We start from the raw sequence: 72,089 nt of genomic DNA on the forward strand, positions 1-72,089 counted from the left end.
TAAAATATGTGATGATTTGCTGCTGTATGTTCAGGGCTAGATTATGACTTTAAACACAGCCCAGAGGAAGGGGTGTGCATAAGCTCCACCAATGCCGGCGAGGTCCAGGAGGTGTTATGACTCCGAGACACCCCTCTGAGACACAATACACCACCTGCTACCCCTTGATCCTGGGAGCTAGTGATTTACTGCTGACCCAGACCAGCAGTAAATCATCACCCACCCTGTACTGGCTCAGTCAATCTACACTGTGAGTAGGGGAGGAAGCTGAGGCCAGGGCTTTGCCCATTTCCTAACTTTCCCTGCCAACCTACTCCAAGGGGAGTAGCCCCACTTACACTGATATGTCTGGACCCAAGATGTAGGTAGCTCACACTTGGGAAGGGGAATTCTTATTCTTACTACTTTCTTCAGGCACATAGTCTGAGTCACAGCCATTCCCTCAATAATTAGTTGCACTGACATCTTCAAGCTTCTCTTGAATACGGTTCTCTGACACTGCTACAAAAAAACAGGATCAGAGAATTATATTCAAGAGAATCTAACTGAAACTCTGGAGATTCCCCAGACCCACTGATGGCAGGGTTCTGCCTGGTCCTATCACACGTGCACAAAGGGAGAGCGGAGGGAAATCAGAAGGAACAAGCAGCTTCCCCAGCCACTTGCATGGCCTGCATAAGGACCAGGCAGAATTTCAGTCAAGATACAACTTCTGCTGTCGTCCATATTCATCCAGGAGTAGCGCCTCCAAAAGGAGCAGGAAGAGAAAGGGAGGTAAGAAACCCTGGATGGTTTCCCCCTGCTCCTGGTGGGAAATGGAAGGGGGGAAGAAGCCCCAGGCGGCTTCCCCTGCTCCCACAGGAAATGGGGAGTAAAGGGAGGGCAGCCTGCCAGGAACCTGGGAGCCTGTGGGGTGGAGCTGCCAGCAGAGCTGAGAGACCAGGCTCTCTGCTCCCCACACTGCCCCTCTTAGGTCAGTGCAAGTGTTCTTGGTGAGGTTGCTCACCACCAACCCAAAGAGGGTAATATGGACATGCACCACCACAGTAATTACTGTATTGGTTGTAAATCAACCTAATATAGGTCTAATTAAGTTTGTAGTGTAGACATACCCATAGTTTGTAATTCCAGATGGTGGCAGTGATGTCTCTAAACTGACAGTTTCACAAAAGTCTCTTCAGGGTTCCCAGATTGTCTCTGGGGATCTGCGCTTTGCATCTAGTACACTTCCTTGTAAGAGTTCAAACAGTCCAGAGATGCAGGATCTTCCCTTGAATCCATACTTATAGCTTCTGCTCACAGAAAACAAGCTGACAGTGTCACTGCCCACGTGGGCTTTTCCTTTGATCATGGAGAGTGAGGAATGCATTTTGAGTCTTTGACCTCCAAACATCACACACAATGAGCACTTGCTTTGAAATTAGCACTTTTCTGCTAAAGTTCTTCATTTGCATTCCACAAGACTCCTTTCTTGTTTGATGGGTTATTTCATTACAGGAGTACACACAATGTAAATGTTTGCTACTACATTATAATGGGATACAGATAAGTGAAAACAATGCAAGTAACATCCCAGTAGTTTTCATGAAGTTTAAACACTAAATACAATCTCATACTTTTAACAATCACTTTGATCTATACTAATACACAAATGAATTGGCCTGGGGCTCTGGCATTAGTTGGCACCTGGTCTGCCAGGGTCACACACCCCATCTAGTATTCACTAGATGTGTTAACTTCCTACAGCTTTCTACAACATGAAGGTTAACACTTCTTCACACTGTAGCATTTCCACATAATATATTTAGTTTGCTGTACTTAGGGACAGATCATCAATAGTTCATAAAAATAACCAGAGTACAGGACAGAAATCTCAACCAATTCTCATTTGCTGTGTTTCATCCACATTTTTCCAATCAAGAGAGTATAGAGCACCCAAATCTGTGGTTCCTGCCAGATTTGCACAGATCTTGGGAGATCTGTGATGGTCAGGGCCATGGAGATCACTTTTCTTCCACCAGATCTATTCCCTTGGTCTCCTTAGCAGCATGTCTCATGAAGGAACAGGGCTCCCTTGGGTGGGACACCAGCAGGTAAATGCAAAAAAGAAAAGGAGTACTTGTGGCACCTTAGAGACTAACAAATTTATTTGAGTGTAAGCTTTCGTGAGCTACAGCTCACTTCATCGGATGTATCGGAGCCACAAGTACTCCTTTTCTTTTTTGCGAATACAGACTAACACGGCTGCTACTCTGAAACCAGCAGGTAAATCAGATCATTACAGTACTTGTCTGTATCTTGTAACCATTCTGAAGGTAAAGAGTGTAGAGACAGTTTTAAATAAAGTAGCTCACAAATTTCTTGCACTGGCAAATATTATCTTCCCCAGTTAGACAGTTTTTGATGTCAAGTGGCTATCCTGTAAGCCTCCTCAGTCACTGCACTACAGACATTTAACTCATAACTATGCTCTGTAAAAGCACTCTTGTATTCCAAGAGCATGAAAAGCCCTCTGCAAATGCTATTCCATCCGTTGTGTGACTGTCACTCAGAGATTACAGGTTTCAGAGTAGCAGCCGTGTTAGTCTGTATTCGCAAAAAGAAAAGCAGTACTTGTGGCACCTTAGAGACTAATAAATTTGTTAGTCTCTAAGGTGCCACAAGTACTGCTTTTCTTTCAGAGATTACAGATCATCTTATTTGTGACAGTATCTATTGCTTTTTTTCTTTGATTTTTCTTTGGATTTCCTAATCAAACCTATTAAGTAAAAAAATAAATAAACACACCAGATAGAGACACACCAGGAGGAGAAAAAAACAAGACAGTAGCTACAGTAGATGGCTAAAGAAGGACAGGGGGAAGGACTGAAAGCATTCAAAAAAGAGAAACATTAAAGACACTTAAAGATGTGTGTACAAATACTAAATTAAACCTGACAGCACCCAGCAAATGTGAAATGGAGAAATACTAAAACCGATATCAGGTTGGCAACTTCAAAAAGCAGAGAAAGGGAGAGGGCAAAAGCAATCACCTTTTAAATAAGAGATGTCTAGGAGGAAGCAATAAGCAATCAAATTTCAAATAGAGGCCTAGGAAGAAGACAGTACAGAGCATTAAGAGTGTATAATGGAAAGTGAAGGGTGAGGGAGGGAAGTTGAAGAAATAACATACCATTCTGAAGCATATGTGGAAGCCCAGACACAAAGATGTATATTATTGGTGTTTATAGGCATTTCTGCAGTGTTGCAGAAAGTAACTGAATTTGGGTGTTTTATGGGTTTTATGGTGAAGAGCCATATTGTTATAAATACAGTGTATTTGTGTTGGATTGTTGATATCTGAGGGCTTTTGAAATTACATTGCTATCACCTAGATAGCTCAGTGGAAGGTCTATTGTGGATTACTGTGCCCCAGTATGCTCAAACTTGAGCCATGCACACAAAATTGGTATTGAACTAAATCAGTCCAGGAGGACCATCACAGAGACTTTGAAACTGACTCCCACACTGTCACTATACTGCCTCGAAGGGATTGCACAACCATTAGTAAGGTAGGATGCCTTCAGTAAAAAAGGAGAAACAAAAACAGGGGCATGATCCAAGATATCCACTGCATGGACACATTCTACCATCTAAGAGACTGGAATCCAGAAAGAGAGCAGCCTCTGAAAATCCCTTCCCTCAAAATACCACTGTGGAAGGTTACAGAGAAAAAAAAATGGCAGGAAATTCTGAAGATCTTGGAGAACCTGGGTCCTTCAGAACTACTCCATCCAGGCACTGTTCTTGAATGAAAACACTGATGTACTCTAAATTGAGCAAAAACAGGGATTGCAAAGTCTGGTGACAATATGACCAAGTGGAAGCTGAGGAACAACCTCAAATGTGAATGTGGAGAGCCTCGGCAAACACTTGAATATTGCCTGATACAAAGCATGCTGTCAACATCTGGTACTCCCAAGGAACTATTCAAGATAAATGATAACACCAGGTCTTGGCTGCCATTTTGGAATGACAAGCTGTGGTGGTGATGATGATGATGATGATGTTGATCAATGATGCAAGGTCCCAAGACAGCAAAGTTCTTCACAAATGCTTAATTTTAAGCATGTGAATAATGTCACTGAAGTCAGAGAACTGCCACTCTAAGGGCACTCCAAAGCCCACTGACTTACAGTGATGTAAATCAACAATAACTCTACTGAAGCCAATGGAATTGCTTAGGTGCTTAATTCAGTAGAGTTGCTCTGGATCTACACCACTGTTAGTCATTGGGAGGCTTTCCACTGATTCCAATGGGCTTTGGATCACGTTCTGAGGACACAAAACTGGGATTTTCAAAGTTGCCTAAAGCATTTGTTTATCCAGTTCCTATTAAATTTACTTGAAACTGGGCACCCAAACTCCCCTAGGTGTTTTTCCAAGACTCAGCCTATGGCTGTTTCATTTCTTACTCCTATTGGGATTTTCAACACAAAACATGAAAGCTGAAGAGAAAGGAATTTGATTTGTGGACACCTAATCTGGCACAATGGTCACACCAGTGTAACACTGGTGTAAGCAAGATGAGAATTGGTCCTATCACTTTCCAAGTCACTGTAGCACTATATTAAATAACAAAGGTCCCAAACACCACTAACTCATGAAACCTTATAATCCTTCAGAGGAATAAATTCATGGCTTTGGTATATTCAGTGCAGCATCCAGATGACACTGTAAAATAGAAGGGGCTTGATTCTCTCACAGCATTTTTCCATAACTTCACTGGTGCAACAGTGGAATTACTTCTGATTTACTGCAGTGCAGAAAGAGATTCAGGCATATGATGTCAAAAATGCATGTTTCTCCCAATAAAGTATGGAAATAAACTTCTGCTCATTTGGGATAGAAGCTCTGATTTTAAAGAATTTTAGCATTAAAAAAGAGAGTTGCCAATTTCAAGAGGATATATGATCTCAAAAAGAGGCTATTATGGAGCATTCTCACAACACTGCTGCTTCCTGACACTGTTATAAAGAATTTGCAGAAACAGTGCTGCATTTCTTACACTGCTGTAAAGCTACCATGGGCTCCAAATTCATACTCCGGTAACCTGAGACCATGCAAAAAAAATGCTTTTAGCCACATGATGTCCGTGAAACTTCCAGCAATGTGTGATTAAGTGTTCACTAATGAAAACTGAATTTGACATACAAATGCCATGTATTCAAGATTATTTACCTTAATTAGTGAGTCTATTTACTAATTAGCAATTAACTACTAACAAATGATAATTAGTAGTAAATTAGTGATTGATAATACCTTCACTATTAAATTAATATGATTGTGTTAAAATTATAGTTTCAAATAACATTTTAGATGTTTCAAGGTCAAGAATTTTAATAAGGAATTTAAGCACCCACTTAATGTAAAGCGTGTGTTTATGTGCTTTTCTGTATCAGGGCCCAGCACATTGCAGGACTAAACTCTAATTGCACAAATTATCTGCTGGGTTTGTTTTGTGGACAAATACTCCCTACAGGCCAGGTTAAGACCACAAAAATGACCTGCAAACCTAGATCTCCAGAGGTGAAAGACTATTTCATTACTATACCTACTATTGCTGTGTTGTTTCTGTCTGGCTATTTGAAGGAGCCTGGATAAATACATCTTTTTAGGGGACTTTCTGAGCCGCATACGTAGACGATAACTATTTGCTTGGTGCATTGCACCCTACAAATCAGGCTCAGCGCAAGGTCTTCTTAGGCTCTATCAAGTGTTGTATTGATCCCACTCACAGAGCAGTGACATTTATTCTGTTACGCAAAGCACATTACAGAGATTTTAGTTTCCTTCTAATTACTTAACTGTCAAGTCTGAGCAGGTTTGGGAAACAGAGCCTGTCATAATTTTCTGAATAGTAACAGATAGGAGTCTTAAAGTGTCTTTAGACTGTAGAGGAAGTGAAGCTACTACAGCCAAAGAGAATTTATTCTTGTATCAGGCACTGAAACCAGCCTGTATTTTTGATGACAGGAATTAAGATAATCACAAACTAAACTGTATATTCTTATTAGGCCATTGGCATTAAGAGTAGGGATTTCATAATGCTAACCTCTGGGGTAATAACACTGGGTAGTCGGCATTATTGGGTAACTCAAGGGCTAACTTTCTAGTTAATTATTTCATGTGAAACATCTTTTACTTCTCCCCATGCTTGCACAGCATGTGTCTTGGCCAAGTAAGTATCAGCCAGGCAAAATAACTACTGATATCCTACAATACGGAATCAAATGAAGAGAACCTTCCACAGCAGCACATCTTTTCTGAAAGAGAATCATACACAGCAGCAAATAACAGAATCCACATCATTGAGTTCTTGTCCATAAAGCCTGCTGTCTTGTTGGAAAAATATTGAGTCAACACAGAAATAAAATAAATTAAATAATGGTAAAAAAATCTCCACTTCTGTGTCATAAACCCTGTGTTCAGATATTGACTGCTTAGATTATTAATTCTTAGTCAGTAAACTCTCTAAGTCCCTGATCCTGCAAACTTATACATGTACTTAACTTTATACTGGTGAGTCATCCCATGGAATTCAATGGGCCTGCACATGGCAGTAAATTAATCATGAGCATATTTCCAGGATCAGGGCCTTAGAATGTAAACAGTTTAGGGCAGGAACCATCATTTCTTTATATGTGTTTACACCACTTGGCACAACAGAACACCAGTCCCTCACCAGGACCTCTAGGTGCTCTACATAAAATACTAATACTCAGAAAATTCAATCAGTACTCAAACAGTAAATGCTGTAATTTTACGAAGGATACATACTATTCTCAAGTACCAAACTCAGCTTTAATATGGAGCTACTACCAGTACTTCCATAATACTTATACTAATACTAACTCTCGTAGTAATGACTTTCGGAATGAAATCTTACTTATTCCAAAGCACTATGAAATTCCCAGTATATGTTTTTATTTAGTTTGGTCACATTATCCAAAAATCAAATCATTCCAATTCCAGAACATAGCTCTCCTATATCTTATGTGACAGACAGTATTAAGTGTGCTTGTTTTTAAAGTCTGCAAAGTCAAGTCTTTGTGGTTTCTTAGATTTATTTTTTTTAAGCTATGGCTTTATGATTTTGTCATAAGCTAATTTAGGTTCATAACCTGTTTCTAGAAATGAATGTGTAATTTGTTTAGATTCTGATAAATACCAGCTTTCTGCTTTCAATCCTTGTGAATCCTTATCCATTCAGACCGTAGCAGCTAGTGAATATTATTTAGTAACTTAATTGATTTACCCATAAGATTCCTATTAGTTATGCTGAGCAGTAGAAATGAATGATGTTCAAATACTAATGGAATTGGCCAGTGTGATTATAGCAGCATTTTTAATAATAAAACACATCTGTCGATATTATGTATTCCTAGGGATAGCATCACCATAATATCGGAACACCAAATATAGTCATTAAGATTAGAATGCAGTAGTGCAATGGGGGAATAAGTGGTTGTTATTTTCATCCTAAATATGCAGTGATCACTGCTTCTTTTCTTTTCCTATGTCTATCATAAATATTTACCAACATAACTTGATTCTGTCTTCTTTTTTTCAGTGGTTCTGCATATTGGAATTTATAATTGAGTGAGTACTCTCTCTCTCTCAGTGAAGCATGATAGAAATCCTGCCAGGTGTATAAGACCAATCTTCCAAGAATTAGCTCAGTCTGATGGAGGAAGAGCCTGGAAGAATTGTAGGAACCTAGAACTTAACTCAGGAACACGTTTTTCCATTTATAGCTTTTGCCTGAGTTCTGTCCGTTTTCTTTTATTTGCAAATTGCTTTGAAAATAAACTGGTATTGGTGGTAATAACCAGGTATTGTTTTTAAAATATCGCATTTTGTGCCAGGAGCTCAGGGACTCCTGCTGGCCTCATATGACATAGATCTCGCTCAAGTATTCTTACATCTTTGTAATAGCACAGCTGAGTATCACTGGCTAATGTTTGGCAGTGGAGCCTAGAACTTCTCACAACTTCTCCAAGAATTCATATACAGATAAAAAGGAGATGGGGTGGGGAAAAGGGGAAGTATTGGACCCTGCAGGACTCCATAGGTGAGAGTTCTTGGGAATAAGGAGTAACAGCCCACCAAAACTTTCAGGGTCACGTCTGAGAAGAATGATTGACACCATCACAGCATTGCACCACTCACTCAAGCTAGGTCTTTTAAGTGGGTCAGTAGTACTTTGCAGACAGCTGCATCAAGTTATACACATTGTCCCAGATCCTCAGCTACTGTAAGTCAGCCACTGAAGTCCTTGGAGCTACATCGATTGACTCCAACTGTGGATCTAGTTCATTAAGTAGATATAGATATACATATGCTATATATAATATTGCAAACTTCTTATCTCATAACCCATCTTACTCCTGTATATAACCAACTCACTTACAGATGGATACTTGTACTTTACTTAGCACCATCATACCTACAGCATATGTACATAACTTTCTTCCTGGACACAATTTATATTCTGATTTCTATTTCAATATCAATAGTAATGCATTTAAAAGTTAAAAAAAATACTTAAAACTTACCATGTGAACCTTCAAAGAAAAAAGTTTGCTGCTTAAATTAGAGAACAAATTGGGGGCAAATTGGGTACTCCTTGCCCTGGTTTTTAACAGAAGAATGATGACTTTGTATTAGCAAAAGCCACTGAGCATATCCCAGTTTAATTGGCTCCATCAAGTGAAGTTTTACTTCATTAAACTTCTAGCTTAGAGATGGTAATATTCCATTCACATCCTGCCATGATCCTTTCCCTCTCCACCATGCACACTAGCCATGCAAATTTGTAAGCCTTAGGTTTCTTAAACTCATAATCTTTAACAAATATTTTTTCATGCAGCTGAAGAAGGTGAAGTCAAGTCCTGCTCATGTTAAACATAGGAAATAACTTCAGTGGGACTAATCAAGGCAAGATAGATTTGGCCACTGTTCTGCTTCAGCTTTGCATCCAAGTTCATAAACAAGATTAAATTTCCATATTACATCTGTTGCATCAAATAAAAGCAACTACTGGGGACTACGTATGTGCTCAAGTTACTAGGATTACTTGCATGATCAACCTTTTCTTTTTAGTTCAACTCTTTAGCAAGCTACCAGTCTGACTAGGGCATTTAGACTAATGTTAGCCGTGTCTCATGTTCCAAGCTTTAGAGAGTACAAATGTTTGATTTAAATATGTTGAGGCCTTGTATCTGTCTTTATAACAGTCAATTCCTGATCTCACTGAAGTCACTGAAAGATTTGCTGTTATTTTCAATAGGATCAGCATTTGATATACATATATAAGCATTGCTTGGTAATACAAGTATGGCTAATCTGCTGTACTATCATGCCTATCTACCTGTAATATTCTTATTTAAAAGTTACCTTTTCTTGGAAGTGCATTCTATAGTTTGGGCACAAATTAACTTTTTTGAATCTAAATGGACCAAATTCTAAGTAAAGTTACTCCAGTTTAACCCAACTGAAGTCAATGAGGTTGTACTGATATCACTAGGAGAAGAAATTGGCCCACTGGGACTTAAATAAGTTTTAAATAACCACCTTGTAAATAATCACATTGTAAATAACTTGTATTTTTAAAATTATTCACATTGTAACAATCAGAAAAGTTAAACACATGATCCTGGTCCTCAGGCCCATATGACATGCACGCAGGATTGGATGTCTTTCTGAAAGACACACTCTAGTTCAACTACACATATTTGAGCTTGAAAGACTATAAAACTGGACAGAATCCAAGGTCAGCTTACCAACTAAGGGTATGTCTATACTACGAAATTAGGTCGAATTTATAGAAGTCAGTTTTGTAGAAAGCATTTTTATACAGTCAAGTGTGTGTGTCCCCACACAAATGCTCTAAGTGCATGTAGTCGGCGGAGTGTGTCCACAGTACCGAGGCAACCGTCGACTTCCGGAGCTTTGCACTGTAGGTAACTACCCCACAGTTCCTGCAGTCTCCACCACCCATTTGAATTCTGGGTAGAAATCCCAGTGCCTGATGGGGCTAAAACATTGTCACGGTGGTTCTGGGTACATATCGTCAGGCCGCCGTTCCCTCCCTCCCTCCGTAAAAGCAAGGGCAGACAATCGTTTTAAGCCTTTATTCGTGAGTTACCTGTGCAGACGCCATACCACGACAAGCATGGAGCCCACTCAGCTAACCATCACCGTATGTCTCCTGGGTGCTGGCGGACGTGGTACTGCATTGCTACACAGCAGCAGTTTATTGCCTTTTGGCAGCAGACAGTGCAGTATGACTGGTAGCCGTTGTCGATGTAGTATTGGGTGCTCTTTTAAACGGGCGCCTGGGTAAACATGGGAGTGACTCAGCCAGGTCATTTCCCTTGTTTCGTCTCATGGCGATTGAGTCCCACCGGCAGTGCACTCTCTTTTAATCTGCAGCCAGCAGAAGACGATGGCCAAGAGTCATACTGCACCATCTTCTGCCAAGCACCCAGAAGGTGACAATGGCTAGCGGTCATACTGCACAGTCTGCTGCCAGCAAGATGTATAAAGATAGATGAAGTGGCTCAAAACAAGAAATAAACCAGATTTGTTTTGTATTCATTTTCTCCTCCCCCCCTCTGTGAAATCAACGGCCTGCTAAACCCAGTTTTGAGTTCTATCCTTGGGGTTTTGAGTTCTATCCTTGAGGCGGCCATTCAATTTCTCGCAAAGCCACCCCCTTTGTTGATTTTAATTCCCTGTAAGCCAACCCTGTAAGCCATGTCGTCAGTCTCCCCTCCCTCCATCAGGGCAACCAAAAACAATCATTTCGCGCCTTTTTTCTGTGCAGACGTCATACCACAGCAAGCATGGAGCCTGCTCAGATCACTTTTGCAATTAGGAGTATATTAAACACCACACGCATTATCCAGCAGTATATGCAGCACCAGAACCTGGCAAAGGAAACCGGGTGAGTAGGCGAAAGTGATAAGGACATGGACACAGACTTCTCTCAAAGCACATGCCCTGGCAATGTGGGCATCATGGTGCTAATGGGGCAGGCTCATGTGGTGGAACGCCGATTCTGGGCCCAGGAAACAAGCACGGACTGGTGGGACCGCACAGTGTTGCAGGTCTGGGACGATTCCCAGTGGCTGCAAAACTTTCGCATGCATAAGGGCACTTTCATGGAACTTTGTGACTTGCTTTCCCCTGCCCTGAGGTGCAAGAATACCAAGATGAGAGCAGCCCTCACAGTTGAGAAGCTAGTGGCAATAGCCCTGTGGAAGCTTGCAACGCCAGACAGCTACTGGTCAGTCGGGAATCAATTTGGAGTAGGCAAATCTACTGTGGGGACTGCTGTGATGCAAGTAGCCAATGCAATCAAAGATCTGCTGATATCAAGGGTAGTGACCCTGGGAAATGTGCAGGTCATAGTGGATGGCTTTGCTGCAATGGGATTCCCTAACTGTGGTGGGGCCATAGATGGAACCCATATCCCTATCTTGGCACCGGAGCACCAAGCCAGCGAGTACATAAACCTCAAGGGGTACTTTTCAATAGTGCTGCAAGCACTGGTGGATCACAAGGGACGTTTCACCAACATCAGCGTGGGATGGCCGGGAAAGATACATGACACTCACATCTTCAGGAACTCTGGTCTGTTTCAAAAGCTGCAGGAAGGGACTTTCTTCCCAGACCAGAAAATAACCGTTGGGGATGTTGAAATGCCTATAGTTATCCTTGGGGACCCAGCCTACCCCTTAATGCCATGGCTCATGAAGCCGTACATAGGCAACCTGGAGAGTAGCCAGGAGCTGTTCAACTACAGGCTGAGCAAGTGCAGAATGGTGGTAGAATGTGCATTTGGACGTTTAAAAATGCACTGGTGCAGTTTACTGACTCGGTTAGACCTCATCGAAACCAATATTCCCACTGTTATTTCTGCTTGCTGTGTGCTCCACAATATCTGTGAGAGTAAGGGGGAGACATTTATGGCGGGGTGGGAGGTTGAGGCAAATCCGCCTGGCTACTGGTCACACACAGCCAGACACCAGGATGGTTAGAAGAGCACAGGAGGGTGCGATGTGCATCAGAGAAGCTTTGAAAACCAGTTTCATGACTGGCCAGGCTACGGTGTGAAAGTTCTGTTTGTTTCTCCTTGATGAAACCCTCCGTCCCTTGGTTCACTCTACTTTCCTGTAAGCTAATCACCCTCCCCACCTCCCTTCGATCACCACTTGCAGAGGCAATAAAGTCATTATTGCTTCACATTCATGCATTTTTTATTAATTCATCACACAAATAGGGGGATAATTACCAGGGTAGCCCAGGAGGGGTGATGGAGGAGGGAAGGACAAGGCCACACAGCACTTTAAAAGTTTAAAACTTTAAAACTTATTGAATGCCAGCCTTCTGTTACTTGGCCAATCCTCTGAGGTAGAGTGGCTGGGTGGCCGGAGGCCCCCGCACCGCGTTCTTGGGCGTCTGGGTGAGGAGGCTACCGAACTTGGGGAGGAGGGCGGTTGGTTACACAGGGGCTGTAGCAGTCTGTGCTCCTGATGCCTTTCCTGCAGCTCAACCATATGCTGGAGCATATTAGTTTGATCCTCCAGCAGCCTCAGCATTGAATCCTGCCTCCTCTCATCATGCTGTCGCCACCTTTCAGCTTCAGCCCTCTCTTCAGCCCGCCACTTACTCTCTTCAGCCCGCCACCTCTCCTCCTGGTCATTTTGTGCTTTCCTGCACTCTGACATTGTCTGCCTCCACGCATTCATCTGTGCTCTGTCAGTGTGGGAGGACAGCGTGAGCTCAGAGAACATTTCATCACGAGTGCGTTTTTTTCGCCTTCTAATCTTCGCTAGCCTCTGGGAAGGAGAAGATCCTGTGATCCTTGAAACACATGCAGCTGGTAGACAGTGGTAAAAAAAAAGGGACAGTGCTATTTAAAAAGACACGTTTTATAGAACAATAGGTACACTCTTTCACGGTAAGCCTTGCTGTTAACATTACATACATAGCACATGTGCTTTCGTTATAAGGTCGCATTTTGCCTCCCCCAACCGTGTGGCTAACAGCGGGGAACATTTCTGTTCAGCCATAGGCAAACAGCCCAGTAGGAACGGGCACCTCTGAATGTCCCCTTAAGAAAAGCACCCTATTTCAACCAGGTGACCATGAAAGATATCACTGTCTTGAGGATAACACAGAGAGATAAAGAAAGGATGTTCTTTGAACACCAGCAAACATACACGGCAATGCTTTTTTCTACAATGATTCCCGAGTACGTGCTACTGGCCTGGAATGGTAAAGTGTCCTACCTTGGTGGATGGAATAAGGCTGCCCTCCCCAGAAACCTTTTGCAAAGGCTTTGGGAATAGATCCAGGAGAGCCACGAATGCCAGGGCAAATTAATCATTAAACATGTTGGCTTTTAAACCTTGTATAGTATTTTAAAAGGTACACTCACCAGAGGTCCCTTCTCCGCCTGGCGGGTCTTGGAGGCAGCCTTGGATGGGTTCGGCAGGTACTGGCTCCAGGTCCAGGGTGAGAAACAGTTCCTGGCTGTTGGGAAAACCGGTTTCTCTGCTTGTTTGCTGTGAGCTATCTACAACCTCATCATCATCGTCTTCCTCGTCCCCAAAACCTGCTTCCGTGTTGCCTCTATCTCTATTGAAGGAGTCAAACAACACGGCTGGGGTAGTGGTGGCTGAACTCCCTAAAATGGCATGCAGCTCATCATAGAAGCGGCATGTTTAGGGCTCTGACCCGGAGCGGCCATTCACCTCTCTAGTTTTCTGGTAGGCTTGCCTCAGCTCCTTAAGTTTCATACGGCACTGCTTCAGGTCCCTGTTATGGTCTCTGTCCTTCATGCCCTGGGAGATTTTCACAAATGTTTTGGCATTTCGAAAACTGGAATATAGTTCTGATAGCACGGATTCCTCTCCCCATACAGTGATCAGATCCCGTACCTCCCGTTCGGTCCATGCTGGAGCTCTTTTGCGATTCCATCATGGTCACCTCTGCTGATGAACTCTGCATGGTCACCTGCAGCTTGCCACACTGGCCAGACAGAAAATTGAAATTCAAAAGTTTGCGGGCCTTTTCCTGTCTACCTGGTCAGTGCATCTAAGTTGAGAGTGCTGTCCAGAGCAGTCACAATGGAGCAGCTGGGATAGCTTCTGGAGGCCAATACCATCTAATTTTATCCACAGTACCCCAAATTCGACCCAGCAAAACCGATATCAGCGCTAATCCCCTTGTTGGGGGTGGAGTAAGGAAATCGATTTTAAGAGCCCTTTAAGTCGAAGAAAAGGGCTTCGTCATGTGGACAGGTGCAGGGTTAAATCGATTTAATGCTGCTAAATTCGACCTCAACGCCTAGTGTAGACCAGGGCTAACTGAGTTTGAAGTGGCATTTCTAGCACTACCTGCACATTCTCTGTGAATAGAGAATAGACTAGGATTGGCTCTGAATTACCTGCAAATAAGCTCAAGTCATTTTTATATAAATGAGCCTAATTGGTTTTTGGTTTTATAGGTACATTTTTAGGCTTGTTTTTTTTTCTTCAAGAGTCACAATTGCTGCATCCTAGAAAGTGTTGCTGGGGCTCAGATGTTTGTCAGGGAAATGTTGCAAAGCTTTCACATAACCTTCACAATGGTCTATACATGAGATAGTCTTTAGCTTTCATTTTATTATACCACTTATGACTCGAGTCCTACATGGATTAACCCATGTGAATGATGCATTTCTTTGCATTTGTGGGTGAGTTTACTAAAAAAAAAAGGTCAGAAAACTTTTCTTAGGAGATTACATGCAGAAATATTGACCTCTTTACTATGCACCACTCCCAAAGAGAACAGCTTGGGAGAGGGTTACAGACTGAGGCCAAGATTTTCAGAAGTGATTAGTGATTTGGGGGACCTCCATTTTTGGGTGTTCAACTTGAGACACCTTAAAGAGCCCCCATATTCAGAAGGCGCTGAGCCCCTCCCTCTGAAAATTAAGCCCCTTTTTGATAATGAATGTTACTTAGCCAGAGCAGAAGCACATGTTATCTCTTAAAGGTTGAACTTTTCTGTGTCAAGCAGATCAGAATACTAAATGTCCCTGTTGTAGGGATAACAGCATAATTGTATGGCTTGATAGCCAATACCACTTGCAGTACAGCCTAGTTTCTCCTGCAATGAGTTGATTTTTTGAGTCTGCAATGCACTAAACATAATTGTCAGCTAATTTTCCTAAATGAACATTATGAATTCAACCTGCTGAAGCACAGCAAAATGTCATCTGCATCCCAGCTTGCAAAAGCTGACCTCACCATATACACCAAATAGCAGCACTTAGTTCTAATTCGACCTTAACTAATGATGATAAAGCATCATGTGATTCCACATAACTATCAAATGACCACATCCTAATCAGTGTCTTTGAATCTAAATTATAGTTTAGAAGATTATTACATACATAAAACAGCCGCTGTCAGGTCACGTCTGGCTCCAATTGCATGTTTTGTAAAAATAAGTTTTTACAAAAGCTAAGCCAGTACAAATGGTTTCACAGTGTTTGTTCTTTTTATTTCCACTGGAAATAGGACCTTAAACAAATAAGCATTCACTGGGAGTGTTTTCTGTGTACGGCTTGAGCTCTGAACATGCACCTGTTTAACTTTACTAACGTTGCAATCCCATTGCAGTCAATGGAACTGCTTGTGTGAACCAAATTATGCATATCCATAAATATTTGTAGTACCAGGGCCTAAAACATTTTCACCTTAGTGTGTGAAAACCTCAGAGTAAAGTATTCAAGCACCCAAACTTGCCAACACTGAAAGCCATGCTTACTTTTATGCACATGAATAGTTAAAAGTATTACTCTGTATTTGCATCCATATAATTGAGAGCAGCAGTTGGATCCAACAAAAGTACATTGAAGTAAAACTAATCAGACTGGATGGACCGTATCCTCAGCTGATAGATCATAAATAAAGTTCATAGATGTCAAAATGGGCCACATTCTCCTCTCTTACGCACAGTGCACATCAGGTCTAATTATGTTCCATTGACAGATTTCCAGCAGTGTAAACTGGTGTAACTGGGGACAAATCAGGCCTAATAGTCTATGTAATGTATCAATCTTCAGTAAAAAGAAAAGGAGTACTTGTGGCACCTTAGAGACTAACAAATTTATTAGAGCATAAGCTTTCGTGAGCTACAGCTCACTTCATCGGATGCATTTGGTCCACCAAATGCATCCGATGAAGTGAGCTGTAGCTCACGAAAGCTTATGCTCTAATAAATTTGTTAGTCTCTAAGGTGCCACAAGTATTCCTTTTCTTTTTGCGAATACAGACTAACACGGCTGCTACTCTGAAATCTTCAGTAAGTATAAATACTGCTTTATCGGTTCCTTACTCTTAATTTATTCTATGTGCATTTCCCTGTAGCAGCATGTATCCGTTCAACAGATGAGTCTATTATGTATTTCATTGCATAGGGTGTGTGATTTGGTAAAGTACTGTATGCATTTGTAACTTTAGCTTTTAAAAATTGGGATAGTTAATATATACATACTTCTTACTTAGCTACATAAATTGTTTTATTATTTAATTATGCTTGCTCAAAGCAAGCACACTCCCATAACAGCAGCAAGAAATTTTCTTGCAAGTTAAGAAATGGAATTGAAATCTTCTCTTCACAAGTAGATGAGTTATCTGGCAATCAGGCTGTTGGGGATGATGTCAAAGGAATCCACTGAAAATGCTTAGGGAGTTCACTGACATCCTAATGGGAAGGATGGGGTGTCTTTCTGATTCAGTGGACTATGAATCAGTTGAAGAAGAAGCTTAAAAGAGCCATGAGGAATGAGATACCAGGGAGTCTGTGCCTTAGAGGGACCATCCAGTGGGTTGTGACCCAAAATCTGAAATAAAGCTATAAATTATTAGGAATGGAGGGACCTTACTATAGCAGTCCTCAGAGTGTGGCAGACCCAGCAGCACTCTGAAGATGCAAAAGCCAGAAGCCCTCAGCCCCAATTCCCAAAGTTGCTAGTTCTTTAAAGAAACAAAACAAAACTTAGTCCATAGGGTGGGATCTTAGAACCAAACTGCTCTAGCCCCACTAGGCTGTTCTTACAACCTCTTCAATTAAAAAAATATCACTTTGACCTTATATATGTGAAATATGGAGCTCCTGTCCCTCAGTATTAAACCTTAGGCACATGTTGGCTTGTCCAAAAGGTTCCTAGCATCTAATTTGTTGTGGAGAGTTCTAGGCATGGTCTACCCTTAAAACCCTATAAAACCCTTATATTGTCATAGTTATGTCAGTCAGGGGTGTGAAAAATCACACCCCTGAGCAACGCAGCTATGCTGACAAAAACTCCAGTATCAACACAGCTATGCTGATGAAAGAGTGCTTCTGTCAGCATCACTAACATCATTCCTATGTCAGCATTTCTATATCAGCAGAAAATCGCCTTCTGTCAGTATACACTGTGTCGCTACTCGGTGGCGATGCCAGCATAGTTATACCAACATTGTCCTAGTCGCTCACCTTCCATTAAAACAAGTGGAAGTCCCAAAGCAAAAGCCATGCGTAAGACTTTGAGAGTTTACTAGCAAGTATTCAACTTAAATATTAATTCTAAACAGAGGAAACATTTGTAACTCTTTTGTTAATGAAAAATCAACAGAAATTGCTTCTTTCCCAATAAGTTATTCTGACATGTTATAACATGCTGTAGAGCTAGGAAAGCATCATTTAATGCACTGTCATTTGAACTATGTTTTGTAACAGGTTCTATCACAGGAACTGCTCAGGATTTTAAAGTCACTGAGCCTGATCCCTACAATGTGTTAGGCAATGCAACTCCTAATAAGCTATTGAAAACAAAAGCAATTACTATTCGTCATATATTATTGCTAAACTATTTCTACACTTGGAAGTGTTGCCACCATCTTGTTTTTGGCTTCTAGAGCAACTGTATGTTGTGATGCATCGTGGTAGCTTCCAGAAACAATGCAACATGACAAATCATACTTTAGAGTGAGGCTGCAATGGAAAGCCGGAGCATGCACATTAACACATCACTTTCCTGGTTAGGGGAATCTAAACAAAAATGAAACTACCTAAAAGTTAAGCTGCCAGAACATATTCAGAAAGTAGCAGATACAGAAGGTAGGGTGGAAGAATAAAAGGATACAAACCCACTGGAAAGTACTATGGAAGTATCAGTCCTGGCTTGCCACACAGTAACTCCCCATATAGACAAATCTTAAAGGTCTGGAAAAGGATCATGAAGAAAACCCTGGGCAAAATCCTATGCTCACTAAAGTCAATGGCAAAACTCCTGTTGATTACAATGGAGTCAGGATTTCACCTCCGATGTTTCAAATATTTGTGTTCAATGGGTTAAATAAAAAATTAATGGGTGATGGAAACAAAGGAACAGATTGTGTGTGCTTGCTTTTGTGGTAGGCAATGAGTTTGCATAGAAATCCTCTTCCCCTTCTACCTCCTGCCAATGCCAGAATTCTCTATGAGAAATTATTTATAATTTTCCAAGATATTAACATAATTACTCTCAACAGTGACCTTACTTCCAGTTTCGTATTGCTTCCGACTATATTGTGAGGCATAATACACCAGCCAGATACTAATAACTATTTACAAAAGTGGATACCACTGTTACGCAATGTTCAACTTGTTTCCCTGACAGACAGCCCTTGTTTTTCAAACATTCAAAGCAGCTTCTCCATCATTTTTAAATGTGATTAATCCAGCCTTTTATCTCATGCTCCTCAGCAGAATCCATTTGCTTTGGACACAGCTTTTCTCTGGGACATATTTGTCCCTTTCTTCTGACCATTGCATTATTTAGGTCAAGTTCCAAATACTATTGCGCTTTCTGGTTTATTAAGTTGTTGCTGCTGGCCGCCTTTCAAGAACTAGCTAAAGGAAGTAGTTACACAATGGAGATATAGATTTCCTTAACTCGATTATTTAATTTTAATGACTGCCAGAAGGAGTTATCCTTTGCACTCATTTTATACCAACCTTAAAGTTAAATCACCTATTGCCTTAGTCTCTACTTTCACAAACTTTAAAGTCAAAACAGATTTCCTGCTGCTTTCTCTGAAATATACAATGGAAATGTGACATGCAACATTAAAAGAAGGGAAATGTCAAGCTGCTATACTTTGATGGCTAGTTTATTTGTTTGGTAGGAAGCTGATGGCTTCTCCTAATAATATTCAAAAGCAGTTGTAGCTTCTTGTTTCCTTACAGGCAATTTCTAATTTGTAGAGTAAGAATTGAGTTTACAGTAAAAAAGAAAGATGCAGTTTTCACAGTAATTTTCAACCATAGAGAAAATTGTAGTGATCTTTCTGGAGGCTACACATAGTCCTCCTTTTATAGGCACACCATACGAATTACCCAATGGCTCCATCCTAACCCTACACAATACCTGTGCATGATCACTCAGTTTGATATATTTTACTTTTCTGCTAGATTAAAAAAAAACTAGCCAATCATAATTATTTATTCTTTTAAACTTGCCTGCACTGGTCCTCAACACATTCTTCTCCTGTCCAGGGCAGGATGAATGTCTCAGTGCAGCACCATCTAAATGTAACTGACTTAGCCCAAATGCAGTCATGAAAGTCACACAAAGTTACCACTTGATTTTTGTCTCTTTGGCATAGCTGCTGTTTATTGATATCCATTCTCTTTATAAGAGTTGTTGATATTTTCTCTTTTCCTGCCAACCCATAGTTATTATCATTCCTTCAGTGTTCAGTATCTCCTTCACCATGATTTGCTCTATTTTTGAGTTTTCTGCCCCACTGGGCCAGAACTTCACCTGTTTTATTGAGAGATTTAGCCCTCCATGTGTTATTCACCATATTGTCCTTCAGCCCGTGGTTTCTCCAACTGTAGATCCAATGGCATCAGAAACACTGGCCCTTTTTTATGGCTAGATCAGAGAAAGGTCCTGAAACTATGGGGGTCAGTCCCCAAGCCAGTTTATATTGTTGTTGTTGCTGCAAAATGGGGTCAGGGTATGGCAAAGGTTGAGAATTGCATTAGTTCATATTTGCCTGGCCAGCCATTAGTTTCTATCCCATCATCTCTCAATGTCCATTTTCTTTCCCATATAGTCTGTTATGGGGGCAATGTGTTAAAGCATCGGCGGTAGATCATTTGTGTTTCATTATGAAATGTGGTCTCCAAATTTTGGAGCAAAATCAATTCATTCAGATACTTTTGTTTTAGTCACACACATTAAATGAAATCATGCACTATTTTTATTTAAGTTCAGTTTTGGAAAAATCAAACGCCTGCATGCTCTTAGTCTAGCCAGCATTTCTGACTCAAAGACACCTTTGCATCTACTCTCTGAGAAACCACCCTGCAAGCTGTTCATTTTAAACATTAGGGAAATCAAAGGGACTGCTCACAGAGTAAGGTACCATTCAATGTGAGTAAAGGTGGCAGAATCTGGCTCTTAGAGAGAATGTTTGTTTTGGTATTGCCCTTCTGATTCTAAGTGGTAGACACCACTTAGAGAGAATTATGTAAATACAGAAAAGAAATGCCATCATTTTGGGATTCATATTTCAGAAACCTCTTTCTGCATTGCACAGAGTTTGTGTGACTAAAACTAAAGTAACCCAATAGGAAAGAGGTCTATAATGTTACTAAGACAGAATTTCTGTTGACTTCATGGCAAGTGTAATTTGTTTTTTTTTAAGTGAAGTATTATAAACTATAAACTTGGCTAGATTCTCAGCTAGTGTAAATCACTCTAGCTTTCCCAAAGCCAGTGAAGCTGTGCTGATTTACACTAGTGGAGAATCCAGCTCCCTTTCTATAAAAGACAATAGCTATGGTATGAATATACAGAAAAACAAACAAGTAGTTCTAGACTCACACAATTTTATTGTAATAGAATTTAGCACCAGGGTAGATAATGCATGAGTTCCAACAAAAAGTATCATTTTGGAAGCATGCTTTGACTGATTTTCATTAGTAAGTTATAGATTGGTAACTTTGCTCTGATTGGGCAATAAAATCATGAATAAATTATAAAGGTATGAAACTCAGTCAGCCTCAGTTGATATGTGGTCTGAATAATTATTACAAATGAAGCAGTTATGGTAAGTAGTTAGTTTCTCTCTAAGACTTGATTCACTCATGTTGTACCAACTAAGTTCCTCTTTTTCACTTTCTTTTACATTTTACTTTTATTTACTTATTATTGCTTTGCAACATGAAGGAAAGGAAAGTACTATGTGTACTATCCAGTATTAGGATAGCTCATTATTCTTCTGTGTTCAGTGACAATCAGGTTGAAGTTCTTGCAATGATTGTATTGAAAAGCTCCATGTTTTCTTATCCAGGTTAGGCCCCAGTCCTTTACAAAACTGTTTCAATACTAACTAGAAGGTAATGTGAAGTATAAAGGCTCAGTCTCTGGCTCTATCTAGTTACACCTGCTTGTATGCTCTGAAATATTTACTCAACTGATTAACATTACAATATAAAAGTCATGCAGGGCATAATGGGAGCAGCTGTCCATTATGTTTGCTAGAAAAAAGGATAGATTCAGTTAGACCCTTCTAGTACAATTAATGACATTTATTCTCCTAATTAACCACCAACCGTTAAGGTTTTAATTTACTACTGAATGTACACAGCATAAAATATTTGAAAAAGCCCTTCTGATATTAAGCAGCATCATGGACTAACTACAAATGATACTTCCCATCCAAATTAAAAACATTTAGCAATGCATTTCCAAGAACCCTTCAGGAATTTCCCCACACACAGATCAAGATAGGTGAGACAAGTTCTCATTACTCCCCCTACTCCAAATTCTGCTCTGGCCACTGGAAAGGGCTCTGCTTGCCTGCAGATTATTTACTACAGGCTGAGAGGTCCATTAACTGACAAAGCTGTGAATGGACATGGGGTATAAAGGGATTTGGAGCAACAGCCTTTGTGAATGGTGCAATTACTCAGATGAAATAGTCAGAATGGGTGAGAGTAGGAAGCAGATGTTTCTGCTTCTGATAATTAATACGATACATTGCTCTGACCTCTGGGATTTGTCTAGGAGCATTTTAGCAGGGTTGGAGACCCTCAAAAAGAGTTAATATTTACCCAAGACAGTCCTGTGTGCTATCACCTGCTCCATCCCTTCCCTTGGCTCTAGCTAGAGCTGTGTCCTCATGGCCTCATACCTTACAATGCCAAGAGTCTCAGATGGTAATAACTGTGCACCAGGATCTCTTTGGAACAGGCCAGCTGATCAAAGCTACTGATCCGAGCCTTGGCCCAGCTGCTTGCCAGCACTCTGCTTTGAATGCTGCAGCCAACAGGGTTATCTTTCAGATGGGGCTGCATAAATGTGGCAGTGTGCTGCAGGTAAGGACTGGGTTTGCTCTCTCAAAATTAAACTGCAGGGTCAGTATCTAATGACTCCCCCTTAGCTCTGTCTAGCTGTGGATAACCAGAAAATTCTTCTAGCTTGTGTAATGCTGAAATCTCTAAATCAACAGAACCTGGAGGTATTATTGGTGTGCTGCCCTAGATTTGGCAGGGGTCTCAGCACAAGTGCAGCCACAAGGCGAGCGGACCCATGCAAGCTGGAACAAGAAGCACAGTACAGACAGTCTGGTGGTCTTTGCCCTTTGTTTACTCCTCCTGAAGGTGAGAGAAGGTGCTGGGATTTGGCTTCTCCCTCCAGCCAGCTGCGAGAAGACAACAGCACTGGAGGGAGTCTAGTTGTTGTGCTACAGTGTTCTGAGTAGGGTGACCGAACATCCCATTTTGGCCGGGACAGTCCCTTTTTTAAGTCCTGTCCCGAACAGCCCGATTTCTTTTTTTTTTTCCTAAAAGTGGGCATTTGTCCTTTTTGCTCCTGCCAACTTGATCCTTTGGCAAGTGCAGATGGGACAAATGCCCACTTTTTGCCCAACCCCCCCCAAAATGGAGTGCAGAGGAACATGGGGAGTGGGTGGGGTCGAGTGGTAATGCCAGCTTGCACAGGGAGGGAGGCAGGGCTTAGGCGAGCAGCGATGCCAATCTTGTGCAGGGAGGGGGAGACATGGCTTGGGTAAGTGGCTCAGGCTAGCCCTGTGTGGGGAGGGGTAGGGTTCAAGCTAGCCCCACATGGTATCCTGTTTTCCCTTTGGGAAATATGGTCACTCTAGTTCTGAGAGTGCACTGCATTGTGATGTGACTTCAGTGTGTGACATTGGAGTGAGATAAAAGCTTTAATTGGTATTAGGAGTGGGATCCACAAAGGGACTTAAGTGTGTTGTGGCACCTTGAAAATCATGGGAACAATACTGTAATCCACAAAGCTGCCCTGGGTGTCTAGGCTCCCTATATACTGCACGGGGAGGGGTAGGTGCCTTACAAGGTGATCCAAAGAAGCCAGCATGCTAGTTGGGGAGGCTCTTAAGATAATCAATGGGAGATGCCCAATGACTATTCCACTGTGGATAAATCATTCAATGGTGGTTGGGCCAGTGAGAGACTGGGACTAACTCTTTAGTCCGGTGGTTATGATGTCCACCTGGGAAGTGGGAGACTCAAGGTCCATAATCCCTGCTCCAATCCCTCTTTCCTTATTTATCCACATTGGAACAGCTTCTACAGGAGAGAGGGGCGCCCCGCACCAGAATATCCCATAGCTCAGTAGGTAGAGCACTCTCCTGCAAGGTGGAAGACCCCTGTCCAAATACTTTCATGCCTTCAGGTGGAGTGGGGTGAACTGCATGTGGGATTCCCAGCTGAGTGCTTTAACCACTGCATACTGGCTACACACCTAGAGGGAGGCTGCAGTGCACACACTAGAGGCAGAAATGTAGGTGCTGAGTTTTCAGGGTAAAGGTTCCCTCACAGTGGAGCCAAAACTGGGATTTGGGTACCTAAACCAGAGCCTTTGGTGCCCAAGTACCTCTGTGGATCCCACCCTCAGGCTGCATCACATCTACCTTGTGGTTCTCAAACTAACTGAAATACTCTGTTACTTCTATAACATTCCTAAAGACTACAACTTTGTACAAACCATCTGCTTAGGGAAAGGAATAGGGGTCTCATTTAGCTAATTCCTTCTAACTGGTGCCTGTCCTCATTAAAGCAGATTAGGTGTGAATTCATGTAAAGCTGCTGGGATGAAGTCCTCATCCACTTCACGTGGCTAACCAAAATCCAGATCAGAGTTTACTAGGGACTTTCTCAAGTGTGTCATGCTTGAGAATGAAGAGGACTCCTATACCCAAGGTGGGGATCAACTGACTAACAAATTCAATGAAAATGAAATTGTGCCACCCCATACTTAAGTACATCTCTGAAGAGAAGTCTTGATGATGGTTGAATGTATATTCTCCCACTTGCAATCCAGAGTATTAAAGTAACTCTTAAATGGGACCTTTAAAACTGCCATTAGTGAAGAAATCACCAAAAGGAGCATTTACTGCATTGGTGAGTGTCTGGACACCTTTCCTTTTCTTTTGGGTAAAAATACAATCTCTGAGGATGACCAGATTCCAAACAGTTGTGGGTCTACAATTTGGGGGAAAGAACTAATCTGACTATCACTATTTCTAATACTTCCATAGAAAGCAGAAAAACTACTGAATGCAGTTTATAATCTCCTCAGGGAGCTGCAGATTTCCATGGCATATGGTGACAAATGTTTCTGCAGGAGTTAGCCTGCCATGGAGCTAACACTAAAGGCCCAAACATAGCCTGAGTGCTAGATGCCTTGCTTATTTGATAGTCTTTAAAGGAAGGATTAATTATACCAGATTCTCTCCCTTCAATATGTGAATCTTTCTAGATGACACCAGACTCCTTGGTTTACAGCACAAATCTTTATTACAACTCATCTGCTGAAAACAACCCTTTTATCTTAAGAACAGATCCAGCTGTGATTCCTATTGAATGTTGTTATCCAAGGTGAGTCAGGCATTTTAATCTCATCTTTCACATTCACTTGCCAGTCTGGATTCTACTTTAGCAACTGGGGGTAGGGAGGGTGCAGGAGGGGATCCAGATGTGGGCATTGCAACAATAAGTGTCTAACTTTTAGGTGCCTAGAAAGTCCAAGGAACAACATTTCAATCAACAACCCGAGTTAGGGAGCCTAGGTACCTATACAATGACTGGGGAGATAGAGGTATCTTAGCCCTCTCATCAGCATCTTCCACTGGCTACCTTAAGTGGCTCCTCTCCTGTTATGCTGGCTTTTGTGGGTTGGAGTCTGTTTGCTAAACCCTGCCCCCCCTCTCAGAGATAGGTACTTAAGGGCTTGCACTGGTGCAGCTGGGTTGCTGTAGCGTGTGGTGAAGACGCTACTGATGCTGACAGGAGAAGCTACCTGTCCTGATAACTACCACCTCTTGGGGAGCTGCAGTATGTCAATGGGAAAAGCCCTCTTGTCAACATAGTTCTGTCTGCACAGGAGGCTAGGGCAGTATAACTGTCACTTGGGGGTGTGGTGTTTCCATACCCCTTCGTGACATAGTTATACCAACGTAGGTTGGTAGCATAGACCAAGCCTCATAAGTCAGGCACCTTCCTAAAGCCCAATCTCTGCTAGTGTTCCACAAACAAGAACCCACTGCCTGTAGTCAGGCACCTTAAGCGTCTACAGTGTTCCTGGCAGGAACAAGTTCAACCCCTGCCTTGCTTCACACACAACCTCCAGTGCTGGTGCTGCTCTGGGCCAGAGAGAGAGAGAGAGAGAGAGAGAGAGACTCTCTATAGTCCAGTAGCTAGGGGTCCCATCCCTCTGCACCAATTACCCTTTCATTACTTAACCAGCTTCAACTGGAGAGATTGAGGGAGCCCCACATCAGACTATCCCATGACTCAGTGGTTAGAATATTCACCTGGGATATGGGAGACCAGATTCAATTTCCCCCCCTGCCTGAGGTGGGGGATGATTTGAATAGAGACTCTCTTCTTCCAGTCAGGCAGAGAGGGGGAAAATTGAACCTGGGTTTTCCACATCCCAAGTGAGTGCTCTAACCATTGAGCTAATGGTTAAGATTGGCATTACTGCCTGCTCCAATCGAATTTTGAATGGGACCTGATCCAGTAGGTTGCCTCTGGGCTCATCTACTGGATTTGACCCTGCATGCAACTTAGGTAGCTGCATCCCTATCTTCCCCCTGTTTGTGAATTGCTCTGTAGCTTAAGCAGAAGATAGGTGTCCAGATGCCCGTAGGGAGGCAGAAATGTACATGCCTCAGAATTTCCTAGGGAACTTTCGCAGTAGTATGTTAGGTCCTGAGTTTAGCATCTACAGGGTTAGGCGACAGCCAGGCAGGAGTCAGATCCCAATGGTGGTACACATGGGGGACTTGGGTGCTTATTCTGGAGTCTAGGCACATAAGTTGCTTTGTGGATCCCACTCTGAGTTTTTCTCCTGAAAGATAGAATGTGAGCAGAAAGCAATCAAGCCAACATGGGTTCCTTTCAGGTCTATGCTATCTGCAGAAGAGAGGCTGGATTTTTTTCTTGCGTCTGATGAACAGTAGGTGGTATGAGAAACGTGGGGACTTCCTTGGCAGTAGCCAAAATCATAACAGCATGAGGCAGATGATGTGCAAAAAAGACCCCTTACTGGGTCTCCTGAAGGTGGAGGAGTCTAGTATGTTGAGGTATAGGTGCATGTGCACACACACACTTGGGTTACCAGTTCAAGTTACTTTCTATGCAGGGGAGTGGTGAAAGCTTCCTGGGGGAGTAGCTCAGTAGGGACCAGCACTTATCCTGTAGCTTGCACCTGCTATGTCTGGCTAGAAAGCATGGGCTTTCTTCTGGAAAGAGAAGGTGCTGCATCTTGTAATGATCGTTGTAGTAATACCCCACTCTCCTCCTCCAACACAATAATAGCGGTAAACACTCTCCCTCGATTCACCTTTGTTAATGCTAAGTGCACAGCTGGTCAGGCTTTTGCAGATGACTGGGCAGCTGAAAGGACCTCCAATGGATTCCACCAGAGGGGTATGATTCACATTCAAGCTGATGTCAGTACTGGAAGCCATGTTGTGCAGAGGTGCTTTACAGACAGTTGTGTAGCTAAGCTAATTCCACAGCGGGACTCCACTCTCCAATATGTGATCAACTTCAATGGGCAGGATCTTGGCGGGAGGGGCTTTCATAGCCTGACATATCTTAAGATGTTTGCACACCAATGCGAGGAGTCTAGGTAACAAAATGGAGGAACTAGAGCTACTGGTGCAGGAAGTGAAACCAGATATTATAGGGATAACAAACATGGTGGAATAATAGTCATGACTGGACTACAGGTATTGAAGGGTATGTGCTCTTTAGGAAAGACAGAAACAAAGGTAAAGGGGGTGGAGTAGCATTGTATATCAATGATGAGGTAGAATGTAAAGAAATAAGAAGCGATGCAATGGATAAGACAGAGTCCGTCTGGGCAAAAATTACATTGGGGAAGAAAACTAGTAAAGCCTCTCCTACGATAGTGCTTGGGGTGTGCTATAGCCCTCCAGGATCTAATTTGGATATGGATAGAGCCCTTTTTAATGTCTTTATTAAAGTAAATACTAATGGAAACTGCATGATGGTGGGAGACTTTAACTTCCCAGATATAGACTGGAGGACCAGTGCTAGTAATAATAGGGCTCAGATTTTCCTAGATGCGATAGCTGATAGATTCCTTCAAGTAGTTGCTGAACCGACTAGAGGGGATGCCATTTTAGATTTAATTTTGGTGAGTAGCGAGGACCTCATAGAAGAAATGGTTGTAGGGGACAATCTTGGCTCAAGTGATCATGAGCTAAGTCAGTTCAAACTAAATGGAAGGATTAACAAAAATAAATCTGCAACTAGGGTTTTTGATTTCAAAAGGGCTGACTTTCAAAAATTAAGGAAATTAGTTAGGGAAGTGGATTGGACTGAAGAACTTATGGATCTAAAGGTAGAGGAGGCCTGGGATTACTTTAAATCAAAACTGCAGAAGCTATCGGAAGCCTGTATCCCAAGAAAGGGGAAAAAATTCATAGGAAGGAGTTGTAGACCAAGCTGGATGAGCAAGCATCTTAGAGAGGTGATTAAGAAGAAGCAGAAAGCATACAGGGAGTGGAAGATGGGAGGGATCAGCAAGGAAAGCTACCTAATTGAGATCAGAAGATGTAGGGATAAAGTGAGAGAGGCTAAAAGAGTAGAGTTGGACCTTGCAAAGGGAATTAAAACCAATAGTAAAAGGTGCTATAGCCATATAAATAAGAAGAAAACTAAGAAGGAAGAAGTGGGGCCGCTTAACACTGAGGATGGAGCGGAGGTTAAAGATAATCTAGGCATGGCCCAATATCTAAACAAATACTTTGCCTCAGTCTTTAATAAGGCTAAAGAGGATCTTGGGGATAATGGTAGCATGACAAATGGGAAGGAGGATATAGAGGTAGATATTACCATATCAGAGGTAGAAGCGAAACTGAAACAGCTTAATGGGACTAAATCGGGGGGGGCCCAGATAATCTTCATCCAAGAATATTAAAGGAATTGGCACCTGAAATTGCAAGCCCATTAGCAAGAATTTTTAATGAATCTGTAAACTCAGGAATAGTACCGAATGATTGGAGAATTGCTAATATAGTTCCTATTTTTAAGAAAGGAAAAAAAAGTGATCCAGGTAACTACAGGCCAGTTAGTTTGACATCTGTAGTATGCAAGGTCCTGGAAAAAATTTTGAAGGAGAAATTAGTTAAAGACATTGAAGTCAATGGTAAATGGGACAAAATACAACATGGTTTTACAAAAGGTAGATCGTGCCAAACCAACCTAATCTCCTTTTTTGAAAAAGTAACAGATTTTTTAGATGAAGGAAATGCAGTGGATCTAATTTACCTAGATTTCAGTAAGGCATTTGATACCGTGCCACATGGGGAATTATTAGTTAAATTGGAGAAGATGGGGATCAATATGAACATGAAAAGGTGGATAAGGAATTGGTTAAAGGGGAGACTGCAACGGGTCCTATTGAAAGGCGAACTGTCAGGTTGGAGGGAGGTTACCAGTGGAGTTCCTCAGGGATCGGTTTTGGGACCAATCTTATTTAATCTTTTTATTACTGACCTTGGCACAAAAAGTGGGAGTGTGCTAATAAAGTTTGCAGATGATACAAAGCTGGGAGGTATTGCCAATTCGGAGAAGGATCGGGATATTATACAGGAGGATCTGGATGACCTTGTAAACTGGAGTAATAGTAATAGGATGAAATTTAATAGTGAGAAGTGTAAGGTTATGCCTTTAGGGATTAATAACAAGAATTTTAGTTATAAGTTGGGGACGCATCAATTAGAAGTAACGGAAGAGGAGAAGGCCCTTGGAGTATTGGTTGATCATAGGATGACTGAGCTGCCAATGTGATATGGCTGTGAAAAAAGCTAATGCGGTTTTGGGATGCATCAGGAGAGGCATTTCCAGTAGGGATGAGGAGGTTTTTAGTACCGTTATACAAGGCACTGGTGAGACCTCACCTAGAATACTGTGTGCAGTTCTGGTCTCCCATGTTTAAAAAGGATGAATTCAAACTGGAGCAGGTACAGAGAAGGGCTACTAGGATGATCCGAGGAATGGAAAACTGGTCTTATGAAAGGAGACTTAAGGAGCTTGGCTTGTTTAGCCTAACTAAAAGAAGGTTGAGGGGAGATATGATTGCTCTCTATAAATATATCAGGGATAAATATAGGAGAGGGAGAGGAATTATTTCAGCTCAGCACCAATGTGGACACAAGAACAAATGGGTATAAACTGGCCACCAGGAAGTTTAGACTTGAAATCAGACGAAGGTTTTTAACCATCAGAGGAGTGAAGTTTTGGAATAGCCTTCCAAGGGAAGCAGTGGGGGCAAAAGATCTATCTGGTTTTAAGATTCTACTCGATAAGTTTATGGAGGAGATGGTATGATGGGATAATGGGATTTTGGTAAGTAATTGATCTTTAAATATTCAGGGTAAATAGGCCTAATCCCCTGAGATGGGATCTGAGTTACTATAGAAAATTCTTTCCTGGGTATCTGGCTGGTGAATCTTGCCCATATGCTCAGGGTTTAGCCGATTGCCATATTTGGGGTCGGGAAGGAATTTTCCTCCAGGGCAGATTGGAGAGGCCCTGGAGGTTTTTTGCCTTCCTCTGTAGCATGGGGCATGGTTGACTGGAGGGAGGCTTCTCTGCTCCTTGAAGTCTTTGAACCATGATTTAAGGACTTCAATAGCTCAGACATGGATGAGGTTTTTCATAGGAATGGGTGGGTGATATTCTGTGGCCTGTGCTGTGCAGGAGGTCGGACTAGATGATCAGAATGGTCCCTTCTGACCTTAGTATCTATGAATCTTGTAAAGAGCTAGTGAGTAGAGGATTGCTCTAACCAGGGTCTTTCCAACCTAACTATCTAGTAGATGGGAGATCAGATGAAATCCTCAGCTTTCCTGTCCCCATGGCCTCAGAAAGATTCCCTTCAGTTCACAGTTGACATTATCAGGTTTGCTGGAGATACTAGAAACTTGGTACGAACTGTTTCCTTTACTCCAAACTAGAGGCCTAGGTCCCGCAACACTGTAGTGTTCCCTTGTCCCACTCTGACGGTTCTGATCCCTCTATTCACAGTTGGACCTAGATTTATATTAATGCCATATGGTCACTGCAGCTGACTAAACTCCAGGTTCTCTGAACAAGGCTCCTTCAAAGCAACCAATACATGAGTAGATTTTTTGGGGGGTGGATGAGGAGGGGAGAGGGAAACGAAAGAGCTGCTGAAAAACCAAGGTTTCTCCCTGTTAATGTTACCATCTCTCCCACTGCAGTTGGTCACCTGTGGAAGGCACCAGCAATATCTGTAGCTGCTGTGCGATAGGGACTGTGGGTCACTTGAAGGATAATCCAGAAGATGTATCCCTCTGCATAGACCCTGGAAGAGAGATGTCTTCTAGTCATTGTATGTATGTCGCATGCATCTAATCAACAAACAGGGAGCATGTTTCTCTTCAGGCAGAGTCTGTAAAGCTTTGACTTGGTCTGACTAAGTGAATCGTAAGGTCTCGCAAACATGTTCCATGGGTGAGTGGATTAACTCATAAGCTCCCTAATACTGTACCTCTTTCAGTGAAGCAGCACCTAATTTCAGGGAAGCTGAGGCTGATAGTATAGTTGGACCTCTGTCTTTGATGCAGATCAACACTCCAGGAATTTTCCAGAAAACAAAACCAGAGTGACACAGATGGATCACAGGGTATGAATTTGACTGTGACATGGCTGCCAAACTCATGACTCAAGTCCTAACCCTGTGTTTTCTTACAAGTATGGCAGAGAAGCCTATGATGGTGCTGGGGTTGTCATTGCTTGTTGTAGCCATTGTTCTTGCCTTCACTTTCCTGGTAATCTTTCACGTGTACAAGAAATACAGGAATTCTTTCCTAGTCTGTACAATAAACAGGAAACTATATTTCAATCTGTGGTCAATCCAGATCTTCCAAAGGGGCAGAAGTATCCCTGTGTGATCTAGTGGGCACTATGATTCAGTAGCTATCTGAAGACTCTGGGTAAGAAACACCTAGACTGAAAGGAGGGATGGAACCTATAACCTTAATGATTAATTGGCACTAGCCTGGATCTCAGAGCCCAGCTCTTGCCTTCTTTGAGTAGAAAAATTCAAACAGTCTAGTGAATAAGTCCTTTCACCAGAACAGCTTAGCCCTACAAAGCTGTTCTCCTGGACAATATTTCCTTTCATATAAGAGTCCCTAAAACCTAAGAGTAGGTCTGAATGGTGGCTATGTACATAGGAATAGAGCTGGTTGCAACACTTACAATTCAATATGTCAAAATGGGCTGGTTTGCCTAAAAGTTAGGGGGAGGAGGGTGAGAGTCTGAGCCTGGTAATTAGCACACTGGCCTAGGATGTGGGAGACCCAAGTTCCAGTCCCTGCTCTTCCAGACTCAGGGTGATCTGGTATCTATTGGATGTCAGCAAAGCCAAACTCAGTTGATGTGTCTAACAGAAATCAGAGGATGGTCCTCCTCATGGATTCCTGAGATCAGAGTATATAAAACCAAGGCCATGCTGTGGAACCCTAGAGTTGATTGAACCTAATAAGCTGCTGCAGTATCCAAAGTGCGCTAGTCTTAGAACAGCTCTGCAGAAAGAATTCTTCCCCTATCTCAGGGTTAAAAGGATAAATGCTGACATCTCAGTTGAAAGATTGTATTTCCCCTTTTATTCTTTAATATACGTAACCATAGGTTCTTGCTAAGTCTATGCTCTCTAGTAACCATATTCTAGATTTTAACTCCTTATTAACTCCAAGCAAATTGGCCTAAGCGATTTGAATCCTAACTTTAAGCAAATGCTTTGGATGTTCTAAAAACTTGTCCCTTTTTGACCAATCCATTCAAACAGCAGGGACCAAACACTCAAAAGTGCCTTTAAAAACCACACTTTGGCTTCCTTTGCTTTTACTTTTGCCAGTATATCCTTCCTCCCTGGAAAAATTCTGCAAGGGTGATAAATGTGTTAGGTATTACATTTATTTACAATCAATTCTTTAACAAGAAATCTTAGTGATTGGCATTGTTCTGTGGGGTAACTGCTGAGCCTCAAACTTAGTTATGGACAAGTGCTCATACTGGTTTGTTCTAGCACCTAGAATCTTGGTTGTATGAATCTTTAATTTTCCATTTAAAAATCCAACCAATGGCATTTGCTATGTTTCTTTTTCCCCCCCCCCCTCTTTTTTCTAGCCCCTCTTCAAGGGCAGAATGGAAAAGGGAAGAGGAAACTAATTTTTTTGTGGAATAAATGAAAGTCTTTAAACCTGGAGAACAAAAAAAAAAATCAAATATGAAAAATCTTGTCAATGTTTTGAGCAGCTTTAATAAAAACCCTACTAATCTAAGGTTTCAGAGTAGCAGCCGTGTTAGTCTGTATTCACAAAAAGAAAAGGAGTATTAATGGCACCTTAGATTAACATTTGAGCATAAGCTTTCCTGAGGTACAGCTCACTTCATCTAAGGAAGTCTACACTTTAATCAGAAGTGTGACTGCAGCTCATGTAGGCAAACCTTCAGAGCTGTAAAGGCATGGTAGCACAGATCCTGGTACAGGCAATCCATGTGAGTACATACCCAGAGTCCAGGATGGACTTATACAACCCATGTTGGAGCTCATGCCACAAGATAGATTAAAGCTAGCATGGGTAAGCCTACCTAAACTGCAATCATATCACCAATTGCCGTGTAGACATAATATAAGTGAGCCTGATCTAAATAGCTTCTTACAGCACAAAATATCCTACAGATGTATCATTATCATAGCAAGATATTCCTCTATAATGTGCTACATTAAGCTCCACAAAAAACAGATTCACAATTCTGAACGTCCATTGAGGTATGGCTGTAAAGGCCCTGAAAAGAAAAGCATGAATACGCGGCTGCTAAAATAAAGATCAATGTTGCTACACCGAGCACTTTGCATTGCGGTCTGTGCTTATGAAAAGCTCAGAGCAAGACTGGAAGCATATTGCAGGGGAGGACTGGGGAGTGTCTGTCCATGTTATGCCTGGTTGAAGCTTCTCATTTTCATGAACAGTAAGGGTGGGGCTTTCAAAAGTGTCTGATTTAGGAGCATAAGTCCTCTTGAAAGTGCTTTTGAAAATCCCATGCTCAATCCATCCAAAAGCGTTTAAAGAAAAAGCCTAACAGCCTTTTTTCCTCCCATCTTATCATAGTGTTTGAGCTAGAGGACTTTTAAAATTAGGTACATAAAAGCCCTTTCTCATAGATCACTGTAGTAAACTATGTTGAAGGCAGTTGCAGGAAATGTACTTAGTCTCCTAAAGTATTTGTCTCAATACTTTCCTTTTTTTTCTCTTCTGGGGGCAAAAAAATACCCAGATAAAGTGATGCTGACTTTTTATAAATACAGGGAGTTGTATATAATGCAATGGAAAACCTAAAAGCTATCAGCTGTATTTATCTATCATCTCATTGCAGTTCTTCAAGACTTCACTGAAGCACAGAAAATTGTCCTAAGGCAAAACTAGATCTGTGCCTCAATGACAAATGGATTTAGGAACCCCTGACTCTCCTGAATCAAATTTTTTCCCAAAGATTAAAAAGACAAAAAACCAAAACACTTAGCAAAGACAGTGCTGCTCCACAAGGAAAAACACTTCTCCCCCGACTGGTAGAACACTCTTGGTGAGGGCAACAATCCTTCTGATCAACTCTTTTCTGCAGGTATGAAGATCCTTATAACATTGCCCTTTTCCTAAAGGGCACACAGTGCCATGTGGCAGTAGCCATTTATCTTATAATAAAGGATTCATTATTATTTTCAATGAAAGTGCTGTGCACTAATTAATTGAGCACTAATTAACTCAAGTGCTGAGCACTAATTAACATTAATATGTTGATGAAAGTATTTGCTGTATTTGGAAAAAAATCTGTGCAATGTTTAAAAGATCTGAAAAAGGAAGCAAATCAGTTTTGGACATTGTTTTGTAGCTAAAATCATTAATTAAAGTACAAATCACAAATTAGAAAAAGGGTTCTTGGCTTACAAGGATAGAGTATTTGAGCAAATTTATTTTGCTCAGTTTAATTTATGCATTGATTTTTCTTCAAAATGTTATGAAGACTTCCCTTATGTCTGCTCTTGCCTTCCTTTGTCTGTGTCTGTGTCTCTTCATAGACCATCCCTGGTGCCAACTGATAACAGTAATGACTTTATAAAGGCTAGTAGCCCTGGCTACATTTCTTGCATTTTTCATCATTCAGGCCCTGCAGTTACTTAAATAAATCCTAACCCTATCTCCTGCAAACAGTCTTCCCAGCACCCAATGTAAAACTAATAGAGCACAAAATAGCACTTTTTAAAACACCATTCCAATGTTAAGTTTTGGCTGAACGACATAAGGCTGAGACAATGGATTAAAACAGCAAGCATCCAAAAAGTTTAAGGTCTAGGGAAAGTGTACAAGATTTCACATTTTAATTTAGTAGCACAGATTTTCATTGACATTACTGGAACTTCAGCAATTTAAACGGCCAAAGAACACCAAGAAGCCTTTATTATGAAAGGGAAACTTTGGGCTTGATACTCTTTTTGGAAAATATGTATGCATACACTTAACTTTAAGCATAAAGCTTAAAACACAGCTAAGTCAAAAGGGACTTGCATCGGAACATTTTCCTGAATTGGAGCCTAAATCAGGAGTAACTGAGTTCAACAGTTACACAACCGTAAAACCAGTGTAAGTGAGAGAGGAAGCAAGTCCAGTAGTCTTAAATAAGATAGTCTTTCACAGATTTTGTAACTTTCCGGGACTTCTGCAGCAGCTGACCCCAGGGTCACCCAAGCAGTTGGGGTGGCCTTGGGGCCAAGTGCATTGGCTGCTGCTCAGGAGGCCCTAGGCAGCTGGCCCCAGGTGCAGCCCAGAGCAGCGGCCTGGGAGCAGCAACAGCGCCCTGGGCCACTGCCCCTCACCTGGAGCAGCAACAGCAATGGTGGCAGGGTGGAAACCTGGTCTGCCACCCCCTGCCTGGAGCAGCTGTGGTGGAGGGGCAGGCACTGGGCTGCCCCCATCCCCCCAGCAGCAGTGGTGGTGGGGCCCCAGGCTGCTGCCCCCAGGAAGGGCGGTGGTGGTTCCCCAGGACCATCCCCCTCCCCAGCAGCAGTGGGGCCCTGGGCCACTCCCCACTCAGCAGCATCTCCCCAGAACAGTAGCATACATAGGAGCTCCCACACACACACTCCCAGCACCAAAGATTGGTAGGGGTATTTTTAATAAGTCATGGACAGCTCACAGGCTGTGACTTTTTGGTATTTGCCAGTGTCCTGTCCATGCTTTTTATTTAAAATACCCATGACTAAATCATAGCCTTATTCATAAATGTTTGTAGAAGGAACAGATAGCTGATTACAGCATGTGAATCTAGAGGGTACTAGAGAGAGTTGCATGCCCAAAATCTCACTTGTGATCGAGCAATAATGTGTCCTTTACAGTTAAACTACTCTCTGAATCAAGGCAGGATAGCATCCCATAAAATGCTGATGAACTGTTCCTTAAGGCTGCTTGATTGCAAGTGACTAGCAGCAGAAGGCATAATGCATGCTAATGAATTGATCATTGCTTTTTTTAAAAAAGCTATTGTATACATATATTTCAGAGTAGCAGCCGTGTTAGTCTGTATTCGCAAAAAGAAAAGGAGTACTTGTGGCACCTTAGAGACTAACAAATTACTAACTAAATTTGTTAGTCTATAAGGTGCCACAAGTACTCCTTTTCTTTTTGTGTATACATATAAATACCTATTCTGAAGCCAACCAGTGATGTGGAAGCTAATTATATTACGTGCAAGAAGATTGACATTTATTTTATATTTGGATTTGATTAAGTTATATATTTGTCCATAGCAAAACAGAAAAAGGTACAACTAGGGAAGGCCTAGAGGACTAGATTAAAATTTATTTAATCAGACTAATTTAATTAGTGTGGTCGAATTATATGCTTATCACATATATAATGTGGGAGCAAAGTTCAAAGATGGCCAGAGCTGTCAGTGTGGGGCATTATGGGACAGCTCCTGAAGGCCCATGACAGTTGACGGAGGTAACACAGTGTCTACACTATCACTGCATTAACATAACTACCTTGACTTTATTCCTCACATGGAGGTGGTGATATTAAATGGGCGTAGTGGGCAGCAACGAAATTTAAGTATAGTAGACACATACACAACTAGGTCAACATAAGCTGCCTTTCTTCGACCTAACTGTTGAGACAGGGTAAGGCCAGATGGCTACAGGAGAGTGTTTGAAGGCACATATATTAGTCCCAGATTAAGCAGGTCCATTTTCCCAGGATAAGGTAACAGGGGCAATTCCAGAAGAAGGAACTTGCTGGAAAAAAAAAAAAAAATATGCAGGCAAGCAGGCTAATAAGGACTAAGAAGCTGCTAGAATCAGTTAGGGCAGGCTAGCTAATCAGGGCACCTGAGTTTAAAAAGGACCTCGCTTCAGTTTGTGACATGCATGTGAGGAGCTGGGTGCAAGAGGCACTAGGAGCTGAGAGTGAGAAGGCATACTGCTGGAGGACTGAGGTGTACAAGCATTATCAGACACCAGGAGGAAGATCCTGTGGTGAGAATAAAGAAGGTGTTGGGAGGAGGCCATGGGGAAGTAACCCAGGGAGTTGTAGCTGTCGCACAGCTGTTCCAGGAGGCACTCTAGACAGCTGCAGTCCACAGGGCCCTGTGCTGGAACTCTGAATAGAGGGCAGGCCTGGGTTCCCTGCAAGTCTCCCAACTCCTGATCAGACACAGGAGGAGTTGACCTGGACTGTGGGTTCCACCAGAGGGGAAGGTCTCTGGGCTGTTCCCTGACGCACATGGTGGATCAGCAAAGACTGTGGGGATTGTTCCTTCCCTTTTCCCATGCTGGCCAGTTAGCTGAGTGAATGGCAGGTTGAGCCACTAGCAAAAGTGGCCAAACTGAGGGCTGCCATGAATCTCTGAGGCAAGCAAATCCGCCAATAAGCACAGGACCCACCAAGGCAGAGGATGAACTTTGTCACACTGTGTAGTGTAGACCAGGCCTTAGACAAGTTAGATGTCTTCAAGCTGGCAGGGCCTCACAAAATACAGCCTAGACTATTTAAGGAACTGGCTGAAGAGATCACAGAGCCATTGAGAGAACTCAGAGGAAGGGAGAGATCCAAGACTACTGGAAAAGGGCAAATATAGTACCTATCTATAAAAGGGGGAATAAGGACAACCAGGGCATTCTAGACCAGTCTGTTTAACTTCAGTACCCAGAAAGATAATTGAGCAAATAAAATCAATGTACAAGTTCCTAGAAGATAAGCCTATAAGTAACAGTGAACATGGCAAAGAGTCCTGTGGCACCTTATAGACTAACAGACATATTGGAGCATGAGTTTTCATGGGTGAATACCCACTTCATCGGATGCATGTTGTGGAAATTTCCAGAGGCAGGTATAAATATGCAAGCAAGAATCAGGGTAGGGATAATGAGGTTAGTTCAATCAGGGAAGATGAGGCCCTCTTCTAGCAGTTGAGGTGTGAACATCAAGGGAGGAGAAATGGCTTTTGTAGCTGGCTAGCCATTCACAGTCTTTGTTTAATCCTGAGCTGATGGTGTCAAATTTGCAAATGAACTGAAGCTCAGCAGTTTCTCTTTAAAGTCTGGTCCTGAAGTTTTTGGATTTATCAAGTGAACATGGATTTGTCAAGAACTAATCATGTTAAATCAACCTAATAGTCTTCTTTGAAAGGATAACAAGCCTTGTGGAGGAGGGAAGCAATAGATTTGAAACATCTCAGCCTTAGAATCGAAAACCTTACTGTCTCACATGACCTTCTCATAAGCAAACTAGGGAGATATACCCTAGATGAACCTACTCAAAGGTGGGTGCACCGCTAATTGGAAAATGGTTGTTAGTCAAGCTGGAAGGGCATATGGAGCAGGGTCCTGCAGGGATCTGTCCTAGGTCCAGTTCTATGCAATAACCTCAAATGATTTAGTTAATGACAGAGTTCACATGTATGAAGTTTGCAGCTGATACCAAGCAGGGAGGGGTTGCAAGTGCTTTACAGGATTAGAATTCAAAATGATCTTGACAAACTAGAAAGGTGGCTTTGTGTTCCTGTGAAAATCTGCTGACATTTGGGGGTTGTGATTGTAGGTGTGAGAAGTATAGGCCTAAATAGTAAGCTCTTTAGAGCTGGAACCCTCTTTTTTTTGTTCTGTTTGTACAGTGCCTACCAGAATGGGGCCCTGGTGCATGACTGGGACTCTTGGAGGGCTACTACAGTAGAAATAAATAATATTGTGCCATTTAAGTGAAACTGTACAATATGAGCCATAGTTAAGGTTGTGTTCTGTTATTTAAAGAGTTTCAGCTATAGTTTTTAGTTTTTGCTCTTTGCAGAAGAATATCTCCTTGTGGTTAATATTTCAATACTTAGAGTCAAGTGTCGTTTTGTCAGATATTTACCTAATTTTTTTCCTCTGGGTGGCCTGTCATGAGAAGTGTTATGTATATTATTTTTTCTTCCAAGGATCTGTTTTCTGATATTCCTCATAAGCGGATGGATACCCTATAGGCATTTAATCTGAGGGACTTTGAAATGCCCCTGATAGAGTTGATAGACTTCATACAAAATGTAACTATTCTTAATCATAGGAATGAGAACCAACACCTGGAGGAAGTGACCTATAGATAATCTAGAATGCAGTGGTTCATCTGTTCATTTATAGAGTTGACTGGGAACACATGACCTCCTAATCACAGCTCCTATGGCGACTCCATACGAATGGAGAGTCCAGTTCAAGATCACTGTACAAAACCTCTGCATGGGATTGGCCCTAGAGACCTGAGAAATCACAACGACCTCACATGGCAGCTGTGCTCCACTACAAAATGATGCTGTCAACAAACAAGGAAAAACTCATATCCACAGGAGCTAGGCCAAGATTATGAAACTCACGCCAGATTCACCTCATTCAGAACTAAACGCAAAATGCACCTCTTCAGTTCAATCTTTCCTCCCAAAAAACAGCTCAGTCACACCAGCATCCTCACCCTTTCAGACAGATCTTCAGCTGCCATCAGTCAACATAGCGCCATTAAGTTCAATGGAGCTACACCAATTTCCACCAACTGAGAAACTGGCACTTTTTTTAAATCCTAACAGTAAACTTTAAATTTTCTCTTGCCAGCAGAGCTGAACATGGGAGATTTTTGTGTTCACTTCCTGTGCCAGAAGCTCAGATACCTTTTCAAAGCCTAGATAGAGGCTCAGTGGTTTTTAATTCATCTAAGTGCTGGTCAGAAAGGGAAATTGCACACAAAAACCTTTATAGAAAATTACATTTAAATAGCCATGTTCTTAGAACTCTAACTCTCTCCCACTTCCAAGGAGTATAGACCAAGTCAAGCACATCTATGTAGTCAGAGTATAAATCGATCATGCACAATATATTGGATAGCCAGGTGTGCACACAGGCACCTAGGGTTTTGTTTTTAACCATATGCATGGCAACAGGCAACATTTTGAAAACCTAACCCACAAATTGTCCTACTGAGACAATCTCTGAACCTAATTACAGGAAACACAACTCAGGATTTTAAAACATTCAGATTAACCTATTTTTCTAGGACAATGCCTATAGGATTTTAAATAGCATCATATTGTATGAAGATGACTCACTTACACTTTGCATAACTTTTCCTAAATGTGTCACAAAGACCAAGAAATTCCTAAGTGAGCACTCCAATGGTCTCCTGTTATTCAAAAATACTTCAACTCACACCTTATGCATAATTTTAATGGCTTTGCCTTTTTTAAAAAGTAAGCTGGGAATGGTCAATGGGGAATGAATCACTTGATTACCTGTTCTGTTTATTCTCTCTAGGGCACCTGGCATTGGCCACTTTTGGAAGACAGGATACTGGGCTAGATGGCCCTTTGGTCTGACCCCGATGGCCGTTCTGACATCCTTAATCGTTTAAATTGATTTAACCATTTTAAAAATTAACACTTTAAAAGATGTAAAAAGGAAAACCTTCTGGGGCCAAATCTTCAGCCAGTGAAAATCTGTATAGCTCCATTGGTTTCAATGGAGCTACACCTGTTTACACCAGTGAGGATCTGACCTGCAGTATACAATAAATTGAAGCAGAACTTTCAGGTTACAAAAAAAAAAAATCTAAGGAAGACGCAACAGAACAATCTTGCACTTTACAACAGATAATTCTACTGTAATTACAATAGACAAAGTTGAAATTAGTGCTACCATATTACTAGTTATAATTACTGTGTAGAGTCAGTCAGTTTCTTCTACAGATTTCTGCATCTTGAAAGGCCATGAAAGAGAATCTTGTGGGTATGTGCCAGAGCCATCCCTTGGCTAGGGTGAATTGGGGAGACCGATCCAGGCCCCATGCGGCTGGTCCTGGAAGACATAGGCACAGGAACTAGGGGTGTGGGGAGTGCTGCAGCACTCCCTGGGCTCCCAGCTGCCACCCCACGCATCCAGGGTCCTGGCTGCTACCCCACGCATCCAGGGCTCTGCCCAGTCACCGATGCAGAGTGGGGACCCCCAAGCTGGCAGGGGTTGATTTGTCCCAAGCTTCCCTAGGGATGGCCCTAGTATGTGCATACATGCGTATGAGAACTCAAGAAACATGCAGATCAGTAACAGTCTAGGACAGGGGTTCTCAACCTTCTTTCTTTCTGAGTGCCCCCCAACATGCCCCATGAAGCTATGTTGCTCAAGTTTCAGCTTCAGCCTTGGGTGGCAGGGCTTGGGCTTCAGCTTTCTGCTGCAGGCCCCAGTGAGTCTGATACCAGCCCTGCTCTCTGGTTTATTTTGGGGGAACCCCCTGAAACCTGCTTGTAGCTCACAGGGGCCCTGGACCAGGATTGTCTCCATTGCCCCATGAAAATTTCCTCTCAACACAACCCCCTGGACCCAGAACTATGCAGAGGAAACACCCAAGGGGGGCAGCAAGTTCCATCACCACCCCCTCCCCAGCCATGTGGTCTTGGAGAAATAAGCAGCAGGGAGGAGCCAGTCAGTGACTGCTGTAGAAGTAGTTCAAGTAGGAACCAATTTTGACTAGATATTCTCTCACCTGTGCTGACTGGCTGTTTTCTCCAAGACCCTTCCTCACTGTCTCTTCACCTCAGCCTCACCCCATACTTGATTCAGTCTCCTCTCTCTTCTCCCTTGCCCGTCTCTCTCTCACCACCCTCTTTCCAGTGACCCTCCTTGTTAGGGGGCTTATTCCTTCACCCACTTACTTCCCTGGTCCTTCTCGCATGAAGAGAGAGCAACAGTACCTGAAGTCCAAAGGTGCAGACAATTCAATGTTTATTGGGGTGAACTTCCAGCAAGCATGATTCTAGTTTCCTTCCTTAGTGTCCCCCTTCCAAGCTCTGACATCAGAGCTTTACTTGTGTCCCTGTTCCCATTCCCCCCCTTAGCAAAACATGATTCCAATTTCCCCAGCCCCATTCCCTGTTCTCTTCCTCCCCCCACTTCCTGATTGACTGCAGACTATATAGTAAAACTTGAGTTCTGCTTAGCTATACCTTAACCAATCATTTTACTAAAAACATATTATAACATGATTTAACCAATTATATCCCACCACCTTAATTAGTTTACACGCAGCAAAAATTATACAGCAGACAGAAACAATCACAGAACCAGACAGAGACCATGCAAACAAACAATAGCAAAGTAGGAACTATAATGACAAAACAATACAGAAGTGAGGATTTCACATCCCAGCTAGGGATAAGTGAGTTCTTGCCAGACAGGATGCTCTCAAACTAAATTTCCTTTTACATTTTCTAGGCACTTCCCTTTCTCTGGAGGTGATAGGAATACAATCCTGTCCTGATAATGCCTAACAGCCCAATAGCATCTTATTTCAGTGTGACTAGTTTGGAATGTGAGGATGGGACCAGTCGCTTCCCAGCTTATGGCTGCCTATGCTGCTTAGAATCATAGAATATCAGGGTTGGAAGGGACCCCAGAAGGTCATCTAGTCCAAACCCCCTGCTCAAAGCAGGACCAAGTCCCAGTTAAATCATCCTAGCCAGGGCTTTGTCAAGCCTGACCTTAAAAACCTCTAAGGAAGGAGATTCTACCACCTCCCTAGGTAACGCATTCCAGTGTTTCACCACCCTCTTAGTGAAAAAGTTTTTCCTAATATCCAATCTAAACCTCCCCCATTGCAACTTGAGACCATTACTCCTCGTTCTGTCATCTGCTACCATTGAGAACAGTCTAGAGCCATCCTCTTTGAAACCCCCTTTCAGGTAGTTGAAAGCAGCTATCAAATCCCCCCTCATTCTTCTCTTCTGCAGACTAAACAATCCCAGCTCCCTCAGCCTCTCCTCATAAGTCATGTGCTCTAGACCCCTAATCATTTTTGTTGCCCTTCGCTGTACTCTTTCCAATTTATCCACATCCTTCTTGTAGTGTGGGGCCCAAAACTGGACACAGTACTCCAGATGAGGCCTCACCAGTGTCGAATAGAGGGGAACGATCACGTCCCTCGATCTGCTCGCTATGCCCCTACTTATACATCCCAAAATGTCATTGGCCTTCTTGGCAACAAGGGCACACTGCTGACTCATATCCAGCTTCTCGTCCACTGTCACCCCTAGGTCCTTTTCCGCAGAACTGCTGCCGAGCCATTCGGTCCCTAGTCTGTAGCGGTGCATTGGATTCTTCCATCCTAAGTGCAGGACCCTGCACTTATCCTTATTGAACCTCATTAGATTTCTTTTGGCCCAATCTTCCAATTTGTCTAGGTCCTTCTGTATCCTATCCCTCCCCTCCAGCGTATCTACCACTCCTCCCAGTTTAGTATCATCCGCAAATTTGCTGAGAGTGCAATCCACACCATCCTCCAGATCATTTATGAAGATATTGAACAAAACGGGCCCCAGGACTGACCCCTGGGGCACTCCACTTGACACCGGCTGCCAACTAGACATGGAGCCATTGATCACTACCCGTTGAGCCCGACAATCTAGCCAGCTTTCTACCCACCTTATAGTGCATTCATCCAGCCCATACTTCCTTAACTTGCTGACAAGAATGCTGTGGGAGACCGTGTCAAAAGCTTTGCTAAAGTCAAGAAACAATACATCCACTGCTTTCCCTTCATCCACAGAACCAGTAATCTCATCATAAAAGGCGATTAGATTAGTCAGGCATGACCTTCCCTTGGTGAATCCATGCTGACTGTTCCTGATCACTTTCCTCTCCTCTAAGTGCTTCAGGATTGATTCTTTGAGGACCTGCTCCATGATTTTTCCAGGGACTGAGGTGAGGCTGACCGGCCTGTAGTTCCCAGGATCCTCCTTCTTCCCTTTTTTAAAGATGGGCACTACATTAGCCTTTTTCCAGTCATCCGGGACTTCCCCCGTTCGCCACGAGTTTTCAAAGATAATGGCCAAGGGCTCTGCAATCACAGCCGCCAATTCCCTCAGCACTCTCGGATGCAATTCGTCCGGCCCCATGGACTTGTGCACGTCCAGCTTTTCTAAATAGTCCCTAACCACCTCTATCTCTACAGAGGGCTGGCCATCTCTTCCCCATTTTGTGATGCCCAGCACAAAGGGCCAAAGGCCTTAGCCTAAGAACAGGGGCTCAGACTGTCACAGTCAGAGAAAGCCCTTACAACAGCAGACAGTGATTCTGATGCTCTTTTATACTTCTATAATACACCTAAATTAGAGTATAGGCCTTTACAGACAGGCCTGAATATCTATATCCTAACACTCCTGCCTTCCCTTTCCAGTTAGTTTATCCTCTCCGCGCTAAGCCCCACCAAAAAAAAAAAAGTATTAAAAAAACAAAACAAAATGGCACTAATATGCTATTTTCCAGTTGTCACATTGTGTATTCTGCTTGTATGTTACATCCCTTTTCTCCTATCCTGCATCTGTCAGTCTGTTTAGATGTTGAGGCCTGGGGTCTCAAACAGAAAAATTAGGTTGGTTTAACTATGTCCATCAGGGATGTGAAAAAAATTTACAAGACTGAGCAGCATTGTTAAGTTGACTTAAGTCCCCATGTAGACTGTGCTAGGCCAATGGAAAAATTCTTCCATCAACCTCCCTACCACCTCTCAGGGGCATGGATTACCTATGCCGATGGGAGAACCCATCCTGTCAATGTAGGTAGTGTCTACACTGAAGTGCTACTGTGGCATGCTGCACCACTGTAGCATTTTAAGTGTAAACAAGCCCTTTAGACTAAGTTCCTGTGAGTAAGGGCTTGTGACCAGGTCCCGAGATGGACCACACTGAGAATGTAAGAGAACAACTTAGAGCAGACTGCAAGAATCAGGGCAGACAATCCCCCCAAAATGGGTGGTTTATTCTAGAAAAAGATTCAACATCACAGTAACAAAAGAGCTTCTGCAGTACCACCCTGGTTAAGCAGAAGCCAAACAGTCCCCTCTGGGCTTTCCAGGCCTTGGCTCTCATCCAGACAAACAGGTCTAAAAGTGAGAGGCTACTGAAAACCCAATTCACCATATGTGAGATTCTAACCTCAATGGATCAGACACCCAGGTCAATATGTATCTCACATAAATATCAGATTGTCAGGCAATCCTTAGTAAACTAAAACTTTTATTAATAAAAGAAAAGAGTAAGTGTATGTATACGATTCCTTAACCATTCAAGTGATTGCGAAGTCCTTATAGAGTATGAGGTTGTAGCAGTGATGGAATAGATTGCTTGCTTGCAAACATCTCTCTCATAACTTCCAAAGATTGGAAGGTCCTCATTCCATAGTTCAAAATACTCCTTTTAGTTGTAAATCCACAGTCCAGAGAATTGCAGCAGGAGTGAGGCAAAATGGAAAAGTCCCAAGTGTCTTTTATATCCTTTGCCATATGCATGGACAGTTACTGGCCCAATATGAAGTCAAGGTTACAGAAGCATGGAGAGTTAGTGGTAAAAGATGTAGGCTTAGGTCACATGTCCTTGCATGGTTTGCTGAATCACAGAGGCAGCCATTGGCTCCTCGCTGTCTGAGGCATCCATAGGAAAGGTCTACTTGGTGGGATGAGTTTCTTCAATGGTCCATTGTGAGACTGGAGTGTCCTCAATGGGCTGTTAACCCACAGATTTACATCAGGGCTAGCCAGCTCTCTGTGGTGCAGGGGTGTCACCAAGGCAAACGCCACATGTTTGAGATACATATAGACAGACAATATTCATAACTTCAGATACAGTACTGATAAAAGAAAAGGAGTACTTGTGGCACCTTAGAGACTAACAAATTTATTAGAGCATAAGCTTTCGTGAGCTACAGCTCACTTCATCGGATGCATTTGGTGGAAAAAAGCTCACGAAAGCTTATGCTCTAATAAATTTGTTAGTCTCTAAGGTGCCACAAGTACTCCTTTTCTTTTTGTGAATACAGACTAACACGGCTGCTACTCTGAGTACTGATAATGAATTTAACCAGGATAATCATACTTGACAGATTGTAACTTTTCCCTTGATATCTTACATGACATTCTTTGTACAAGGTTTATTGCAACTTGGTAACAATAGGTTTCAGAGTAGTAGCCGTGTTAGTCTGTATTCGCAAAAAGAAAAGGAGTACCGGTGGCACCTTAGAGACTAACAAATTTATTAGAGCATAAGCTTTCGTGAGCTACAGCTCACTTCATCGGATGCATCCGATGAAGTGAGCTGTAGCTCACGAAAGCTTATGCTCTAATAAATTTGTTAGTCTCTAAGGTGCCACCGGTACTCCTTTTCTTTTTGTAACAATAGTGACTGTATTAGTGTCACTAGTCATTTTTATACAGCATCACAGGGCTGTTTACTACTCTGTGGGTGTGTCTACACTGCAGCTGGGAATGTGCTTCCCAGCATGATTAGACACATGCTAGCTCTACTCGAGCTAGCATGCTAAAAATAGCAGTGCAGTGCAGCCAGGGGTAGCACAAGTGGCATCTCAGGCTAGCTGTCCGAGTACGTACCTAGGGGGTCTGGGTGGATTTGTACTCAGGTGGCTAACTTGAGCTGCTGCCCATGCTACCCCTAGCATGCTAGCTCAAGCCGAGCTAGCACCTGTCTACTCATGCTGGGAAACACACACCCAGCTATTGTGTAAGTGTCGCCTGTGTATGTACAGTGCCTAGCACAATAGAGACCCAATTTTGGTTGGTCCCCAGGCACCCCTGCAATATATCGTTGTTAATAAATCAGTCAGTAAATAATAAAGTCTCCAGCATCTCCTCAACTACATGTAGCTTTCCTAGGTTTTGTGCAGTGGCTTATTCATAATTAAGCAAAGTTTGTTCAGGCAGGCTGGGAATGCCAATGCTTTTGACATTCAAGCTCCATAAATACTGTTCCAGCAGCGATCACTGGAGGTGGGAGGTTTGATAGCTACTGCTCTCACCCTGCCTTCCTCCACTAGGCAGCGAGCTTGAAAACACAGAAAGTCACTAGGAAAAACAGCAGTGCAATAGTAGAACAGGCAGGCACAACTGGACAGTGGCAGTAGTACAAGGAGCACTGAATTGTCCCATAGTCCTGGAGTGTTTAGATTGGAGAGGCTGGCTAGGCCCATGTAGAAAAATAAAGGGGCCTTCTGCAAACTTTAGATTTAAATCCAAACCTCCTCAGTGTTGCAAGGTGTAAAGATCTAGGGTCTTAGTGTAGGGCCACCTGTGATCAGGAGGCATACAAATAGCTGTTTTCAAGCAGCACACATCAGATCATGGTCTAGAGATGAAGGTGTGGTAGGCCAGAAGAAAGAGCACCTAGATGAATAAGGGGTCTGAAATCCAAGCAACACAAGACAGAGCAAATGTTGACTCAGCCTGAGAAATGCATCATCATCATGTATGTGACAGATGGAAATAAGCTTTTAGTTAGTTCAGTCAAATATGCTAAACTATAGAATCGCTGGAGTTGTTACTGAACAGAGACCTAAAGTGTTAAGGAAGCAATTTGTGAAAGATTAAAAAGGAAAACTCCAGTGATCTATCACTAACCATTTAATAGACATTTCCTAAATGCATCAAATGCCTCAATATGAAATATTGAAAGGATACCTGCTGAAGAGTGAGGATCCCTGTGGCTGTGCCCTTAGAGCATGAAGGATGCCATCAAGGGGTCTGATGTTACACTAAATTAGAATATGACAAAACACAACATCTGCTAGAAGCAGAGAAGTGAAAGAGAATCTTGGGTCCTGTTCTGAGTAAATCTGGTATCTGTTGTGACAAAGTTCCTCCCCACCTTGGTGAGTCCTGCGCTTATTGGCGGATTTGCTTGCCTCAGAGATTCAGGCCAGACCTCAGTTTGGTCACTTTTGCTAGTGGCTAAAACCTGCTGTTCACTTAGCTAGCCTCATCACTGGCCAGCATGGGGAAAAAGGAAGGAGAACAATCCCCACAGTCTCTGCTCGTCCACCATGTGGGTTGGGGGACAGTTCAGAGACCTTCCCTTCTGGGGGGGGACCCACAATCCAGGTCAACTCCTCCTGTATCCAATAGGGAGTTGGGGGAAACCTGGGCCTGCCCTCTCTCCAGGTTCCAGCCCAGGGCCCTGTGGATCACAGCTGTCTACAATGTTTTGTGTAACCTGTGTGACAGCTACAACTCCCTGGGCTACTTCCCCATGGCCTCCTCCCAACATCTTCTGTATCCTCACCACAGGACCTTGCTCCTGATGTCAGATAGCATTTGTACTCCTCAGACCTCCAGCAGCACACCCTCTCTCTCAGCTTCTTGTGCACCCCTCACTGACTGAAGGGAGGTCCTTTTTAAACTAGGTGCCCTTAATTGATCGCTTCAAAACCAGCATTGTCTCAGTCAAACCAACATGTCCAGACAGTTGGTATGGTATGAAAATTAGTAGCCTGGAAATTTTCTGCTTTTAACTTGCCTAGCCTCCCAACAGGCTATACGAGGGGTGGCCAGATGGGGCTCTCAAGCCACATGAAGCTCTTTTACAGTTAAAGTGCAGCTTGTGGAGCCCCCCTGATTCCTCCCCCCATTCTCCACCTATCAGACTGGGATGTGGGGAGCTTGGAACATCTGCCTTGCAGCAGGGTGGTGGGGTAGGAGTTTCTGCCCAGCAGGGAGGGGGTTCAAGGCTTCAGCCCTGCAGAGTGCACCTGCCAGGGCTTGGTGTTTCAGCCCGGCTCCTGTTGGAATGCCAAGCCCTAGCAAGTGCCTCAGAACACCTGGCAGGCATGCCCCAGCTCTCAAACTTCTGAAAATTGTTGTATGTGGCTCAGCAAGTTTGGCCACTCTTGGGCTATACACTGATGATTTTCAAAAGACCCATTCCTGCAAGAGTAGAAAAAGCTCCATGTTATCTCCTAGCTTTGTAAACGTTCAAGTAACATCTAGTATTTCATAATAACTGCAAAAAGAAAAGGAGTACTTGTGGCACCTTAGAGACTAACAAATTTATTAGAGCATAAGCTTTCGTGAGCTACAGCTCACTTCATCACGAAAGCTTATGCTCTAATAAATTTGTTAGTCTCTAAGGTGCCACAAGTACTCCTTTTCTTTTTGCGAATACAGACTAACACGGCTGCTACTCTGAAACCTGTCATAATAACTGCTACAGTCAGAGCCTATTGCAGGGACATTGAGTGGTTACTGAAAAAGACCTGGTCTTTGTTCTAAACAGACAGTACTTCTGCTCTAATTTTGCAGCACAATGGTGCTAGAGAGAAGAGTGTTCTATAATTAGATTTCACCAACCAAGTATCAAGCATGAACTCCTCACTCACTAGAGCAGCCTTAACATGGAGTCAGACAGTCCCCTTGGGCACTCCAGTCTACCTTTGTGATAGATAAGCCCTTCACACATACACACACCACAATATTCAGTACTTGTGGCACCCTAGAGACTCACAAAGTTATTTGAGCATAAGCTTTCATGAGCTATAGCTCACTTCATGTAGCTCATGAAAGCTTATGCTCAAATAAATTTGTTAGTCTCCAAGGTGCCACAAGTCCTCCTTTTCTTTTTGCAAATACAGACTAACACGGCTGCTACTCTGAAACCTAACAATATTCAGGTTACTTCCAGTCCCAGAGGACCAGTCACCTACCCCAGTTCAATTGTACATTAGATCTCTCACTAAAGACACTGCTTGTAGCTAGTCCTATAATAAACTAATTAAAGATTAATTAGGAAAGAAATGAGTTATTTACAAGATTAAAAGCAAGTAAACATACACACACACACACACACACATTACAGTCTTAAGTTTCAAAAGCTGCTGTAATGTGCAAGTTCTCTATGTCCTTTAAAGCCAAGCAGCTTGGGGATCCCTTTCTTAAGCTTAGAAATATTGCCCTCTCCAAATTCCAAGCAGCATAGTGATATTGTTCCTTCTGGTCAGGGATGTTTATTCCCTTCCCCCAAGGGTTCAAATGGTGATGGGATAAGGATTTGCATTCATCCCCTCTTCATGGGAATGGGGGAGAAATCAACAGTCTTCCCCCCCCCCCCCCCCCACTGATGTTCCACAATGCTTCATCTGGGGTCTAGATGCTCTCTTTTGTTGGGCAGGAAATGACAACTCATGGTAAACTAGTATTTCACACTTGGTAATGCTTCTCTCATGACTGTAGGGGTTTCCCATTTCATAGCAAATACTTTTAGAGTTACAAAGCAAACAAATATTACCTTACAAAATGGGGTACAGATAGTACAAGCGAGATTAATGCATGCAGCAACTGACAAGCGTTTCATGAAGTCAAAACACAAACACATTCTTATAAACTTAAGATCTATTTTAACAATGCTAAAATACAGGTGAGCCAGACTCGTTTCCAACTATGCATTTGTCAGTGAGACCTACAAGCCTTGGCATGAGCTAGTACCTGGTCTGCCAGCCTCACAACATGCATGGAAACATTTCATGGATTATGTTGCACCAAGAGCATTATGACATGAATTTAAAAAAACAAAACAAAACACACCCATCTTGCTACTCAAATATCGTACACAGTCATTGACAGTCAGAGGGATTTGTGAACTTAGCTGATGCGCAAGGGTGGATACACAATAAGGTAGCTGTAAAAGAAGAAGTGGTAATTATACTGGTAGGGTGACCAGATGTCCTGATTTTATAGGGACAGTCCCAATTTTGGGGTCTCTTATATAGGCTCCTATTACCTCCCCCCCCACTCCCTGTCCTGATTTTTCACACTTGCTGTCTGGTCACCCTAGATACTAGCAGTGCTGAGGATTTTTTTCCCCTGCTTCTGGGAAAAGTCTAGTTTATTGGCACCATACCATAATAGAAAACAATTTTTCTATGGTGTCAATGTAGGGTGGTTTTCTTCTTACACATTAACCTTCTGTGACATGCAGTTATCAACATTTTCTGTTGAAATAGCTCTGTAGTGGTCAAGGTAGGCCTTATACTTGGCAATAAAGCTTCCCTGTTTAAGCATGATATGCAGTTTGTTGGGGGAGGGGAAGGACAAAAAGCAGAAGCCTACAGATTTCTGGCTTTTCACCAAAAAATTATTAAAGCAGTAAAAACGGATCTTGTTTTCCTACAGAAAACCGCTTTCTTTATTTAGATGCACTTGTGCTCCTTTTGAATGGAGACAAGTCTCTGTCTCAAGATGTTCCTTAAAAAGACCTTAAGGAAATCACAGAATAGGTCTACAATCCCCACCTGCTTCCACAATCAGTAAGAACCAGTAGAAAAAAAAAAACACAAACACACACACACACACACACACACACACACCACCACATACTTAAGATGTCCCATTAGAACCTTCCCATTTCCTCACAGGAGGAAAAACAATGCATTTTGCAGCATACCTTGAAGATCAATCCATTAGGACTATTATGGACCAATTTGGAAAGGGGAGTCTCACCAAGAGCAGCCTGCCAGCAGCCCCCCCTTTTTCTTATACGAGTGATGCTTCAGCTCTCTAGTGATGGCAGTAGTATGGAAAAGGTTTAGATGCCAGAATGCCCTCAATCATAACTACCTGATTTAGTGGGAATAATAATCTCAGAGCTTGAAACAAGCTACGAACTAGAGCTGATCAAAAAAAATCAAATCCGTTTTTTAAATCCGTTTAAAAGCTTAATCCGAGCTTAATCCGTTTTTTCTTTTCTCCTTTTAGCTGAAAGTTCTCCCAAACTGAACTTTGAAAACTGAAATTTTTCAAAAGAATTTCAGTTACCCCTTGGGTCCCCTTTCTGCTCCTCCCCCCACACATACACACAATGGGGTTTTGTTTACATTTTTCATTTCTTCAGTTCAACTTCTGGTAATTTGACTTGAACATGGTTTTTGAAATGCAAAAGTTTGTTGGTGTCAATTTTTAATTCAAAAACTAAACAACTAAAAGGAAAGTTACAGGAAATTTTTAAAATTTTGAATGTCCCATGAAAAGGAATTTATATTTTTGACCAATTCCAGTAAGAATCCCTGCATAGAGTCACAAGGAATTTGTTGCAGCTTCAGTTAATTTTCCTAAATTGACACAGCTTGATCCCTTCATTATTCTGATAGTCAGTGATGTCTCTCAAGTCAAAGAATGATTTATATGAGCACTTACTGATCTTATTAAGAGTGACTACCCCAGAAGAGTCACACTACTTGGACTGTAAAGAATACTGGTGAAGAATACCTTGAGATGGTTTGGCAGCTCTGATTTTGAGCAACAGACAATTATCCCTCATGGAACGATGAGCTATTGTCCTCTCTCTGAAACAAAAAAAGAAGCCTTCTTGTTCCCATTCCCACCCATCCTTCCTATTTTTTCCCCTTGTGGCTTTCATTGGCTGAGCAGATATGCAAATGTACTGGCTTCCTTTGTATAAAACACAAGGCCAATAGGAGGATCTGCCAGAAGGCAGAATTTCCTTCTGAGCAACACTTGCAGTAGCATCATGTAGCAGGGCACAGACTCACCAGTGCAGCACCTCCTGCTGGTCATCCTGGGAATTAGTTCTGCCAGCCCAGAGCACCCTCTGCAAGCCAGTGTCTCACCTGCCACTGGCCCCATGGATCTCCCAGACCCTAGTGTCTTTAGCTTGGAGTTCTGCCCCAACAGTACCCCCACATTCTGGGTCCCCACTCCCAGGGGAACCCCCAACCCTCTAAACCCACTTTGCCTCAGTGGCTCCTGCTAGTCATCATCTAGCCCCCGCTCACTGGGGCAGACTGAAGTGTAATGGCCACTCACCATTGGCAAGGGGTTAGGACCTGCTGCCTTTGCCTATCACAGGGCTGCCCCTCTGCAGCCCCAATACCTTTGTAGGCCTTCACCAAGGCCTGCAGCCTGAGATTTTACCTGCCTGGAGCTCCCAAGCTTCCTCTGCCCTTCCCCAGCACTGCTCCACCTCAAATACCTTGCTCCCAGACAGCTAGCCCTTCCCACTCCAGGGCTAGAGTGAAACTCCTCCAGCTTTTGGCCCACAGCCCTTTTATAAGGGCCAGCTGGGCCCTGATTGGGACATGGCCCCAGCTGTGGCTGCTTCTCCAATCAGCCTAGCCTTTCTCAGCTGCAGCCCTCTCCAGGGCTGCTTTTAACCCCTTTAGGGCCGGAGCGGGGTGACCATCTCACTACACGTCACAATCCCAAGATAGACCTGAAAAATTTTAACATAGATCTATGCATATGCTTTCCTATGCCTTGAGAAATGGGCTGCACTATTTATGCAACCTAGCACAGGCATGTAAAGCAGAATCAGGGCAAATACTTATGCAAATATTTTTCAATAGGACATAGGATACAATGTAACCTCTCAATTTTAGCTACTTTCTTCAAGCTTATAGACCCATAGACTCATAGCCATTAAGGTCAGAAGGGACCATTATGATCATCTAATCTGACCTACTGCACAATGCAGGCCATAGAATCTCATCCACCCACTCCTGCAATAAACCTCTCACCTATGTCTGAGCTATTGAAGTCCTCAAATCATGGTTTAAAGACTTCAAGGTGCAGAGAATCCTCCAGCAAGTGACCCATGCTGCAGAGGAAGGTGAAAAACCCCCAGGGCCTCTCTCAATCTGCCCTGGAGGAAAATTCCTTCCCGACCCCAAATATGGCCATCAGCTGACTGTGAGCATGTGGGCAAGATTCACCAGCCAGATACCCAGAAAAGAATTCTCTGTAGTAACTCAGATCCACCCCATCTAACATCCCATCACAGGCCATTGGGCCTATTTACCATGAATAGTTAAAGATCAATTAATTGCCAAATTCATGTTATCCCATCATACCATCTCCTCCATAAACTTATCGAGCTTAACCTTGAAGCGAGATAGGTCTTTTGTCCCCACTGCTTCCTTTGGAAGGCTGTTCCAGAACTTCATTCCTCTGATGGTTAGAAACCTTCATCTAATTTCAAGTCTAAACTTCCTGATGGCCAGTTTATATCGATTTGTTCTTGTGTCAACATTGGTATTGAGCTTACATAATTCCTCTTCCTCCTTGGTATTTATCCCTCTGATATATTTATAGAGAGCAATCATATCTCCCCTCAGCCTTCTTTTGGTTAGGCTAAACAAGCCAAGCTCCTTGAGTCTCCTTTCATAAGACAGGTTTTCCATTCCTCGGATCATCCTAGTAGCCCTTCTCTGTACCTGTTCCAGTTTGAATTCATCCTTCTTAAACATGGGAGACCAGAACTGCACACAGTATTCTAGGTGAGGTCTCACCAGTGCCTTGTATAATGGTACTAGTTTACTCTCATAGTTTATAACAATAGTAGATTCAATTACTAGAAAAAATTAGTAGAAAAAAAGTAATGTGCTGCTTAATCAGATCAATTGTCACTCTAGATACTTTATTATGAAAAGGACCATTGCTTATGGCTACTATGTTATTAAAAATGTCCCTCCTTAGAATGATCGCTTTATGCGGATAAGGACCACTGATAATTCTAAATTTAATATTTTTCCCCTCTGACCACACATGGTTTCAATAATAAGTGAATTTCTTGAATTCATCTTGTTACTCACCACTATGAATAACAGAATAAGAAGAGACATTTTATGTAGGTAGAGATATTATCTCCCTTCTGGATTTGATGTGCATTGTTGAAATAATAGATGCAAATTACAAAAATCACCTTTTGTTTTTTAGCAGCCCGGTCTGCATAATCTGTCACCTCTGTTCTCTAGGGAGACAAGGTGGATGAGGTAAAGATAGTTTGTTTTACAAGACGGCTGAAGCTAAAAAGTGACTAAATGTGTATGCTGAACAGGAGAATTATCCAGATGTCAGGGTGGAGTGGAAAATTTGGGGCATTGGTGTATTTTCTATGGCAGAGACACTGAGGATTGCATAAGAGTAGGAAGAGAATTCATATCTCACCTTCCAGGTCAGATGCGAGGGACACTCACAGGGCAGTCTGGGAAGCTCACCCAGCTGCTGCCCATGCTTTGTGGATAAACAGAAGAGTTTTCAGTCCAAGACTGCCCCTCTGGCACCTTTCACAAGCACTGAATTCACTTACCAAATAAAAACAAACAAGCCCTGCATTTTTATTCTCTCCTATTGCCTCTATGTTTCATGCAGAACAAAGGCTTTCCACCTTTGCTGGTCTTCTGCTGCAGTCTTATCTTATGGCCATGTGATATGACTTCCTGCTTTTTTCTCTACCCTTTTAGAAATCTGACATGTGTGTGGGAGGAGCAGTCCGAGTGTTTTTATAATAACAGACTGCATAGCTGTTTGTCTATTGTGGGGCCAGTTTCTATTTCATGCATTGACTTCACTATGCTCCTGCTCTGCTGATGAACAATAGAAGAGATGGTAAAAATCATACAATTGAAGCTAAATAAATGAATATGGGCACTTTTTTCTTAAAATAGCACTGTGGATTGTCAATATCATTCAACTACTGAAACAAGAGGTTGCTATAGACAAGGGAAATTATGCTGGAAATTACACTTTAGTCACCAAACATCACCATTTGGGGACAAATGCACACACATCTTGGTTTTACTCAGGACCTGGCCCAGGCCATCAGGCATCCATTTTCACTAGTATCCCACCATAACAGGAGCTACAGATCTTCTCTGTAATGTGAACAAATAACTCGATATGGACCCAGGTTATGACATTTAGTGACATAAATAAACTTGACAAAGTTCAGGAGTCTTCACATCAAGGGGATTGGTTCAGCTCATTATAGAGCTATAGGGCATTCCTAGCTTCCTCAAAGTTTAGGGGTGTTTGGATACAGGATTTTTGTTCAGGCCCATCTGTAAAAGTAGTACAATTGTTCCATTGCCAACTCTTAGAGTTTTAACGCATGTTTGTCCAAATTTGGTGTATTTCTTAAAGCTCCAACTACTGGAATCAAGTTATCTGTGAATCAACTTTCATTAAAAAAAAGTAAGTTTGTAGCCCTCATGGTTGCTGAGAGAAGCTAGAAACATAAGTCCCAAATGTTGCAACAACAAATAAAAAAAATAACACCATACATCTATTTCTAAAACAATCTCATGATTTGGGGGGACCTGCCCATGATTTTGAATGATTAGGATTGACAATACTCTAGTGAAAGAGCTTAATTGAAACTGCAAAAGTAAAGCAGAGACAAAATTGTATCACTGCCTCCTTCAACAGAAACTCCACCCACCAGACTCTCCATATGTATGCTTGTAACTTTATATACAACAGCAGAACAAGATTTTATTGTCTAATTATGTCCTGAGAGCATGGTGCAAATAATAATAGTGTGTGAGAGGTGTAGACTTATGCATACAAATGTACTTGACTTCAATGGAACAATCTGTGAGAGTCAAAGAAACAAAAATTTAGCCCTGAGTGAGTCACAACGTACCCCTGTGTTACTAGAGGAACTGATTTAAATGGGGGCACCACAGGAAGAGGGTGTTTCAGCACACAGATTGCTTTACAGAGAAGGATCAGGCTGCTTCCTAGAATTTATGGGGATTGATCCTAACACAGCAGATCCTCAAGTGTCTACATGGGCAACCAGCATCTTGTGGGAATGGGTGGGGCAAGTTAATGTCCTTCCTCCCCAGAAGACATCTAGGGTGAAGAAAAGTGCAAGGGTTTGGTGCGTGGCAGGATGGGCAGACAAACAGCAAATACACGAACTATAAAAAAAATTATCTAAATAAACACGTATCTGACGAGATTTTCTAGTAGCTGTTTGTTAGCTCAAGTCAGCAAAGGCATTTTTTATTACATTCTCCACACCTGGTAAGTTCTTTAATCAATCCAGTTTGTAGCTATCAATTATAGTTTCATGCTTAACAGCTATTATACTCCTTCCTTATTACTAAAACCAGGAATTTATAATTTTGTCCTTTGAAGAGCCATAGTATCATTTCAACTGTGGTTTAACTCACATGGCCTTATAATATTGATGACTAGATGATAGTATCAAAAATTAATAATATTGTTTATTTACTATTTTGCAGGAAGCATAACACCAGGGATTCTTTTTTACATTGTTCATTTACAATCACCTTTATCATCAACTTTAAGTTTTACTCACCATACAATATTTAGCAGGACACAATTTCTCTGAGGGTGAAAGAGCTGGAAAAGAAATGTCTGTTGATTCAGACAACTAACTTCTGTTTGCCCCTGCACTTTTTCCCCACTATACAGAAGGCAAACATGGGCTATTTGTTATAGTGTTTATCTCTTTAAGGCAAAAGTAGCTCCCACTGGCTTTCAATGGGATTTGAGTGCTTAACTCACAAGGGTTCCTTTGAAGATCCCAGACATAGCTATGTTGTGAAATCTATGATCTCTCATTACTTTGGTCTGAAGAGAAAAATAAAGCAGCCAATATGCTGCACAATTTTGTAGTTGGTTTTATTATCCTCCTTAGTTCCTTGGGGCCTGATACAGTGACATGCTGTGAACCTTTCAGTTTCCACTGAAATCCGAGGGAGCTGAGGATGATCATATTGTGGATTTGGGCCATTAAGGCAGAGATAACATGGTCCAATATATATATTGGACTGGACTGGCATTCATGAGTAGCATTCCTGGCTCTGCCACTGGTTCAGTGCATGATCTGGGGCAGGACATAAAGGCCTGGTCTACGCTACAGAGTTCATTCTACATAAGGCAGCTTACCAAACTCTGTAAGCATCTACACTGAAATGTAGCTCCCACCAATATAACTTGCCCACTAAACCGACTTAATAACTTAATAACTCTGCGTAGTGCTTAGTCAGGTCAATGTGGTGTCAGTGTAGACACTGCATTGCTTATATTAACTATTGCTGCCTTTCAGAAACCACCCCCTACTGGCAGTTAAATCAGTGCAAGTGCTACTAGTAAGGATGCGCTCCACTGATGCAAGGAGTATAGTGTGGACATGTAAAACCAATTCAATTACTGTGGTGGCTGTACGTCAACTTAATTTTGTCATGTAGACTTGCCCTTAATCTCTCTGGGTGAAATCCTAGTCCCATTGAAGTCTATGGGGTTTAAAAGAAACTTTCTCCAGAGGTAAGTTCTCATTACTATCTCCTGCAGGGTTTCTTGCAACTTCCTCTGAAGCTTCAGGAACTGGCCATATTTATTCACTAATAATGAGTAGATGGACCACTGATTTGATATAGAATGGCTATTGCTATCTTCAGAATCAAAATTCCCGGTTGCCTCCTATCTTCATAGCAGGCTAAACCAAGGAATACCCATCCCTGGAGGTTTTTAAGAACAGAGTAAACAAACATCTGTCAGGGACGGTCCTGCCTCAGCATAGGGGGCTGGACTAGATGACCTCCTGAGGTCCCTTCCACCCATACATTTCTATGATTCTAAAACCCTTAATACAAACACTTCCCAAATTTACCACACAGGTGTTCTGCAGCAGGATCTATGCAGTCCTGAGTCCATCTCTAATTGAATTCAGGAAATTCAGGAAAAACCTTTACTCGTTACATTAAAGCAGCAAATAACTTGAAACCTAAAACCTAATGGAAGAAGCCCAATATTTGAACAAAACATCCCAACTGCATGTGTGAATAATTCTGCATAAGCACATTTCATTGTTCTCATATTCAGATCTAAGACTATTTCTCTTCTTCTGAATTCAGACAGCCAAACCAGTGTGTTGGGAAATGTAAAATACTCATAAAATATACAGGTTTCAGAGCAGCAGCGGTGTTAGTCTGTATTCGCAAAAAAGAAAAGGAGTGCTTGTGGCACCTTAGAGACTAACAAATTTATTTGAGCATAAGCTTTCGTGAGCTACAGCTCACTTCATCGGATGAAGTGAGCTGTAGCTCACGAAAGCTTATGCTCAAATAAATTTGTTAGTCTCTAAGGTACCACGAGTACTCCTTTTCTTTTCTTTTTTTTTTTTATAAAATATACAGGATCTCTAGAGACCAAAAAAACCATCATAACCATAAAGAATTATACATTAACCTCATTTAATTCCCATGGAATCACTACAGCCCATTCACAGAGAGAGCCTGATTCTTTTTCTTACTCTGAATGCCATGAAAGTGTTTGAGAAGGAAGAACTCTGTTGAATATGAAAGAAGAAGGGCAGGAGGACATGTGCATATGCATATTGGAGTGGTCCTATTCACAGTAAAACATTTGAGATCTCACTAGCATGGTAGGAAATCTGTTTATAGCTTAAGCTTCCTCAGATTTTACTCATCTCAAATAAGAAAGGAAATTATCACTGCAGCAAAGTATTAGAGCACCAAAAAGAAGTTCTAGACAAGATCATTTTGGTGCATAAAGTACTACACTGCAGTTAGAGCTTTTCAAATAATAAATCACCTAGTAATGTATTTAGCAAATGTCATGATATTTTTCTAATAAATTATTATTTTATTTTTTCAAGTTATTCTCCCAGTTAAGACCTGGGCTGATAATTTGATGAGCAGATTCACAAATAGGCCTTTGACAAAACATGCTGTTTTTCCAGTTATTTTTATATGTTTTTTTTAAAAATTAGTCACCCGACTCTAGTTGCCATACAGATTAAAACAAAAAACAAATGTACCTGTATTTTGTTAGTGAACGTGCTAATTGCTTTTTCTGCATAGCAAACATACATCTGTATAATTAATTACATATATACTGTCTTTTATCTAATGCTTCCCAGTTTACTTACCTTTGTATAAAATTTTGTAAGCCAAAATATACACTAGTAAAAATATCAGTTAAATTGGAGAAAATGCATCAATGGTGTAACCATCATTGATATCGATGGTATTACATGAGAGAATAATTTGCCTCAAGGAGCTGTCCTTTGTGGAGACAAAACAGAAGAAACATCTAAAACTATATTCTTGAAAATTTTTATAGAGGAAGTGAATTTGCATTTTATGGCTTCATATAAGGATCTGTGATACATATTATATTGTCTGACCTTCTGAAGCAGAGAATACAACATGTATCCCAGATCCTTGGAAGGATGCCGGGCAAAGATTAGTATTCATGTTGCACTGACCCATCAGTACCCGAACTGAGCCAGGGAAGCTAATGATCCAACCAGTGGACCAAATTCAGTGACGAATCCTGGTCATGTGCCACGTCAGGCACGTTGTGCATACGCTAAGAAGATGGCCTTCTGGAGCAATAAAAATAGATCAATCAGATAGCATTTAGCATACTGTAATTTGCTAGGTAGGCTCTCCCTCTAAATCATAAAGCAGCATAAAGCAGCAGACTAAGTTTGACTTATTTCCCTGGAGTATATTGACACTAGGTACAAACTAGCTGTAAGTGCACTACAAAAGCAATGCTTTTATAAGGATAACCATTTGCAGAATTGGTGTATTAATGATTGGATGCAGTACAACCTTGTCCTTTGTTTCCTTGAATGCAGAGGGCCAATGTCAGTGCAGTTGGCCAAAGTCAGTGGATTTACAACTCTTCACTCCAGCACTGCACTTGGGACACAAAATAATACTGGAACATCCCTATACAGATCCTTACAAATGGTCATTGTTTCTAACAAAGAAATAGGGACAAATTTTCTTTTGGTGTGACTCTATTAATGACAGTGGGATCATCTGGTGAATAAATGAGCCCTAAGCTCCTTTTTGACTCATAATGGTCTCATTTATAACAACTTCTTGGCCCATAGTCATTTTGTTATATCTCATATCAAGTTTATCATGCTTACTAAACATGGGCTACAGTAGTATCCACTACTGGGTTACTGCAGTATCAGTGTTGATATCAATGGAGTTACAGCTGTACAAAAGTGGAACAACAGTAGTAAATCAAGCCCACAGTTTCACAGGGGAAAACTGCTAAGAAACATTATATTTTGCAATTAAAAAGTTTCTATAAAAGGCATTAGATTCCTAAATATGGAGATCTGAAAGCCTGAAAACAGTTCAGAAACCACAAAAAGTTTTGGTTTATAGTACAATTCCTCTGGACTCACATTTTGTAGTGTTATTTATTTAACCATTAGATGTACCGTGATTCCATCATTATCTAAGAAATGAATGTATACAGAATACTTTTGAATTGTTTCATTGATTAGAAAAACAAACCAAGATTATGAATCACAGGATGGTCTAGGTCTGTCAGAGTATCAAGTCTGAAATGGCTTGTTATTACTGAGAAATAGGGAATTACCAAGAAAATATGATCCCGGTAATTGTAAGCCTGTGATTGAAAGAGACAGACCTACAGTCTCATAATTAAGCAAGGAATGAAAAGGAGGGAATCATGATGCAAACAAAGCTGACTCTGACCAGCAATAAGCTAAGGAAGGCTATGCATAATTAACTGATGATCCAGCTTTGAAATTATTTGAGCTGGTCCAAAAAAAAAAAAAAAAAGGGAGACAATTTTTTCCACAGAAAAGTGTCCTTTTTATCAAAAACATTTGAATTTTGAAAATTCAATTCTGACCAATTCTAGAAATTAATCTGGTAGGGGTCAGAACGTGAATTATGCCCGGTTTGCTCTGGGAAACAGATGCCATAGGTATTGCCTGAAACTAAAAGATAATAGATGTTGGAGGCCACAATCTTTTTAGACACATGTATGCAAATAAGTTATATATATACATACACCCACTGATTATCACTGCTAGGAGTATTACTAAATCTAACTCTGGTGGATAGATTAGTGATTAGCGGTAGTATCCCCAGCAATGATTATACCACCTGAGACTCTACTATCTTTTCCATTAAGCTCCTACCTGGGTGTCCCAAAGGCAGCTGTGGCTAGGGAGCTATGGGAGTCATGAAGGGTCAGAACAGATGGCCTTTGCCTCCCAGAGATCCCCCAAGACCCATACAGCTCTCCAAAGATCTGCCAGGTTTTGGGGTTAAGCCCATCAAAACATGCCTTCAGTGGGATTTAAGTGGTGCTTGGGCCTTCCACTGGGAATCTTTATGCAATTTGCCAGGTTCTGATGACAAAATTTAAGAAGTTAGAAAAAGTAATGGAGGGAGTTTACATGGCCCAGTTACCTTTTGCTGTGTACATATGCCATTTAAGCAATACCACACCACAGAGAATGCATTGTAATCTGATTATGGTCCACAAGTGAATTTAATATGAACCAGCTCAATAACTAATTATACCTTTTTTTTTTCTTTTTCTTTGACCTTGATGGGCAATATCTATCTCCAGTAATATACTGGCTGGTATACTTTTCTATTACAATTTGACAGATCATAACCTGTAGTTAGTTCCACTGAGCCAACAAATAACCAATTTATAAATGACAATTTTTCTTATACAAGAAAATGTGATGACAAGCAAGAAGACTTATTTTCACACATTACACTACAATAATTCTTTTAAAGCCCTAACGTGAAAAACTAACAAATGCACTAAAACTGAACTTGGGATGTCTGCAGATTGCAGTACAATATTAACTGGCGTCCTTGTGCAAATTCATTTATAGTCTGACTGACTCATTACAAGAGGCACCCGTGTTCCTTTTTATATAGTTAAAAGACAGTCCATTTCTGGGGCAAAAGTACATGCATGAACCTTGATGACTTGCAACAAAACAACAAATCACTCAATCTTATAACATTAAAATTTATAACAGCTCAAGAGTCTCCCATCAAAAATCCTTAAAAGACATCAGCATTCTATTACAAGCCAGCAAAGTGTAAATCAGATCTGACTGCCAACTTTATGACTCAAAGGTACCTGGAGAGCAGAACCCATAAATAACAGAGTTGAGAATAGAAATAAAAAAAGCCACCGACTGTCAGTAGGAAAACAAAAGGAAAGCCTGTTGGTACTTGCATAAAAGTAATAAGGCAGTAACTAGCAGTCTCCTGTGGTTGAAGGCACACATCCACAAGTGGTCAATTCAGTCGGCAGTATAGAAGTACTCAGATTCCTCGCCAATCAGTAGTGCAAGTAGGGTGGTACTCTCCAGTATGCAGTACTAGCAAGAGTTTTTTTAGGAGGTATGGGGTACCGAAAAGACTTGGGGTTTGCCCCATCCCACCCACCCCCACCCCTCCAGGGGTGAGATGGGGCTGCACTCTGCTCCATAAAGGAGCAGAACATGGCTAGGGAGGGCATTGATTCTTTATATGGCTTTAACAGCACAATGCATATGCTAACAAACTTAAACAAAGACAATATGCATTGTGCTGTTAAATTGGTCAGAAGTCCTCAAGAGGGGAAGGAAGGTGTTTAAACAGTGTTTTTAATTCAGTTTCTCCACATTGGTCTGAATTATCCATGACATTCATACTGCATCACATCAAGTCCAAATCATTAGAGGAATGCGTTCCTGCTTTCACTGACGAGAGGATGTTTTGATTCTGCAGCCTGACAGGAATCAGGTGTTGTCCCTAGTGTACATAGAATTCTTCTTTGCAGCCAAACTAGTCTAACACGCATTTTGCCAACTGGAACTGGAGCAGCAAACAAACATATGCCTCATTTTCCAGCTTTGTGGGTGAGAGAACTATAAGTGAAGATTATAATGCCGGACACTGACAACCTTAAACCAGCTGCCTCAGGAATTTGCCAAGAACTTTGCTGAAAATATGTTCCTCATCTTAGCAATGGAGCTAAGACTTATCACACATCTGCCCACCTTTATTCAAATGACCTTCCTTCTGATCTGATAGCTCAGGCATTGTCAGTTTCATCTAGAACAATTTACAAACTTGGAACCTAATCCTGTAACCCTTTAATCATTTGATCAATCCCATTGAAGAAAATGGAACTATTTGTATGTCTATGGACCACTTTTGTGGTAAGAGTTTCAGGAGTCTGTTCTGTTTCTATAAAGGAAGTTGAATCTCCCATTAAAATGCGATGTTTGGGTACAAGATCACAATGCCGTTTAGGATACAGTTCTACTTAAAATTTATCTTTTAATAAGTTAGACATACGCTGAACTGGCTTCTCACCCAACGCCCATATTCCATATAAATGGACTGAAATACTACATATTTGTGAGGGGAAGTGAGTACTTAAGTATGTTGATGTGTGTATAGACAAACATCCATTTCATCACTGTACTGGAAAATATAGCTGAACTTAGTTTTCTATGGAATTTGAAGAAGGTTTAACAGCCCCAATTGTTTTCTGTGTTAATCAGTGTGAACCTGAAAAAATTACATGCCTTCTAAGAGAAAAGAATCAGTCCACCCTTACTGAAAAAAAATTCCTTCCAGTGTTCAGAAGAGTGCTACAAGACACATACGTAACCTCATGAGCAGAGGGCAGAGAGGATACCCTCCCACATTATGACCAGCAAAAAAAAATTAAAATAAAATCTCAAAGAGGCAGAGGTTCACAAATTTGCAAACCTAAAAACCTGTGTTAAGCTTTAAACCACCTCAGCACATACTTGGTTTATGAACATTAAAAAATTAACTGCAACAGAACACTGAAGCCCATGAACCTGAATTTGTGCCAGCCAGTATGCCCTCACTGACTAAAGGTGCAATCTCACCTGAACAGCTAAAAATTAACCTTGCTCTTTTAAGCTAAACGGAGTCATGTCACTGGCTCCATCTCTGTTGTTACATAACAGATAACAAAACTCCAGTGGGGCATGTTGCTGGCACACAGAGTCTCAGGTACATGGTGTGATTTTTCAGAATCTCTTTTGGGAATAGTCATTAGGTAAAATAGCTGTTACTTATGATTATGCTATTTGTATGCATGTATATTCATCTTGGTATCTGAAGTTATGAATATTAACTATGTTTACTACATGTTTGCTCCTGTGCTAACACCCACAAGATATTTAGCCAGCACATGAAGGGACAAGTCAAGTTGAATGGCCCATTAAGGAACATTTAGCTCACAATGACCCTGGAAAATGTCTGTCTACGCTTAATGAAATTTTGTGAATGTTCTAACTAGAATATGGGTAGAAGTGATGGACATGTGACTTGCCCATGTGACTCCAAACACCATCTTTCACAGTGAGAACAAATTTCCCTTTACTTGGCAGAAGCTAAAAGGCCCTGGCCTGGAAACATCTCCATTTTGCCTCTTTCCTGCTCCAGCCTCTGGAGTATGAACATATACTAATGGGAGCATTCTAACCAAGGGACTGAGGACTTTAAGGTAATCTGGAGCCTTCATATTTCCTTGATCCTTTGCAGATGGACTTATGAGTTGGATATGGCACAGAGACTGTTCTAGCCCCATTGATTGCTGATTTCTCCCTTGCAGTGGACAAAGATCAGATGTCTGCTGACTTTCTCACACAAGTCAAAAGCCTTTGGTACCTGTGGTATAAGCAACATAGCCCTTGCTCGAGTGGTTTTGTTCTTTCCTATCCAAAATGTCAAAGCCTGTTCCCATTGAACTCAGTAGCAAAACTCCTTTCAATTTCAATGGGAACAGGATTTGGCCCCAAGAGATCAGAGAATGTGATTTTGATCAATTGCTTATCTGTCCAGAGACAGTTCTCAGGCATGTTCTGCCAGGCTGATTTTGATTGCCCTTTCTGTATGTCATGCTGTGGAAAATAATAAAACAATTTAGGCTAAAAGAAAAGGAGTACTGGTGGCACCTTAGAGACTAACAAATTTATTAGAGCATAAGCTTTCGTGAGCTACAGCTCACTTCATCGGATGAAGTGAGCTGTAGCTCACGAAAGCTTATGCTCTAATAAATTTGTTAGTCTCTAAGGTGCCACCAGTACTCCTTTTCTTTTTGCGAAGACAGACTAAGACGGCTGCTACTCTGAAACCTGCAATTTAGGCTGTAGTTCTATCAAGATGTACATGGCACCCACAGTTCTATGCCTCTTTTCTATCAAACCCAGATGGCACAACATCTTTGCTTTCCTACTGCCTGGCGGAGAGCAATACTTAGATAAAGGCAAGCTGGCAGAAGCTTAGTTTGGACATAAAGGAGGCACTGATAGTGTGTTAAGGGAAGGTGGGGTGAGTGTCCTTCCTATCCTTCTTTCATTTAAGAAATTTTCAATTTGGGGTGCTGCTGGATCCTCAATGACACCTGGAAGTACATGTGGCACCAGGGGCCCAAAGCATCATTTTACAACTGCATCTGTTTAACAGACGCAGTTGTAAAATTTTAGACAGGTAAGGGGGGTGTCAGAGGGAATGGGGAGAGCCTGGGGGCCCCGAGCTGGGGGCAGGGTGGAGTCACATGGAAGGTCACATGAGGAGGTCAGTGCCCTCCCTTGTGTCCCTCTCATGAGTGCAGTACCAGCAAAAAATGATTTCTACTTGAACCGCTGTCACTGATGCTAAGTTTTCACATAGTATCATCCATGAGTAATGCTTTCTATCCTCTCCAGTTGGCTAGGAGAGCATTCCATCCTGGCAAACGATGACCTGACCTCAATTATTCACGTTTTTGTCACATCTTGGCTGGACTACAGCAATATCATATACCTGCACAGGAAGCCTTCAGCACTTAAGAAATTCTAAATAGTAAAGAACATTGTAGAATGTCTATAAGTTACCATCAGCGCATCAAACCTGTCATCCACTCTCTACACTGGCGCCCCAAAGACTTTAAATCAAGTTCAAGGTCTGGGTCCTTATCTTCAAGGTTTTCTGTGGTTTGGGCTCAGGATATCCAAAGAACCACCTAAAGTTCCAGGTGGAAGACAACTACATTCCTCTGTCACAATGGAATTCTTTACAAATAAGGATGAAGCTCATTTGTGCAGGAGACAGAACTTTCTTGGAGGGCTGGTCTCAGACTGTGGAATGAACTCCCACAGGAGCTAAGGACTATCACAAAACTCACCTCCACCTTCCGCTCCAAGTGCAAGGGACATCTCTTTGACATGCCTTTCCTAGCAAACGCATAGTAACATGTATATTTAAAAACATACACACCTAAAATCCTACCAAAAAAAGATGTCCCATTGCATATGCTTCTCCCTTTGAGAGAAGATGAACATAGTAGTCACATTGCTTAATGTGCTGCTGGAAGGCATTTGGATACGCTAACAAATGAGCACAGAATAAGACCTATATAGAATAGAACTAGTTCATTCTATTCCCAACTATGAAGACTTTCCCTAAATACTTTTAGGCCTGGTTATTCGAAAGACAGTTTCTATCTGTGTAATATCATTGCAGGAGTGCTCAAGCCAGAGCTCACCCACTACATTTAAATCAGAGGAAGCTGTTAACATGGCATTTCCCCTGGGGAATCCCCTCAACTCTGGAGCCCACTTCCCCCTTGGTTTGCCAGAGCCCAGATTTGCTAATATTCCAGTCTTGTTCCAAAGGCCACACTGAAAAACATGTGGGGAAAAGCCTGTAGGTTGATGGACTGAGAAGTGGGGTGCTGTGCATGCATAAGGATGTGGAGTCATTGTGTCTGATTAAAGACACAATATGCAGTACAAAACATGAAACTTTGTAAAGCACCCAAAGTTTGATATGATGTAACGGTGTGGCACCCACCTCTCACGCGCGCCGCTGCTTTCACTTAGTCTGCAAGTGACCTCTGACAGTGGTTTCTCAGGCCACTTTTGAATGACTCAGCCCTCCTGCCACATCACACCAACAGTCTGTATGTGAAACAAAACAGACCTCTTCCAGAGTATATCCCTCTGCTAGCAACATCACTATAGCCCTCCCCAGGCTCAGTCTTTAAATAGACCTGGAACCTGGCATGGGGCCATACCCTCAGGGCATCCTTCCTGGAGACTCTTCACCCTTTCTCAGCCTGTCAGACCACATCTTTCCAGTTCAGTTCTATATCCCAGTTCAATATTCAGACCACTTCCCAGTGGCTAATGCGGAGGACCCGGGCCCACACAACTCCAGGTTCCAGCCCAAGGACCCTACAAATAGCAGCCATCCATTGTGTCCCTTTAACTGTATAGTGTTTCTGTTGGCTGGGCCACTTCCCCATGGCCCCAGCACCTTCTCAAAACCTTTACCCTTACCATAGGCCTGAAATCATGTACTCAGTCCCAGGAGCCAGCCAAGAGCTCCATCTTGCTCCCCCAGTCCTTACCAGCAACTGCTCTGTCTGAGGTCTTGCTAGTCCTTCAGCCAGCCAGGATCACCCCTTTGGCTCCAGGCAGCAACTGACTATCCTCATGTGATGCAGCTCCTTGTATATGGCCTTCCGGGCCCTGATTGGCTGCTCCTTGCAGCTTCTTTCCAATTGGTTGCTTCCCACATAGCCTCTCTAGGCCTCTTGGAGAAGTCAACTCCTCTGCTCCTTTCTGGGATGTGTTGTGATAGGACAACAAGGCCTCCAGCCGGGGGCCTCAGGGACTGGAACCCCCATCACATATGGGCATTCTGAAAATCAATATAAGCAAGTTAATTAATAAATGCCCTCTTTCTTTCTGCTTGTTGTAATGTCATGTTAACTTACTGTATTATGGTACCTAATAGAAAACTGTAATTTGCAATTCCCTTTTCTGCAGTGGTTGCAAAGACTGACAAAATTATTTATATGGACTTATTACATTTTCATTTCATTTTTAAAATAGTTGCGATTCTACCTTGCAGAGATCTGAGCACTAACTCATACAAGTCCACCGTTTGGTGGGAGGGAAATCCTGTCCCATTCAGACGACAGCTAATATTGTGTTTCCAGTCTACTTTTTGAATGGTAATAACTCCTAAGATTCTTGCTGGGTCAGTCATAAGTGGAACAAAGGAAATAAAATCCACATTCCAGATGCAAGCCATAAAGGGCTAAAGGAATTGTTATGAAGATGTAGACTAGCAGGGCAAGAAATGACTGTACAGCTTGCCACTCAAGGCACTCTTTCTTACCTGGGGTGTGGTAAATGCTCTATAACTTGAAGTCTTTATATCAAGATTGGGTGTCTTTCTAAAACTATGTGGTCTAGCTCAAGATATGGGCTTGAAGCAGGAACCCATTAGTGAAACCAGTGCCCAGGGAACTACTTGTATTTTAGTAGCTTTATTATTTTGTTAGATTGTACTGAATGGTGACCTTTCCAAGTCCAAAGACTGCTGTGACACTTATTATACTGCTGTGAAGCTAATTTAACAGGAATAAGTCTGAAATAACTCTTTGACTAGAGTTTTTCTATAATAATCATGCTTTTTTTTTGGAGGTGGTTTCTTTAGTTACTCTTATTAATTTGAATTCTGTGTTATGCGAATTAAAAACCTGTACTCCTTTTATTATCACTAGCTCTGGGATTTATGGTTTAGTCACGGTAGTTTCATGCAAGACACTTCATATGTTTTCAATAAGGATTTTCAAGTACAAAATTAATCTGCTAGTCTTTTCTCTTGGGTTTAACTCATCTTTCCAGAGATTAGAGTGGATGCCATCAAAAAGGACATATGTGCATGTAGGTGTAAGATTATTGCATGCCAATCTGGTGGAAACTTCTATTAAGATATTGAACTAAGACCAATGATTGAATAATATTTAAGTTTAATGGGGAAAACCAAAAAAAAAAAAATCTAAGCCCTGATTTAAAACTAGTTTGCTAAGGGGCTTTTTGAAGTACTGATCATACAGTTATGGGGTGCTATTATAGGCATATATTAAAACCTGTTAAGAAATGCATACATGTAACAAAGTGTACATATCACATAGAGTAAAATGATTGCATGGGATTGCATATCAATAGCCTGATTCTCTGCTACCCTGAGCCTCATGTATTCATTTACACCTTTGCAAATGGTGACGGTCTGTGACTTGTGGGAAGCATTGCCTAGTGGTCAGGGGCTTAGGCCCTGACCTACAGACAGGGCCAGATTATGACATTCTGAGGCCTAAACTATGTCAAGTGTAAGAGGCCACATACCATAAAAGAAATTAATTTATTATTTTCATTGAAAGGACATTGAATATATAAACAGAAAAGCTTTGCATATATACAAAGGCAAAGTTGTAAACATAGAATAATAATTTAACTAAAACACATCTTGCAATATGCCTGTTTGCATTATAAAATAGTTTCAAATTAACATATTTAACAGCAGAATGTCTGTTTGCACATCACATTAATTTTAACACTGAAATTTAAAACATTTTCTTTCATGATTTTTGGAGAGCAAAGTCATTGATGATGTCCTCAAATGATAAACTACGGTGTTTGTCACTTTTGATGCTCAGAATGCTTAGGGCAGATAGCTTTTCTTGTAGCGTTTTCTAGGCAGACATCTCTCTTCGTGTTCGCTTCTCTATCCTGTGTCTACTCCAGAACCACAAATTAATCATGAGTAAACACCTCGGACACACAGAGTGACAACAAGCTATATGCGCGAAAGAGAAAGAAAGAATTTACCAGAAAAAAGACTGCTTATCTCTAGGCAGGCATTGAGAAAGTGAGAAAAATTAGCATATATTCAAGCAAATATAATGAATATTATAGGCTTTCATAGCCTATAAATCACATATGCACATAGTTTGAAATAACTTGCTCACTCAGAATATTTTGATATATATGTATAGCTTCCTTCACTTCTCTCAAAACCCTCTATTTATCTTTTCATCAGCACTCTCTGATATTTACTGTGAACGTTCCTGAAACTGATGGAGGGAAGCCAACACAGATTTATTCTCCTCAAGATCCACTTGACCCAAGTCCATAAAACGATCACCTGCAAACTCAGCCATGTGAAGCATGGATAGCGCATGAAGCCAAAAGCGGTGTGCGCACTAAAATACACAATTGTACATATGTACAGATCAAAAGAAGAAAGAACATACTAACACTTAAGAAAATGAAGAAAAACAGGAGCAAAGGCACTATACGACTGAGTGTCCTGGACCGTAAACAAAGGATGGTGGTCTTCCAGCTATTACCAGTCAACGGGAACGCTATACATGATGTCATTCCTAGGACGAGTCCCATACCAGTATAAGCTTGGCAGGATTCCTTCACGACACTGCAGTCTCTGACCTCATATTTTTCCGTGATTTTATCAGCAGTGAGATTTATTTAAATTTAAGTTATGAAGACACGGTCAGAATTTTACCAGTAGCAGCTGGCCAACAAAATGCTGCCTTAGGAGACCGATAGCAGACTTACTCGTAGAAATACTAATTTTACAAGTGCAATTATCATTTTTTTCCTCAGCTCTGGACTCCCGCCTGTCAATAATGAACAATTAGTGAAGGGTAAGAACAAGGTAAGGGTATTGGTGTAGTCAGATGTGTATATTTTTGTCATATTTGAACAAAAATGTCTATATTTAGAGAGAATCTTCTCTTTCCCATATCTCTTTTATTTATCAACCAATTTTGATAAAATTTGAAATGGAGTCAGTTTCTTCTTTGTTAGAGGCCCCTCATATTGCGAGGCCCTTAGCTGTAGTTCAGTTATCTTATACCTTAATCTGGCACTGGGGGCCATAAACAGCCTGGGCTCTAGCCTGCAACCAGGCAGAGTGGTAGTAGTTCTGAAGGCCGGGGCCCATTCAAAACTGCTAATTCCCCCTTTGTTTTTTTCTTCCTCTGGGAGAATTCTCTAGCAGACCAAACTGCAAGGACGTGTGGCCTCCCTCAGACATAGATGCAAATGGGTGGCCACGCCAGCTTACAGCCCTCCAGCCAGGTTAGTTCCAAGTCTCAGGGATAGTCTATAAAGCAAACAAGCACAAATAAGCTGGGCTAGTATGTGAGAAAGGCAATGCCTCTTTCTCCAGGTATAACAGAAGCCGGTCCTCCCTTTCCTCAGGGAGGGACCTTCAGTAGATTGGAGACATCCTGCCTTTTCTCAGCCATTTCTTCAGGAGCTGCAAGGTAAAGGGCCTTTCTGTTCCCTGGTCTGCCTCCAGGTGAGCTGTTCTGCTCCATTTTAACTCCTTCTCCAGCCTATGTATCTCTTGAAGGTATGGCAGGACAGGGCTGGCTGAGCCCAGAGCCATTGTTACCACATGTGGGGGTTTGTTTCACAGCTACCAAATCAGAACAGTAGCATTTTATGCACACATTGTGCAGGCAACATTAGGTGCAGAAGCAGCAGAGAATCAGGCTTTGGGTTTATTCTGCTTTTAGAGGCATTACCATTAGATCTGTTGAAATAAGGGCTTGGCTACACTTGCA

The 72,089-nt window shown here is 41.9% G+C and overlaps 1 protein-coding gene across 5 annotated transcripts; it reads left to right on the forward strand.

The window, feature by feature from the left end:
• Nucleotides 1-21,114: 21,114 nt before the first annotated feature.
• Nucleotides 21,115-34,354, forward strand: LOC119858861 (zona pellucida sperm-binding protein 3-like). 5 transcript variants are annotated; one of them, XM_043518629.1, is made up of 5 exons: nt 22,047-22,458; nt 22,593-22,743; nt 24,884-25,002; nt 30,888-31,018; nt 34,072-34,354. In XM_043518629.1, the coding sequence occupies exons 1-5, from the start codon at nt 22,397-22,399 to the stop codon at nt 34,119-34,121; spliced, it is 513 nt and encodes a 170-aa protein (XP_043374564.1). In that variant the 5' UTR covers nt 22,047-22,396; the 3' UTR covers nt 34,122-34,354. The 5 variants fall into 5 exon arrangements, 3 of the variants coding, with proteins under 3 accessions (XP_043374564.1, XP_043374563.1, XP_043374565.1); XM_043518628.1 differs by lacking the exon at nt 34,072-34,354 and adding an exon at nt 31,254-31,531; XR_005294026.2 differs by lacking the exons at nt 22,047-22,458; nt 34,072-34,354 and adding an exon at nt 21,115-21,188 and having other exon boundaries at nt 30,888-31,531.
• The last annotated feature ends 37,735 nt before the right edge of the window (nt 34,355-72,089 follow it).

Source organism: Dermochelys coriacea, chromosome 7, assembly GCF_009764565.3.
Source record: "Dermochelys coriacea isolate rDerCor1 chromosome 7, rDerCor1.pri.v4, whole genome shotgun sequence".
Classification (NCBI taxonomy): domain Eukaryota; kingdom Metazoa; phylum Chordata; order Testudines; family Dermochelyidae; genus Dermochelys; species Dermochelys coriacea.

What these genes read in the sequence shown, in the direction of transcription:
- LOC119858861 (XM_043518628.1), top strand. Translation starts at nt 22,397, where the DNA reads ATGCTGCAGCCAACAGGGTTATCTTTCAGATGGGGCTGCATAAATGTG. An exon ending in AATGTGGCAGTGTGCTGCAG is followed by an intron (nt 22,459 to 22,592) that starts GTAAGGACTGGG and finishes CTAAATCAACAG; the next exon opens with AACCTGGAGGTATTATTGGT. An exon ending in TTTGTTTACTCCTCCTGAAG is followed by an intron (nt 22,744 to 24,883) that starts GTGAGAGAAGGT and finishes GAATCTTTCTAG; the next exon opens with ATGACACCAGACTCCTTGGT.